The sequence below is a fragment of the Aphis gossypii genome, chromosome X (genome assembly GCF_020184175.1).
Source record: "Aphis gossypii isolate Hap1 chromosome X, ASM2018417v2, whole genome shotgun sequence".
In the NCBI taxonomy this organism is placed as follows: Eukaryota; Metazoa; Arthropoda; class Insecta; order Hemiptera; family Aphididae; genus Aphis; species Aphis gossypii.
Genome location: NC_065533.1, coordinates 19312883 through 19366323, shown reverse-complemented (window position 1 = coordinate 19366323; position 53441 = coordinate 19312883). Strand labels below are relative to the sequence as shown.

The 53441-nt window shown below is 26.2% G+C and overlaps 5 protein-coding genes across 8 annotated transcripts; 2 read left to right on the top strand and 3 right to left on the bottom strand.

Annotated features, from left to right (window-relative positions):
• Window positions 1-3561: 3561 nt before the first annotated feature.
• On the bottom strand, window positions 3562-12729 carry LOC114128753 (dynein axonemal heavy chain 10-like). The gene is made up of 17 exons (XM_050207916.1): window positions 12633-12729; window positions 12533-12595; window positions 11100-11262; window positions 10660-10926; window positions 10370-10557; window positions 9113-9323; window positions 8653-9024; window positions 8436-8582; window positions 8226-8381; window positions 7987-8163; window positions 7673-7831; window positions 7518-7607; window positions 7254-7441; window positions 6819-7178; window positions 4970-5258; window positions 3970-4128; window positions 3562-3899 (listed from the first exon to the last, which is right to left on the bottom strand). The coding sequence occupies exons 2-17, from the start codon at window positions 12568-12570 to the stop codon at window positions 3768-3770; spliced, it is 3096 nt and encodes a 1031-aa protein (XP_050063873.1). The 5' UTR covers window positions 12571-12595; window positions 12633-12729; the 3' UTR covers window positions 3562-3767.
• Window positions 12730-18404: 5675 nt separating this feature from the next.
• Window positions 18405-23906, bottom strand: LOC114128751 (uncharacterized). Of its 3 annotated transcripts, none has more exons than XM_050207644.1 (6): window positions 23458-23897; window positions 23155-23372; window positions 20891-20984; window positions 20588-20805; window positions 19857-20077; window positions 18405-18972 (listed from the first exon to the last, which is right to left on the bottom strand). In XM_050207644.1, the coding sequence occupies exons 1-6, from the start codon at window positions 23526-23528 to the stop codon at window positions 18958-18960; spliced, it is 837 nt and encodes a 278-aa protein (XP_050063601.1). In that variant the 5' UTR covers window positions 23529-23897; the 3' UTR covers window positions 18405-18957. The 3 variants fall into 3 exon arrangements, with proteins under 3 accessions (XP_050063601.1, XP_050063600.1, XP_050063599.1); XM_050207643.1 differs by lacking the exon at window positions 18405-18972 and having other exon boundaries at window positions 19370-20077; window positions 23458-23695; window positions 23771-23906; XM_050207642.1 differs by lacking the exon at window positions 18405-18972 and having other exon boundaries at window positions 19370-20077.
• A 7404-nt stretch (window positions 23907-31310) lies between these two features.
• LOC114128760 (THAP domain-containing protein 2-like) lies at window positions 31311-33485 on the top strand. 2 transcript variants are annotated; one of them, XM_050206175.1, is made up of 6 exons: window positions 31316-31473; window positions 31553-31735; window positions 31814-32031; window positions 32415-32508; window positions 32590-32798; window positions 33001-33485. In XM_050206175.1, exons 2-6 carry the CDS (start codon window positions 31671-31673, stop codon window positions 33048-33050), a joined length of 636 nt encoding a protein of 211 aa, XP_050062132.1. In that variant the 5' UTR covers window positions 31316-31473; window positions 31553-31670; the 3' UTR covers window positions 33051-33485. The 2 variants fall into 2 exon arrangements, with proteins under 2 accessions (XP_050062133.1, XP_050062132.1); XM_050206176.1 differs by having other exon boundaries at window positions 31311-31735; window positions 31814-31890.
• Window positions 33486-37532: 4047 nt separating this feature from the next.
• On the bottom strand, window positions 37533-38847 carry LOC126552705 (uncharacterized). The gene has a single exon (XM_050207449.1). It carries the CDS (start codon window positions 38729-38731, stop codon window positions 37835-37837), a length of 897 nt encoding a protein of 298 aa, XP_050063406.1. The 5' UTR covers window positions 38732-38847; the 3' UTR covers window positions 37533-37834.
• Window positions 38848-41184: 2337 nt separating this feature from the next.
• LOC114128749 (CAP-Gly domain-containing linker protein 1) lies at window positions 41185-51997 on the top strand. Its single transcript, XM_027993329.2, has 16 exons — window positions 41185-41316; window positions 41428-41599; window positions 44925-45101; window positions 45166-45291; window positions 45347-45472; window positions 46600-46734; window positions 46816-46950; window positions 47033-47167; window positions 48145-48196; window positions 48801-48861; window positions 48937-49132; window positions 49264-49372; window positions 49457-49635; window positions 49810-49994; window positions 50095-50251; window positions 50314-51997. Exons 1-16 carry the CDS (start codon window positions 41276-41278, stop codon window positions 50419-50421), a joined length of 2094 nt encoding a protein of 697 aa, XP_027849130.2. The 5' UTR covers window positions 41185-41275; the 3' UTR covers window positions 50422-51997.
• The last annotated feature ends 1444 nt before the right edge of the window (window positions 51998-53441 follow it).

Sequence of the window (53441 nt, the reverse complement as noted above, 5' to 3'; positions counted from 1 at the left end):
CGGAAAAACGGCAATTTTTACGCAAAACCAGTTTTCGACCAAATCGATTTTTTTATGGTTGTAATTCAAAAACTAATCACTGAAAATACTTGAAATTTTCACCAAATGTTAATGTCAGTGGTATCTGTATATAGTTAAATTTTCAAAAAATTTTGACTTTTTTTGAGTTATTTATAGACCACTGAAATTTTCGATTTTTTTGAGAAATTTTTTTTAAAGTGTCGATAAAAAATTTTTGGATGACCAAAAAGTTTTGAAAATTTAATACAAGGTTCCTTATGAGTTGTTTTTATTGTAGCTAAAAAAATTTAAAAATCGTTAGTCACAATTTTTTTTTATAAGAGTTTATAATTCAAATTTTTACGAAATCTGTCGAAAACGCGAAAATTTGCAAGTAATTTTGAAGTTGAAAAATCATAAAATTTTTTTCTTTTATAACTTAGTTTTGAAAATTTGGTACAAGGTTCTCCATACATTTTTCTTCAAATATCTGTAAAAAAACTCTACCGGATTCAAACAAAAAATTTTTATGAGTGTTTGAAATTTAAATTTTTACAAAACCTCGTTAAATAACGGTTTAGCCTCAAACGATTTTTGATATTTGTTATAATTCAAAAAGTATAAGTCGTAGATACTTGAAAATTTTACCAGTTATTTAGATTGGCATTTTATTTACTTGATTTAATTTTCAAAATATTTTGAGTTTTTTTGAGCTATTTATAGACAACTGAAATTTTCAATTTTTCTGAAAAATTTTTTTTTTTGAAGGGTCGATAAAAATTTTTTGGCCCTATAAAAATACTTGAAAATTTTATACAAAGTTCCTCATATGTTATTCTTATAGTGATTAAAAAATTATAAGAATACATAGGCACAATTTTTTTTTATTAGTATTTGAAGTTCAAATTTTGACGAAAATTCGTCAAAATTATGAATATTTGCAAATTATTTTGTAGGTATAATTCATAAAAATGTTTGTATAGGTAGCTAAGAGTAGAAAATTTAATACGAGATTTTTCATAAGTTTAGCTTACAACAATTATAAAAGAACTTAAATTTTGGTGTATTCAGGCCATAAACATAAACCACCTTTTTCACCAACCACTGGAAATTATATCCTAGGCTGACAAATCATCTTCGTTCAGAATCGTTTTTCGTATACAATGATACCTATCATTGCATTCAAATTTAACCTACCCTAGTCCGAGGTCAACCCCACCCCCTAATGTACAGCAGAACGGTACCCACTTGCCCGCTTTTTTTAAGATTAGAATATACTGATTATATTTTATAATTGTACAAAATAATATTGTTGAAGTATACAATCGTTAGTGGTTAGTCAATAAACAAATAAATATAAATTAAAAGATAAATTACCTCTAGCAAAGATGTAAATATATACAACCATATATATGTATGTTCCATATAATATCAGACTATGATAGATAATTATAATTATTATATTTTCCTACCAATTTAATCGTTTATTATATCATTTTTTAGTTGATAATAAACTATATTAATCTCACTGTTAAAAGTTTTAAATTTTTATTCCTTACTAATCATATATTTTTAATAAATAATTTTTAAAAACAAAAATAATAATAATAAATAATTATAATATTTCTTATAATATTTGGTTTTTGTGAACTACTTTACTTTACATTTGTAGTATAATGTAACGAGGTCGGAGTAACCTTGTTACAATATTAGTTATCCTGCAGGGAAGGTTTTCTATTCCTTATATGGATAAGTTTTCCGTAGCTGAGATTAGAGCACTGGTATGAGATGTTTATCAGTAATAAGACACGTTTGGTTTATATATCTAATAATTATATATTTAAAAATAAATATACTTTACAGTTTGGTAGATGGCTGTTAATAATAGTCAACTGTATTTCTTGGTTTGCTCACATTGATGGTTAATATCGAACTAATGCCGTGTATCATTTTAATATACTAAGTAATAATTCGGACGTGTAGAATGTGTTGAAAGTGTATATTATTTTATGTTAATTAATCATAATAAAGTGAGTTTAATTTGTAATTTAATATTTATTTATAAATGCTTAAGTTTTCTGACAATAAAGAGTTCATCAAAAAAGAGTGTGAGTGATATTTTTGTAGATCATTACAATTCTAAAAAATGTAAAACAGATAGTGAGATTTATAAAAACAGTTGTATAAAAACTTTGAAACTTCATTTTCTTGTGTAAATACCCAGAGAAAATATTCATAATACCTGAGGTTAGGTTTTAAGTAAACGAGTGTTAATTTTTTAATATACGATTATGATTTGACCTTATATTGCTCAATAATTTTAAACTATTTATTTATTTATAATACTTAATGAAATATATTTTTAAATAGGTACCTATCTACTTCGGTATTTATAACATGTTTTATATTTTTAATAACTCGTTAAAATGTTAATTATTTATTGAATTTTTAAAGTTGAGTATAAATGTAAATTTTAATAATTAGACATTTATAATTAAAAACCTTATCCAGGATAGACAATTAACTTTGATTTTAATTTAAAAATAAGAATATAAGATATAAACAAAGGATATAAATACCTATGTTAGTTATACAATATTTAATAAGTTTATGAATTTATCAAAAAGATTTTACTTGTACTAAACTTAAGTTGGTTTATTACTTAAGAATAATGAGTGTATGTATACTGTAAGCAAATACATACTTGTTATAATATATTATTATATTATTCTATTATGGGATAATATGTAATGAAAAGTAAAATAATTAAGTTTATAAATAAGTACCTCCTACCTATACAAATGTAATCTTTTGGCAAAAATATCATAATAATAAACTACAACAATAATAATGAAAAATGTATTGACTTTGAAACCAGAATAATAATCTATGTAGACATATTATATAGGTATAATACAATACTCGTCACTTACTTATACAGGTACCTACATGGCTACATCGTACATCGATCAGTGTATTAAGAGAACGCCACACTTGCGTGTGTTTGCTCCGTCTCACAAGCGCGTAATATAGCAAATTTAAGCTCAGCAGTCACGTTTACGTACTGTGAAATTTGATGGTAAGAACATTATCCGTGTTCGTATATGTGGTTTTTTTTTACTATTATTCAGTTTCTAAGTGAGTTATGGACATTTATGGTAATTTTTAATTTACACTATTATTTTTATAATGTGAGATTAATACTTTAGCTATTTGATAACAAATATATAATAATTAGTACCTAAAACTCTATAAGTACCTATAGAATAAAATATCTACCTTGTAAACTGAATCTTTAATCGATCTACATTGTCTGTAAATAACATTAATTTAAAATGTTATTTAATTAATAGATAACCACGGCTGAGTAAGCGAATTTTTTAGTGGCATTTTATATTATAATAATTAATGGACAACATTATAATCATTAACTCATTACCTACTATAAAACGAGGTGATAAGGTACTCAGGCGTCAAGCGTATCAGGCATTATCTATTTTTAAACAATTTTTTTTTTTTAACGAATGTTATAATAATTGCATAAAATGTTCTGTTTCAAAAAAATTTGATACGTTTAAAGGTTTTGTTTAACTATAATTATATAGGCAATAATATAATAGATAATATATCATATTGTTTCTTGTTTTTTCGAAATAAATAATTCATTTTTAGGTATCCAATGTTCAATAGTATATAGGTACGAGTAAGTAATATTGTGATAAACATATCACATATGACTTGTGAGATTAATTATTTATACATATAAATTATGTGCTATTAATTGTAATAAGACCTTTTTTTGCATTTTCAAAACATAAGTTCCGGCTAAGTGCATCTTTGCACAAAATTTTCCAATTATTTTGTACATCTCTGAAATTGTTTAATTGATAATTGGGTACCTGTAAAATAAATAAAGATTTAAGTTATTAAATATTCTAATTCTAAAAGATATTTGTAATATTGTTTTACAGTTATTTTATGCCGCATCATGAAATGGAATCGATTATGTATTTCGTGAAATGTGGAATCAGCACGAAATACCGTTTTTTTGATTTTTATAATAGCTTTTTCTACAATATCGAGGCCTTGGCAATTTCGAAAATGATTATTTAACTGTTCTTCTAATGTCTGTAAAATAACAAATTAATAACTAATTTGTCTTAAATAAAAAAAAATTATCTATTGTATACTTGATTTAAATAAATTGGTTGTGATATCTACATCAAATGATATTAAATTCTATTAATATTAATTATATTATATTATATTATTTTTATTTATCATAAATGTTTGAATATTACATGATATGATGAGTGATGACATATGTATTATATGAACTACGAAACCAGGCACGTATACAAGGGGGGTTTTGGAGGTTCAATCCCTCCCCTCCCCCCGAAAATTAATAGTTGTGTAGTTTATTTATATCATATATATATATATATATATTCATCGATAAATATTGATTATTGTACATTTTTTTATGAACCTCTCCCCGAAATTTTTTTTTGTGCACGTGCCTGTACGAAACCACACGCATCAAACCAATATTAATTAGTTAAAGAATTTTTTATATTTTATTGAATGTTTTTAAGATAAGCATCTAAACAATATTAAAGAAACAAACATTTTCAAATCATCTCATTTTTATCGTTTATTTATTTTTCTTCGAGTTATCGAGTTAAATATAAATCCTTGGTTAAAATCGGTATAATAAAGTTCTACAACTGTAAAAATTTCAATATATTTAATCTAGGTTAATGTATTTTTGTCGTGTAATATATAAGTTAAAATAAAATATACTTCTAAATTAATTAATGACATACAGTAATTAATATAAATTTATTCTTTAATTTAGTGATCCTAAAATTGAGAGCACCGCTCTTTTACCTTCTCCTTAGCACGCGGCTTTGTGTGTACTTACTACCTTTGAATTATATAATTAGCGATATCGTCCTCAATCACTTACCACCAACTTTTGTGAAAACTTTGTCATAATATCGTCGCATTCAAGTATCAATTGATTCGCGTAAACCGAATGCCAAAAATCACACCGTTCCCGTAGCACTGCTATAAATTCAGAAATGTCGATTCGAACACAACCATAATCGATGTACAACTCGCATTCAACACGAGTCGATAGTGTGGAAAAATATTTTAATTTCTCTCCGTAATCGGCCAGTGTAGGATTTGTCTCAGTGAATTGATCAATTATCATTTTAATTCGTTTTTCGTTCATGAAACCAAATCCTGCAAACCTGGGACATATTTAGATTTACTGGTAATTTCATAAATGTTCTACCAGTTAAAATTAATTGATTATTGTACATATATTTGTACATTGAACCTTGTACCTACATTCCCAGCTTTTTAACGCTACACATAAAAAATTAAACTGCCCTAACCTAACCTATGAAACTTGAGGTTTCATTTTTTTTATCAATGGATAAACTAATGATATAATATCATATAGATATATGACCTAGAAAATAAAAATGGTGTTCTTAAGTTGTAAATATGTCATAAGTGATATTACATCTAAATTTGATTATTAGGATTTGCTCAGAACTACATTTTTTTTATCAATAAATAAATAATAATTATTAATTATAATTTATAATAAATAATAAATAAAAATATTTTAAGTAATGCAAAAGTAATGCTTTGCTTCTAGGGAACTAATTAATACCTAGATCAAATATATTTTCAGATAGTTTTACATAGATACCCTTTCTTTTTTAGTTTAGACACATGATATAATGGTATTTTACTCATAGAATTTTTACAAAATTATAAATTTAATATTTGTTTTAATTGATGTAAAAAAAAAAAAAAACTATTAAAAAATTTCTTATAAATAATTATTTATCTGATACAGTGATATACCTATGATAATTACGTTTAATTTGTAGATTATTTGTATAAGGTAATAATTAATTACAGTTGTAGGTAAATTTACAACGTATTGTAATCATGAGCGACTAAAAACGAGAAAAAAAAATTTATAAACAAAAATATTTTTATTTACCTATGGTTTATTGAGTTAATCAATGAGTTCATAAAATGAAGATTAGTAAAAAAAAAATCGTTTACAATGTTAAATGTATTTTGTTAATTCCATTGAAAGGTTGAGAATTTTCGATTTTTCTTAAGCTTAATTCTTAAATGTTTTTATTATAATAAGAATTTGAGAGTAGTGTACATTTAAGAAAAAAAATAACAATAAAATAATATACAATTTATAATATATATTATAAATAATTAATCCTCAGACATGTTCCCTTTAGAAAATGTTGGAAAATTCTTTACTGTGATTAGAATCTATTTATTTATTTAGATAAAATTTAAAAATTAAATTTAGTTTATGAAAATCTATAATTTATTTATGAAAAATCGGTTTATTTATTGTGGCAAATCAGATAATCAGCTATAAACAACAACACGCTTTTTCGTTTTTATTCTATGGATAATGATTATAAATTCTTAAAATATTGTGTATTGTCACAGATACGATATGTAATATGTATATGTGTGTATAGGTACATCACCATCATATTTTATTTATGATCACATATGTATATGCAATTATATATATATAATATATAATAATAATATATATACATATAGGCATATAGCCATTCCTATATTTTATTAATGGATTGATAAATTAAAAATTTTGTCCACCCCCCTTGAGAATTTTCCTATGGACTTCCTTGCACACACACACACACAACACACACACACACACACACACACACACACACACACACACACATACATACGCACGCAAATTATTATAATATAATACGAAACAATACTTTAATACAGCTATTTTCAACCGATTGATAAGTATTCCAATAGTTCTATAACATTCATTTTTTATATCGTATACATCCTCGCATTTCGCCACGTGAGTGTAATACGTATAAGGTAGATGCGATTCATCAGTCCCCATACTATTGACGAACGGACACAAAACATTAGTGGTTCTCAGCCATCTGGGTACGGATTTCAATCGGTTAAACATATCGTTCATGGCCTTGGTTAACGTGGCATATATGGTGTTGATATTAGGAACGAGAGTAAATTTATCATCGATCAACTGTGCGTAAATTACGAAGGCCACGCGATCACCGTCTAATATATTTTTGTACGCTTTACAATTGTTTTTGACCATTCTAAAAATTAGGCATGTTGAGTTGGAACATGAGGACCTATAACCACTTCAAGCGCATTTCTATTTTCATACTCACGCAATAAACGCATCATATAACGCGTTTTCATATTTTTCGTATAATAAACGCATGTGATTATGGCCATCAATTTCTAAATCGTAACAAGTTTTTTCAATCAAATTTAGTGCTTTAGCTATGTAGTTCATCGAGCGTGTTATAACCGACATGTTTTTATCTCCTTGTGTTATGAACCGATCGAACAATATCTATGGTTATTAAAATTGGGGCAATGGTTATTCATATCGTACATTTATGAAATATTATAGCTGTTTAAATACGAACGAATATATCTTCAACGTCACCATTTGGATCTATAGTAAAGAACTTCAGGTTTTCAATTAATTCGAGTTTCTCGGATATGATCGTTTGAAACTAAATAATACAATACTTATGAAATATTAAGTATTAAATTTAAAATTTTTAAAAATCATATTTACTAATTCAATTTCTTTATAAATTGTGTTAAATACATTTAGAGACCGCAAACAGTGTTTCATCAATTTCGGTAGCTGAAATGATAGATAAGTATATCTTTTTTCAAAACCGGGACGCATAACTAGTTTTACTTTAGAAAAGTGACGCTCCATTGCCAAAGCCTAAATTTATTGTAAACAAAAAATATACACATAAAAATTAGAGTTTTGAAAATTTAATATAAATAAATGATAAATATTAAAAATAAGTAATAATTTTAAAAAAGCAATATTTTGTACACAGAACGGTTCATTAGATACCAAATAGCCATACTAACAATTGGAGCATCCATTCTGCCCACTATTTCGTTGAAAACTTCCAATAACGAATCAAGTGTTTTTATATTAAGTATTAACTGATGTTGTTTTTCTATTAAGTTCATAATAATAATTGGCAAATCATGACCTAGGAGATGCAGATGTAGTGCTGTGTCTATGAAAAAAAATAATTCTCTCTGAAATTCAAATACAAATTGTTTAGTTTGGTTATGGCTTAGACGAGTTTTAATTTGCATACGTCGAACGTGGACACGAGTTCATTACCACAAAAAGTCCATAAAGCGCATTCCACTAAACGCCCTTCAATTTTAAGGGCGTCACGCAACCATGTATCAACTACGTTACTTTCATATTTTAAGATTTTTTTGCAAAACTTTTTATACACTAATAATGTCTAATAATAAAAAATATGAGTTAAATAATTTTTATAATTTTAATAAAGACATACTTTGGTTTTCTGATTAGGAGGAAATTTTGTTGTTGATTCAACGATGCGAGCGGTTTTTTTCGCCCTTAGAAAAAGATCTTGTACTAAAATAATTTTACCTACCACCGGAGGTACGCCAAAAAATAATTGAGGAGATTCTTTGAACGACTGAAGTTATTTAAACGATATTAATGACTTACACATTTTAATGTCCAATAATATTACTATAATAACTCACCATGAATTGTGTATTATAGTTATTAATTTCTACAACGAACTTTTCTAAAATTATCACGTATTTTGGACGAAGTTTTTTTATAAGTGTGTGTCGAATCATCATGTTCTCGAAAAATTGCAATACTTTAACATCGTTAACTGCACTGTTTGAAACTTTCATCGATTGACTGATTTTATTAAAGACATTAGTTTCAAAATGATGAAGAAATTGATCCATTATTTTTATCCAAATTTCTTCTTTATTACTATCATACACGTTGATTTCCAATTTAAAAAATATACGAGTAATGTATTCTTTAATAAATCTTTGGCTTTCCGAACTATTTTTAAAAATATGACTAACTTCAGGACTCATTAATAACAGTTCTATAATCTGTACACATTAAAAGTAATATTAATCAGGTAATTAAAAACTTTCTATTTTTATTTTATATATATTTAAATTTAGGTATTCAATTTACCTTCATTATTTTGTCTAGATCGCGTACAATTAAACGAACGAAATGTAATCGATGGAAGAGTATGTCCTCGTCAAACTCCCAAGCCCATCGTCTGAAATAAAGGGCGGATATTGCCTCAATATCCTTTTTATATTTAATATATGTCGCTTCCCATTGGTCCAAAATATATAAGCCTCTCTTAACCAATTCCACAGCTTTAGAAGTTTTGTATCTGTATCAATAATGATTTGTACGTGTTTGTAGATATTAATCAAAACTATTACATAATTGCCTACGTAACTATACTAACTACATAAGCATAGGTATTTATTACGCAGTAGAAACCGGTTAGGTTAGGTGCATACAGTACATTTTACAGCGTACCGATTTGAATTATTTAATAATTAAAGTATTTTAATTATGTTTTTTTTTATACAGCTATTAAATTTTACTTTTAATTTTATGATAGGTTGATTTAATTTTTTTTTTAAATGTTTGATTGATCACAATATGATTACCTAGTATTTATATATATAGGTAATAATAATATATATTTATACCATAATATTATATTATTGCTGTTGATCTTTGGGTTAATAATTCATCAACACTTATTATAAATACTGTAAAATAGGTAGTGTGAGTAAGTTAATAAATAATAATATAAAAAGATAATATCTTAACTTTAAAAAAAGTTAAACTTCATTGCGTATAGAAATATTTATAATGCCGCGGCAGTAATGCGAAAGCTATTCCCGCAGCGCCGTCGGTTCAAATAAGAAAAAAAAGTAAAATTCATAATAAACTACAACAAAATATGTCCCCACAAATAATGTTTTTGAGTAATAACAAAATAATTACCTAACATTGTTATTCGTCGTTAAATACGAAATTTCTTACAGATTAGAACTAACAATATCTAGTATGTAAAAAAAATAATTGTTATAATTACGGTTAGGATGTTTACATGTACCTACTACAAAATGAATAAATATGTACTTAAACGAAAAATGAAAACCTTTGCCACACAATAACAGTTTTTATTTATTTACATATTATAATTTATCAATATTACGAATTTTGTACTGAATTTAGAGCTTTAATAACTTTGAAAGTTCGATAGATTTTTCAACATTATTTCATGATATTTCAATTTAATTTGTATAATATCTTTTTTATAATAGTTAATACTTACATATTGATTATTGCATTAATGCAGTGGGTCCGCACATATTAATATATTATGCTTCTCCCAAATTATATAAATTATATAATTACCGGAATATCTCGGGTATATTCAAAGTTACAGAAACTCTATCGGCAACCGAATTTGAAATGGACTCGAGTAGACGTTCCATGTGTTTTTTCCGGCTAAACAAACTTGATGTCAACCACATTAGATTTAAATGGTTGTACAGTGGTATGAAGTTTTCTACAACGATCGTAAACGGTGCATTGATGATTGACTGAAAAATAATTTTTCGTAGATGTGTACAGAGTACAATGGAATTTTAAATGAATATGTATTAGGCATGCGTATAAGTATAATATTAGGTAAGTGTAAGTACATCAATTCCATCGTAAATCAATTCCATAAAATACATGGTGTTTCTAACGGTAGTATCATACATTATTTGAAACTCGTTTTTTAATTCATTAAATATCCTCAACGTATACAAAACAATTTGACTATTGACTATTTGTTCCAAAATATTTATACATTTTAGCACTACTTTGTCGGTCAACAGTTGTTCCAGTATCGCTTTGAAATTATTATAACGTTTTTCCCAAAAATTGTATTCATTGATAGCTGACACGTATTGAATTTTTCCACCCTAAAATAAAATACGAACTCCAACATTTATCTAATATTCGAATTTAAAATAATTTGGAAATACACAAGTAATACAGTTACATGCTTTGTAATTATAATAAAATATGTACCATTACTGATGTTTTGATTTGACTTTATTCAAAAAGTAAAAACAAATTATTGATAGATTCTTACCTTTATATCTTCGATAAGATTAATTTCTTTTTGTAATGATTCCATCCATAAATTGATCAAACTTAATAACTGATCTATTTGCTCCGTATCTAAGTCTTTGACATTTGTATTATTTTCAATGATCAACGATAGTTCATCAGAAACAACTAATTTGCTCGTCAAACTAAATAGTGTTTCGATAATGTAAATTGTAAGTATAATGGTTAATTTTGGGCAATAATGTAAATAGGTACTAAATACACAGTTGTACTAAATGAATACTCTAATTTATTTTTTAAGTTTAGATACAGTATGTAAAATATTTGTAGAATTATATTTTAGGACAGAGTCAAATTGTTTCCAATTTGACACTTGATTTGTGTCACCTAGGAGTTTTTTTTTTAGATTTTAGTTATTCCTAATTTCACACAGATTATAATGAAATAAAATTGCTCACAATATTTTATAAATGTTGATTAATTTCAAATAATTAATTTGATAATTATTATAAATATTGTTATTATTTAGAATACTAAAATATTTAAGTATATTTTATTTATGGAAAAAAACAGATGATTACACTCTACTGTATATTCGAAAATAGGTAATATCTCGTCACCTGTTATATTGAGGTAACTGTAATGAATGTTTGAAATTTTAATTCAATTATAAAACACTGAAACTGTATGAAAAGATATTTTGAGAGTATACGGTGTGTCGATATGTAAGCAGCCTCTATTTCTAAGTATATTTTAATCGTTATAACGTAGTCAATTTATTTATTTTTTATTAATTGTAAAGATTGTTGATTAAGTTTATATATAATTTTTAAAAAAATCATAGCATATTATACCTATTATAAATTATTAAAATATAAGGTATATTTATCATATAATATTGTTATGGACTTATATAAGTCAAAACACTACACATCTTTCATAAATTATGTAAATAGGATTGTGGTATATATAGAATATTTTAAAAATAGTTTTTTTTTATTTAAAAAATATTAATCGGACTAATTGGAGAGATTTGAATTATATCGCCATTACGTATTAGTGAATTATATATAGGTACTATTATTTCATTATTATTTTCTATGCAAATTTATGTATTCAAAATATTTTAAGAGATATAATGCTGTTCCAGAGGCGGATCAAACTATCGTTTATTTTATACATTTTCATTTTGTGGCTCATCTAAAAGGTTTTGTACTCTACTACTCTGTTACAGTAAGATACGCGTAAAATTTATATAAACGTTATTAACCAAACATTATCGTTAATAGATATAATAAATATTTTGCTACGTTTATAACGTTAATTACTGAGGATTTATGTCAATTCTAAATAATTTAAGTTAATTGTGTTAATTTTACTTAAAGTTTTGTGTTATAATCTGTTTTTAAATGTAAATTCGTTAACAGAGGTTTCACTACACTATAGTATCTTTACCTTTCAACTGAGGACGATGACTCCTCGAAACGAATCATGTCGATAATGGTTTTTATTAATTTTACTAATTAGAATGTTTTGATAAATATAATTTGATTTTCAATACATGCACCAATATAAGTATATGTTAAAAACAAATATTGAAAGGTACACTAACTAGATGTAAGGAACCTACAATTATTCTGTTTTTATTTTATTTATACGTCTTTATGTTGTTTAATAATCAATATATAAACAGACACATGGTGATCTATTAAACCAGCAACACCGCCACCAATATTTATCACTACACTAGTCAAATATTAAAATTTCTATAAATAAATCATAAGCTAAATCAATATCATATGCAAGACAACAACCAAAAACTAAAAATGTACACTAAAATATTCTCAATCTTTCCGTCGTGTACCTACCTAATTAAATTACTAAACGATAATTCTGTTGAATATTTTCCATACCATGCGAAAGAAGATAAATCATTTCGAGTAGGTAGTATTAAAAAACCTTCACTATACTTAACTATATAAATTCAAAAACAAATCCATTATTACATTAATAAATATTATTATTATAAATTTAATACATATTACTTAGATACCGAAAAACGTAGAACAAGGAATCAGTGCAAACATTCAGGCACACCAATGACAATGTAAAACTTAACGAATTGAACAGTATCTATAATATAAAAAAAGTTATCCAAAACGACAAAAATCAATCCTACAATACTTATGTTGAATCAAACTTTGTTTTTTTTTACTCAACTTTTTTTTAGAGGGAGAAGTATTAATATCTTACCTTATTTATGGGCAATACTTATGGTCTCAAAAAGGTTGAGAACTAATGGGTAATACCTATAAGATACATCAACTAAAGATTTATTATAATATACCAGCTCCATAAAATATCATATCATTTTTTAAACAATTCACAGTAACCTCAAAAGCCATTCTCAAAAATTAATAATAACTCAAAATTTAGTAAAATCAGTAAAAAGCAGGTGGAACTCTAAATACTATAATAATTATATTTATGAGTCAAAACAAGGTACCTAATGTTATAAGAATTTTTTTCTCATATAATTATATATATAGATTACCTATCTGTTATTCAAATAACATGTTATAGAAAAAAATAATGATGAATACTTTTAAATTTATAATCCAAGGTTGCTATAACAAAGATATGAATACTTAAGTATTCTTTATTGAATTATATGCCTGTAACTATAATATTCATTAATAGATTATTTCACTTATATTTTAAAATTTTTATTTTTTAATATTAATTATTGGTACATTTTACAACTTTGGGAACTTATGTATATAATTATTGTAATATTTAGTAAATTCGGTAATTGAATTTTAAAAATAATAAAAAAAAAGTTTGTAAGAAAATAATTAAATTTCAATTTTAATGGTTAAACATAAGAATTTAATAAAAAATAAAAATCAAGATAAAACTTTAAAAAAACCATATAATGTGTACTTCACTTTTGAAATGTTCAATTTATAAACTATAGTTATGCTATGAATTAAAATAAATATGATACAACTTTTTTAAGGAAACTTTTTTAAGAATAATTGTTATCAAGTTACAGTTCACACCTCACTCGACTGAAAAAAAAGTTGTTTTACAATAATTATTATTTTTTTTGAAGAATCGATAAACAAATTTTGTATGGCCATAAAAACTTGAAAATTTAATACAAGGTTCCTTATGAGTTGTTTTTATTGTAGTTAAAAAAAAAATAAAAATCGTTGGTTACAATTTTTTTTATGAGCGTTTATAGATCAATTTTTTACGAAATATGTCAAAATCGCGAAAATTTATAAGTAATTTTCTAGTTGAAAAATCATAAAATTTTTTGTGTTTATATCTAAGGTTAAAAAATTCAACAATAAATTTTCAATAAGTTTTCCTTCAAGTAGCTATAGAGAAAACTCAAAGCACCGTTATAAGAAAAATTTTAAGTTTTTACGAAATAGCGTAACGATAACGATTTATCCTCAAATGATTTCAAATATTTGTTATTATTCAAAAATTATAAGTCGTAAACACTTAAAAATTTCACCAGTTATTTAGATTGGTATTTTCTTTACATGATTTAATTTTCAAAATATTTTTGTTTTTTATTTTTGAGCTATTTAAAGACAACTGAAATTTTCAATTTTTTTTATTTGAAGTGTCGATATAATGTTTTTGGCCAAGTCAAACTACTTGAAAATTTAATAAAAAGTTCCTCATAAGTTATTTTTATAGTGATAACAATTTTTTAAGAATATATAGGCACAATTTTTTTTTTATTAGCATTTGAAATTCAATTATTAACAAAAATTCGTTAAAACTGAATATTTACAAATTATTTTGTAGGTATAATTCATAAAAATGTTTGTATAAGTAACTAAGAGTTAAAAATTGAATACAAGATTTTTCATAAGTTTAGATTACAATAACTATAAAAGAACTTAAATTTTGGTGTATTCAGATCATTTAAACATAAACCACCTTTTTCACCAACCATTATTGAAAATTATATCCTATAGGTTGACAAATCATCTTCATTCAGAATCGTTTTTCGTATACAATGAATAATGATACCTATCATTGCATTCAAATTTTATACTCCTATAATATATAATAGTGATCCACATGGCACCTAATATACAGCAGAGCGATATCCATTTATCTGCTTTTTTATTCCGACGTTCATACTAACAATGATTGTTGGTTATGTTATTGCTGGAAAAGACAAATTTTATATATGATGTTGAAAAAAAAAATTTTACATACATATTATAAGTATCATTTGTTGTACATTATTTTTAAATGTTAGTCGTTTCTTAATACAAAAATACAATGTAACAAACAAAAAAAGGTATGAGGTAGGGCTTGTAACTAAAAAAAATATATATATATTCTGTTTTTTAAATTTTATTTTGGCTGAATGTTATGGAATTACGTACTTGTGGCAGTGTCGTTATCGCCTTTTTACGCAGATTTCTTCCAGTCTACTTACTTTATACTTATGCATATCCTGGGATCTTCTCTTGTGCAGCGAAAATTATTTATTTTAATTAAATTATTTTTAGTTTATTTTGAGTATTTAATTTATTGTCTTGGGGATTTGGGGATATAGATAGGGGTTATGTGGAAGTTTGGAATATCTTTTGTTCAGTCTTTGTTTCAAGATTTCTGCTAAATTTGTAAAGTAAAAAATTGTAATTTGTTCGTGGGACTTTTCGGCGCGTGACCATTTCGGTGATAGGTACATTGTCCTATCGTTGTAATATCGCCATACGGTGTGGTATAGAAATTGTAATATAATTTAAAAATGTATTATATAAATTAATAAATAATTTTAAATAATAAATAAATAAGTCGAAATAATTTTTTATAGTTAATACAGTTAAAAATATATAAATACTACAGAAACTTTATATAATAATAAATAAATATGTCGAAATAATTATAATTTTTTATAGTTAATACAAAATGATAAAATGATGAAATAAAATGTCTATATCACACCGTATGGCAATATTACAACAATACGATAATGTACAGATATAAGTCAATTGTCGTATCGCCGAAACGGTCACGCGCCGAATAACGTCCTAAATCCTATCCTCTTCTATGAAGCTTTGACAATATCATGAACTGATACATATTTCTAAAAACGCTATGAAATTATACATATTGGTTATTATTAGTTTATTAATTAAAAATTTAGTTTATTTAATTCATTTTTATTTTTTAAAAAAAAAACCATATTTTTATAAATTTAACAATTATTTTAAGTATTTATTTTTTAATACTTCAAATATTAAAGTAGAACCAAGCAACATTTTCAGACTCAATTTTTGGATCATAATTTTATTTAGTAACAGGATTTCATGGATTACATGTGCCTAATTAATGGAAAATTTTTTCTAATAATTAACTTATTACGAATATTTAAATTACATTTCTCTTTTATTCATCATATCAGATTTGAATTAGCAGCTTGATATTGACATTTTATTGATATTATTTGATTATTTTTATATAGGTATAACATTCTATTGATGAAATAATTAATTTTATAAATATAAAAAGTATATTTGATTTCCAATCAAAAGTTTAATATTTAAATTAAATTTCAATATTAACATTAACTTTAAAATTTTTAATAATGACATTTACAATTATAATTATAATCAACATAAAAATAAAAATGTTTTTTTAATTTTAAAATTTAAAATATATATTATATTTTAATTTAATATTCATAATTATTACTATTTTTTTACGAATGAAAATTCGGATCATTAAATTGAAAAATTTAGAGGATAATAGTTCAGATTCATAACATTTAATTTGCTTTTAAAAATTGTTATTTAATTTATCTTAAATAAGAAGTAATAAATTATATTAATTTCGACTAAATAATAGATTCTATTTAATCCTTATTTTTGATTGAAACCAAAAAGGAGGTTTATTACGTACTGTTAATAATAATATTGAAAAAATTCCAATTATAAAAAGATTCATAAAAAAAAAAGCTGCAAACTATCTTTTAAAGCATTTTAAATGTTTAATCTTTAAATATTTATTATTTTAAAATAAAACATTATATTTTCAATATAAGAATAATAATTGTTTATTATAAATCATTTTTAAAATTTTAAACTCAAAAATTAAACAATTTTAATAATAAAATTGTATGATAATCTAATTCTTATTTTATGTACTGTAACTAGATTCTTACTGATTTTAATTTTATTTAATATGCACATTACTATAAGTTATGGGTTTCCCTTTAGGTAAATGTTTGTTAATTTCGACATAGTAGGTGTCCTATTAGTGTTTTTGTTCATATCCCATTAACATTTTTAAATAATGATAAATAAATAACTATACTAATAATAAGAAAAAATATTATATATATATATATTATATAAATAAATACTAACTTTGTTGCGCTGTTTAAAAACACACACTGTAGAATACTAAAAAAAAAAAAATTAGAATCAGACGAAATCACGTATGATCAACACAGACACCACTGAGATTGGACAGAATGCTGGATTGAAAAATCCGTTTCGTGTATATCGCATACACACAACTGGAGAAATCCAGCAATAATTCGAGTGTAATCCGCACACACACACACATAAAATAAGTCGTGGAATAACGAGCCACGAGTTGGGCGCCACTTTGTCGTAAACTTTGCCGATTACTCGAACGTATACCAAAATAAAGAATAACTAAAAATGACGTAAAAATACTTTATTCGCACGCATTCGAATCATACGATCACCACCACTGTCCTTTTGCTGCTTTAGTCATATCTATTATATCATATTAATCTTACAATCAAATAACTATTGATTGTTCTAGTATTTACATATTTATATTAAATTTTGCTTACTATACTAATTGAAATATTACAGTACATTGACACTAACTTACATAATTGTTATTTTAACCAATTTGTATGTGTTTTTAATATTGTTTAATTTATTTATTGAGTTTCACAGTTTTACTTATTATCTATAGTTATTTTCTTAACTTAATTCTTATGTACCAACATCTCTTATTTTGATTAAAATTCATTAAAGCCTAATACAACATAAGTAATTTTATTTTTCTAGCATTTTCAATAACACAAGTCCATAACACAACAACAAGTATATGATTAAACCTTTGGTAAATATCTAAAATAAAACAAATCTGTTATTTTTAAATGACATTTTTTTATTAAATCTTTAAATCTTTACTTGACTATAAAATCATTTATAACATTATCCAAACTTACAATTTTATTTTAACAATCATATTGAAAATAAAAGGACTTTTCTAACTCCAATGAAAATTGGTAAAAAAATATAAATACAAAGTATTGTGGATTCATTGACAAATTATCAATACTGTAAAAATTACCATTTTGTTTTAATTCTTTTCAACTATCATTGTATCTTATCCACAAAAAAAATTCTTTTAGTTAAAAATTAAAATAGTTTATTCTGTTGTACTGTCAACAATGCCATTAAATTCTACATTGAGTTGATCTAGTAAGCACAATTATTGTTCACATAATTTAAAATAGGGCAAAGGTATATATCAAACAATTTACAGAAATCAAGCCTAAAAATATATACAAACAGTTCTAAAGGTTTATACTTATTGCAATTTTAGTCATACATACTATATATTATATAATATAATAATGTTACTACTTCTGAGGAATCGATGTTGAAAAATTTAACAACCATGTATCGACTTCACGTCTCACGAGTTTGTATTCAAATTATAGACATTCTGATTAATTTTCTGGTAATCCAATAAAATGTCAACAAGAGTTAGACTGCGGTTTTTTTTTTTTTTTTTTGTTTCATTGTTCATAGTTGTCCTATCAGTTTAAGGCAGGGTGTCGAATACTTTCACTTTTTAGCTACCTATAATGGAGGTATTCAAAATGTCTTAGAATGTTTAAAGAACACTAAAATGTACATAGAATAAAAAAACCAGCTGTTGCACTACATTAATAAGGATTTGGTCAAATTATAGACCTTATACCTATAAGGTCTATACAGGTACTATGGTAAAAATGCATATTTACTTATATTATACTTATACACATACTTGAAATTTTCAGGACCATACATGAGTTAGTAATAATTAACAATGTAATCGCGTTATTTGCATCATTCGCTCGTAAAAACATGTATTATATGTATATAATTACTGTATATCGTAGGTTGAAAGTATTTTCAAACAAAAACTTTTGTTTAACTGTTAAAAGACTTTTAAAAAAATGAATATATAAATAAATAAATGCATTTAATAATAATATATAAAATGAACAGTAAAATCAATTTATTGTTTGTTTTTATATTTGATAGCTAGAATTTCATACTTTTCCTCATAAAATTATAAAAAAAAAACATTGAAACTTAAAACTTTATAGTATACAGATATTAATTAAACATCCCTAACTTTTTTGTAACTAAAAAGCATTTAATAATATGTGCTCTAAATAAAACAATAAAAAACAAATTAGAAAAAACATTTGGATATCAAAAAGAAAAAAAAATTATGTTAACTTTAACAAATAAATACATTTTTTCTCCAATAATTGAATTGAAGCATAATATGTCTTGTATTATATGATATTGATCACTCATAGCAGTGTTATAATAGCATTTTTTTTTTAGTTTTTGTTAGATTATTTAAAATGATTCATCCTATGAGTTGTAAATCATTTTATTTTGTTACGTAATGAAATTTGAATCCGAACAAGGTTCAACAGCGACATAAAAAATAACTTTTTACTTCTTACTTTTGTAACAGTTTCATTGAGTTCATCAAATTTTCTTTTTCGACTAGTTGTAATACTTTTCATGGGTCCAAATACTTCTTTATCAACTTTTATTTGTGATATACCACGAGACTCACGTTTAGAATTAAAATTCCCTGTTTTAGTAGTTTTTGTTACTAACATATTAGGGGACTGCTGATTCTGACGTGCTATATCTATCTTATCACAATCTTTCAATTTTCCTAAAACAGAAAAATAACTTATATTGTGCAGTAGTAAGCTGATATGACATAAATTCTGCAAGAGAGATATTTTTCATTTGAATTTTAATTATTGTATTCTACAGTAAATTTATGTTTCTACATATTAAATTATGTATCACTTAACATTCACTAAGCTTGAATTACAATTCTAAAAGTGTCATAGAACATAACTAAGTAAACTAAGTATCTACTATCAAGTTATAATTACATTGAAATGTAATAATTATACAAATGTGTCTCTGTATTCAACTATCAGTTCTCACCCAATAATCATCTTATACTTATTAACGACTCAAACACCTATTCAAAAATGATAGATGGTGGTCGCTATAATTGAGTTCAATGTTAAGATGACTATTTGACTCAAATTTATTTTAAAAAATTACACCATAATAAATCATGTATTAAATTACTCAAAATAAACCAGATAAATGTATATACATTTAAAAGAATATATAATTAAAATACCAATTTCATCTAAGATGATACCTTTCACAATTCTTGTAGGCAATTTCTTTTTTGTGACAAGGCCTTTTTCGAAAATTGTTGGTATGGCGTTTGGGTAAAGTATCCGCCTCTTTTTAGTGGATTTGAAACATGTTGGCTCAAAGTGTAATGAGCATATCTTGTGGTTTGGTAGAACTTTTTGGTTTGTTAATTTACAACGATTAATCCATACCTTCCGTCTTATTGGACATGCTGGAAATCTAACAAAAAATAATAAAATACAACTGATTACACTAATATATTCTTATTCCTATATGCTTAGGTAATATTATTAATAAAACTTACAAGTGTAAAGATATCTTGAAACTGGGATAATATTTTAGCACTGATTTCACGCATAGAATACAATTATTAGACTTCTTATGATTTTTTGATTTTTCTAAAACAAAAAGTTATTTTGATTTTCTGATTTTTTGTAACTGACATTTATTTTGTAGAAGTATTGAGCAAAAATTGTTAGTTAAAATTTAGCTACTATTTTCTACAGAAAAATTATGTTAATATATGTACTTAGAATCAATGAGCAGACATATGTTTCAAATTTTAACATTTCCTACAAATACTTAGTGACCATTAATAATGTAGTAGACTGATTGGTAATCAATACATTAAACAAAAGTAAAAGTTTTTTCTACACAATATGATATTAGATTATTTAGGTATACCAAAATTATGTAACAGTATCTAAAATCAGATCAAATTGTTATATTTATTTGGAAAATTCAAAACCATATACATAATTATTAATACATATATAAGTAATTATTTAAAAGTTTAATGTTAACAGTAATTTTTGTACTGTATAATACATGGAGTATAAGCAAATTATAGAAACTGAACAAAATAATAAATCTTCCTATTTTCATTGAATTAAATGAAATGTAACTATCATATTTCATTACAGTATTAAATACCTTAAGGGGATTGGTGATGGTGATTGCCTGTCTTTATCTAACCCATGCGCAATATAAGAATTCAGAGTGTTTTTTTGTCCAACGTACCAATTGATACAGTAAAGCGATAAGAATTTTGAAAACAGATTCGAATTTGCCATCAAATCTACTTGAGAATAGTCAGTCCACATTTTTGTTATTATCTCCCATAATCCTAAAATCATTATTTTACAAACAAGAAATTAAAAAATTGTTGTCATATTTCAATTGTTTAAAAAGTTATATTTTAATATAAAAAATGATGACTGGCCATTCTCAAGTAGACTTGACGACAAATTCAAACCTGTTTTCAGAATTCTTATCGCTTTACTGTATCAATTGGTACGTTGGACAAAAAAAACACTGAATTCTTATGTTGTGCACGTGTTAGATAAAGATAGGAAATGACCGTCATCAATCCTCTTAAAGACTTTTTTCTACGTAGTTACAATTCTTAATTTCAAACCTAAAATAGTATTAATACAGATCATAGGTAAAAGGTTTAACAAATAAATTCTTTCACATAAATACAATATCATTTTAGTAAATTGTATCATGTTTATGGGTTAATATTTATAAATATTCAGTTAATCTACAATCACTATTATTATTATTATTTATTTTGAAGTACTTATAAATATATTTTATTGAATAATATTTAAATAATTTGAATTGTACAAAAAAAATTATGGTATTAACTACCTAGGCATACACAATAAAATATAATAAAACTGTGTACTTGATGTTATGTTTAAAAATATCATATAAATTAAACAATCTCTTTTACAGTAAACAAAATGTATTTTTTAAATTATATCTTAGTTGTAAAAATTTTGTAAATATTATGAGATTTTTAAAATTTATTCACTTTTTTCAAGAAGTTTTAATTAATACATTTGCATTTGTTAGTTTTAAAATTTTAAAATGTATTACAAGATTTATATTACAGTTATATATTAATATTTTAATTTTATAACATATATGTAGTTCAAAATATTCCTTAATTTTTTTAAAATGTTAATTTGATTACCCATTTTAACTTTTAAGGATATTAAACATAGTTTAACAATTAATTTAACTTATTTCAATGATGAAATTGTTAAAATTTTAAAACATACATGGATTTAATTAGCTAATTGGTTTAGATCTTAGTTCTAAATTATTGAAAAATACATTAATGTGTACAATTTACAACACAAAAAAAAAAATTAAGAAAATATTACACTGGGTGACAAATGCCCATGAGCATAGGTAAATCAAGTCATATCAAGTACTAATTTTAGGGGCTAGAATTTTATAAGTCACACAGACCTAGTATTGATAATAATTAATAAGTAATAACTAAAATAATAATAATTGGGTGGCTAATCCCCCCTATCCGCCACCTAATTTTGCCTATGCTAATTATATTTAAATGTAATTTTAATATCCAATATATATGTACATGTATTCAACAATTAATCATCACCCAATACAGCACATCTTTCGCGTAACAACCACCCACAAAACCTATTTGAACAAGGTGGAATATCACACCATATACTTGAATTTGAACAATTAAAATTCACTATTCATCTATAAGTAAAAGTTGTTGGAAAAATAATGTATAATACCTACCTTTCAATGTTTTAAATGGCAGATCTGTTCTTTTGATTTGGCCTTTTCCAAAAACTGTTGGTACAGCATCTGGGTACAGTATCCGCCTTTTTACATTGGATTTGAAACATGTTGGCTTAAAATGTAGTGAACAAATCTTATGGTTCGGTAAAACTTCTTTATTTGTTAATTTACACCGTTTGATCCATAACTGCCGCTTTTTCGGACACCTCGGAAATCTAACACAAAATTACGAAATATTACTGATTAGACTAACGTGTTATTGTCTTCATACGCTAAGATAATATTATTAACATAACGCACAAGTGAAAAGATACCGTGGAACTCGGATTTTTGGGCTTTAGTTTCGCACACAAAATACAAACGTTAGGCATGTTTACATAAAGAGTTCGTTAATCTATTGAAATGAACGATACTAATACAAAACGACCGTGCTGCGAATCCACTACTCACGATATTCCATTCTTAGAAAGACTATCAGGAGAGGCTTACGTTTACGTTCATACCACTATTGAAATCATTCGATTTCTTTCGTTACTTCCTAGTTCGTATATAACACGGTTAAAATAATGTTTAAGATAGTTTATTAGAAAAACGATTTATTAATATTCAGTACTTGTCGAGATACTATGTAACGCGTCGTCGCGACAGTAACAAGTCACCTATCCAACTGCTAGAAATTAGCAACTAATTTTACTCTATACCGAATCTAAATGTTTACATCACTCATAATACCGTGATTGTGGTGAATGTTATCATATTAATGTACAACCGCGTCTAGTCATTCCGATTTCCGGATATAAAAATAGACATTTTCTCTTCAATACTACTGATAAACCATTTATTAGTGTTAAGAAATGATTTAAAAATGAACCGATTTATTACTTTTTATATAGGTAGCTAACGTAATCAAAATTGTTTTCCTCAGAGTAAACGCCGGTTATATATTACCTTATTGGGATAACACAAGAATAATAATTTATTCGCGCACGACAACAGTAAAAATATTGTAAAAAAAAAAACAGTAGAACATAATCAAATAAGTGAAATAATATTTTAAATACAAAATAATATACAATGTATATTTATTAGAAACTTTTTTTCAGATTTTAGCCGACGACAGCGGAACAGCTTTCGCAATACTCGTCCGCGGCATATTTATTAAAAACTATAAAGTAACATTAAAACTAATCTTGAGTAGTTTGGTGGGCTGGTATTCAACATTTTTCGGGTAAATAAATTTAGGTACATTATTTATAATATCAGGTATTCAGATGGGTAGACGGACACAAAATTGACATCACAATAATTAAACAATCGTTTTCGTGCGATAGATCTTTAGCATCATGAACGGTTGTAAGTACTAAGTACTTCCAATCTACGATATTCATTATTCATTTACTACATTCTTGGTAATTGTATAGCACATATATTATATATGTTTTTAGGAGCGAAAGATGCGAACAAAGCGATAACGTCTTCAGTTAGGTATTACTAGATGGTTTATGACCATTAAAATATCCCGTATGTGTATAAGTATAAATATAAGTAAACACGTATTTGTACCATATAGTCCATTGACCTTATATAAGGTCGATAAGTTGTCCAAATCTTTATTGATAGGATGTAGTGTATAACAGATAGTACGAGTATTAAGAATATGTATTAGAAACGTATATATTATAATATAGAGTATAGACTATAGTGTAGTGAAACCTCTGTTTACGTATCTACTTTTTAATAACAGATTATAATACTAAACTTTAAGTGAAATTAACACAACTTACTAATATTGTTTAGAATTAAAGTAAATCCTCAGTAATTAATATTATAAATGTAGCGAAATATTCGTTATTAACTGTTAATGACAATGTTTGGTTAATTACGTTACTAAAGATTTAACGTCTCTTACTGTAACATATTTTGTATTATAAAATATTACTAAAATACTAACTATTAATAACTTAGAAATTAGAAATCAATATCGAAAAATGGTGTGAAAAAGTTATAGCGGTAGCTTAAAATATGTTATAGTTTCTAATGTATTTCATTATGATAAGTAGGCAAGGTAAATAATAATATTATATAATTTTTATATAAATATTATCATTGATTATTATTGTTATTATTATTAATTATATAATATTATTATTTATAATCAATGATATTATATAAATTTGGAAAATGTAATAACTAATTTTATAGCCAAGTAAAGATTTAAAGATTTAATTAAAACACTTTATTTACAAATAATAGATTTGTTTTATTTTAGATTTTTAGCAAAATTTTAATCGTTTACTTGATGTTGTGTTATCGAAAATACTCAAAAAATAAAATTACTTATTTATACTTATAAAAATAATATAATTTTATTTATTTTGAAATCTAAAATATATTTATTTTATTCAATTGAAACTTCACAGTGAATTTTCATAATCAATAAGTTTAAAATAAAAATAACGTTCAAGTTATAACTTAACTATACAAAATAATAATTTTTTAATAGCAATTGGTATATTTATTTTATATTTTGTTTATTTAAAATCATAAAATATCATAATAGATAGCTCATATAATGAATGGAATCTTTTCTTGTTTTACATAAAATAAATGAAAACAAGTTTAAAATAATAGTATATTACAAAATATTTAAAACTAAAATTTATAAATTGTGTTACATTTTACAGGTATCAAAAATTGAAAAGTACCTATTATTATGAAGGTTTATTTGTAAGCACATTTAAAATATGTTTTGTGATTTTGTGGTAAATGCTAATAAGAAAAAAATCACTATTTGAAACACTATGTAAATAACATCTTTATATGTATGCTTTACATGTATCCTACATTAAAAGATTCTGGCGATAAATATTACAAAGTTGTAACAACTTAATATTACCTGAAGCTACCATCTCTTTTATAATTTTTAAATATTTAAATATTAAATTTACTCTTAAACAAATTTAACATAGGTACTCAATACTCATGGTAGTTATTTAATATACTAATGATCATACACATATTGCATACTACCAAGAAAAAACTCATCATTGTTAAAAAGAATTTATATTTAATAGCTTATGCAATTTTTGTTTGCTCTTTCAAAAAATTATATATTTATATATTTATAAATATTGTAGTTAATATTTTGGAAACTACTAAATAAATATTGTATTTTTAATAATTAAGTAATAGTTAAATATTTTTAACTTATTATACATATATTCAATCTCAGGAAAATTTAAGATATTTAGTGTATTTAAATCTGTTTGTCTGCTATACAATTCAATGCATTTAACTTGCAAAGTTATTTAAAATTTTACTTCCTTACGGCCTTACACAATGTCATATTTTGTATAATTTATAATTAAAAAACATTATACTTATTAGTTAATTATGTTAAATAACATTTGTATTTGTTGGTATGCAAAAAATTAAGATATATATAAGTATATTCTTGTTTTGAGCTTATAAAAGTATATAATTCATGTATATTGTTAACCAACTCATGTATTATACTACCTTATGTCCTTATGTATATATATATGTATATATATTAATTTATACTTTAGTGTTAATATATTATACTAAAATTCCAACTTGAATTACCTCAAGCTACCAACTCATTTAATTATTTAAAAATTTTAGTATTTAATTTACTCTTGAGCAAATTTTATTTATTCCTGATATAGCTAAATAAAAAACTCACTATCAATAACAAAATGTATATTTAATAACATTTGGAATTTATTGTGTGCTTGATTCAAAAAATAATATATTTTAATGTATATACATAAGTAATAAGTATTGTAATACATATTTGATAAATTATATAAGTAAAATAGTTAACTAGGTTTTTTTAATTTTATACAAAAAAATCCAATCTCAAAAAAAAAAATAATACTATTTACCTAGGGTGTTTTAATAAGAATTTTAAAAAATGTTTCAAAACCCAAATTTTTTTTGAGGTTTACAATTCTCATTATTGAAATATCTGGGAAAACAAACAACAACTACCTACCTATATTATTTATATCATAATATTGTTTAGAAATTAAAATTAATGTTTAATATTTAACCAATTGACTTAATAAGTAATCCACTTAACACCTTGATGTATTATATTATCCTATACCAATATTATACATATTATTATATATAAATTTATTATCTTATATCTTTTATTTTAAATATTCATAACAGTCATAAAAATTAACAATTTACAAGTTCAAGAGACATTAAAAACTTTTCAACTACTTTTTTCAGTGCAATTATAGGTATTGATATGATGACTCTAACCTTTATTTTACAAAGGTAACCAAATATTTATATGATCAATATTTTTATATAAACATTCAGTAATTCATCAAAAAAATATCTTTTTATACCTAATTTAATTTTATATATTTTATTGTACTTGAATATAATTAAAATAAAAAATATAAAAAAAACTTGGGTAATTTTTTAAAGACATTATTGCAGTTAAAATGCATTTTTTTAAATATTTTTTACAGTTTTTGAGGCATTAAAATCTGATTCCAATCAATGAGTTATAACTAGGGCTAGTATTTGTGTGCAGTAACATTTTTTTTTTTTTTTTTTTTTTTTTTTGTTACTAGTGTATTACCTATTATTCCGTGTGTTGGTTTGAAAATTTGTGTTGATTTATCTCGATGATATTGTGACAGGCCACGTACCCATGAACAACCGTGAATGGATGGTGTGAGGTAGGTAGAGCTGAAATAAATAAATGGTAGAAATATTTCAAAAGACAAAATGTCTATTTACTCAAACGACAAATACATACTTTTTGTATACCGCCAAACCGTATTAAAACTATTGTTAGTATGCATATTATATGAAACGACAAATGCGTACTAATCGTAGTTTGAAGAGCGCGCTTCAACTGAAGTGTCCGACGTAACCCTATGGGTGTGTCGTTTTATTTTCGGGGGGGTATGGAATCATTTGTGCGGAGTCGCCATTGTTGAATAGAAGTGTGTGTGAAGTACCAGGAATTCATGAACACGAGCGTGTTCTTTTAACCATAGACGGCGGCCGCAGTCATTCGTGCGGAGTCGGGTTGTTTAATAAAGAATTGTGAGTACCAGGGATTCATGAATACGAGCGTGTTCTTTTAGCTTCAGACGGCGGTCAGTCTAATGACGGTAGATTTTTCTTCACATTTGTGTGAAAGAGCCGCTTTGTCTTTTGAAATATTTATACCATTTATTTATTTCAGCTCTACCTACCATCCATTCACGGTTGCTCATAGGTACGTGGCCTGTCGCAATATCATCGAGATAAATCAACACAAATTTACTAACGAACACACGGAGACGGAATAGTAGGTAGTACGAAAAATCAAAATCGCTAAAAATTATAATAATTTACTCAATTATATTAAACGCAACAGTTGTCGGCTAGTCGACATTATAAACATTGTACTGGTCGTTGGTAACGACTACCCGTCGACAAATACAGTGTTCATTTTGACAGTTCATAAGTTTGACTGGCGAAAGGCGATGAGATAACGTTTTGAAAATTATGACGCGCGATCAAATGCTGTCCCAAGAATCTTAGAACATAATTGTTTTTTATTTTTATTGTCGGTAGGTAGGTACTTATTTAAAATAATATAATATTTCTGTCATTATAATTACTGTTATTTATATCATGGTTTGGTAATTGAAACTGTAATTTTAATATATTATGTATATTGTTAGCTAAAGATACATTTTTACGTCATATACGTGTATTTAATAACAATATAATATAGCGTTCCGATTCAAAAAGTTTTTCATTCCGAGCACTGGTTAATATACAGTTGTTTACCTGAACACAGAAAATTTAAAGATAAATTCCAAAATATGATAATTATTAGATTAATTATCACAATAACAATGTTTCCGTAATTAAAATAGAACCCTCTTTATATAATAATTTTTTTTTTCAAATAAATAATAATTAACAGAAATAAATGTTTAAAATTCGCAACAATAAGTACGGTCGATTACCTACGCTTAATAGAGACACCGGTTAATAAGGACAACCGCACTTAATCGGGACAATTCTTCAATCATGAAAACAAATATAATATACTTGTAGGATTAGCGAATTATGTTTGTATTATACTCGGGACCCGAATCCGGATAATTGGGACATTCTCATCGAGTATAGGTAAAAATAAATCAATAGTCCGAAAATCACGAATGATTCGCGTAATCGTTTATTAGATTAAATTTATGTTAGATAGGTGCATTTTATGTTATCGTATGTTCAAATGTATAATAGGTGTTAAATGCTGTATTTTACATGTACCTATAATATGTACTTGATAAGTGTGTATTTTTATAAATAGGTAATAAGGGTATTGGTATAATAAAAACAATAAAATGAAAAAATCAGTTTTTCAATAGATTTATGTGTTCGTTTCTTAAATTTCGGATTATCAGGACAACCGCTTTATCGGTACAAAATAACACGCAACCTTTGTGTCTTAATAAAGCGAAATCGACTGTATAATATATTAAAATCACGTCGAGGTCACTAAAATAATATACGGCGGGCACTGAGCAGGAGGCATATATACCTAGGCGCGCCCGGTTACCAAAATACTTCGTGAGCCGCAGTCACACACTGGCCAATATGTGTATACCTATGTGGCTATGTTTGTACACGTCATATATTCGGCACAACCAATAAATAATAAACAAAATAATAATGTGGACAATAATTACCAGTGCAAATAATATTACATAAGAGAGACACCGACAAAACAGTATAATAAAATATATATAAAATAGACTCACACAATATTATAGGTAGTCGGTGCACGGCTGGCCTACAACTGCTACCTACGCCTGCTATAATAATATAAAAGTGATAATATAAAAGTGATGACACAAACTCGTGACGATTTCTACCCATACACATGAGTGTAAAAAAAACCGTGCTTAGCGACTTCGATTTTAATCGAATAATAGCGAGGAAAAGTGACGATTGGCGGTCACAGAATTTAGTAAAATATTTAAATTTAACATGACGTAACCCCACCTAATGGTGTTCGCACAACAAAATATAAAGCAAATAATATGATTTTTGGCGATTTACGCCCACGATACAAAAAACCCAACACTAAACGAATACCGATTCGCGGTGTATAAACTTTATGACGTGGCGATTTGCGCACACGAAGAATACAATTCATAACAATAAAAATGTACCGACGGCGATTAGCGGGACGGTGTGTTCCTCGTCAACACTGCGGAAAGAAACTGGTCATTATAATAATAATATACGGACGACAGACGATATCGCGTCGTCACGTACTCGACATGTTACATAATAATTATTAGGTAATAACTCGCAACGACTAAAATCAATGAAACAAAATAAATAAAATAACATTATAGATAGTGCGTGAGTGTAATGTGCAATGTGTGTGTGTGTGTGTTGGTCGGTCGGTGACAAATAAAAATTTACTTATTACCATGATTATTAACATACTAAAATTATGTTTATAATAATAAATAAACATTTTATTGTAATTTGTAATAATATACTAATATACTAATATTATAATATATTATAGGTAAATTATAATCAAATTTGAAGACTGATTTTGATTAACTTTGAAATATTATAATACACGTAGGTACCTATATATTGTAAAATAATATGTATCTACCTTAGATCATAGTATACTAGTATAATATAATATCTAAGGTATCTACCAAATCTAGCAGAGGTAGTGCAACAGATGGACCTAACTTAAAATCGTGTGCGTAGTGCGTTCTTTACACGTTCCGGGAAGTTTCATAAATCTACCTTATACTCTATTGTTCTGTGCTTATAGCCGTTAATCGTTATAGCGTACATAAAACTACAAAGTGAAAGTTCCGGCATCCCACCCAAAACTGATATAAGGTCAACTATGAACATCGATATTAAGCTAATGGATGCGACATAACACAAAAATCTGTGAGCTAAAATAATTGATAGTATTATTAACCGCTAGATGTCATAATTTATGAAATTGTAACAATAATAATTATCTGTACATAGGTATTATGTTTTCTCTCTCTTACAAGAGTTTCACTTTCCTCGTCACACAAAAGACGTGTGCGAGTGAGAACCATTGTTTCTCTCTCCGTTATGTTGGTCTAAACAGTGTATGTAGAATGTATAAAGAAATGCCGTATGTCTATGACTATAAATAAAGAAACGAAAAAAAAAAAAATCACAGTCTACTCCTGTTGACGTTTTGTTTGGTTACCTGAAAAATTACCAAAGTTTCTGTGATTTGAATACGAACACGTGAGTCTTAGAGTCGATGCTCGGTCGTTAAACTTTTCGATATCGGTTTCTCACAAGTTGTAACGTTGTTTTATTATAGTAGAGGTATATACGCTTTGTACAGTGAAGGTAGGCACTCGCTAGTCAGACGGAGAATTTGAGAATTGACTACTTATCAGGGTTTAAAAGAATTAACGATCACTATATAATTCATTAAAATGCGGTGTATGCTATGTATCAAACCAAAGTACAAACAATTTAGGCCTTATGTATCTTTTCACTCGTGAGTATTGTTATTAATATTACTTTAGCGTATTGAAACAATAAATCTAATTAGTTGTATTTTATAATTGTGTATAAGATTTCCTAAATGTCCGATTCAAAAACAAGTATGGATGAACATCTGTAATATAACGAATCAAGTAGACTTGACAAAATGTAAGATATGTTCATTTCATTTTCAACTTGATTGTTTTAAAGACCATACGGATAAAAGAATACTTAAACCGGACGCTATACCAACATATTTTGTAAAAAGATACATAAGAAAACAATATCTCCAATTAGCAACTGAGCATGGTATTATACATTTTTGTTTCTCTATTTATTACTTATTAATGTCAAGTGCTATAAATTAAGTTCTTGTACCATGGTTATAGAAAAAAATATTTAAAGAGATTAGTATAATATAGTAATAACTCTAATCATAATATCCTGTTAACATTAGAATGATGAAATTGATATTTTAATTGTATATTCTTTTAAATATATTTATGTTTGTATGGCTTATTTGTATGTATTATTGTATAATTTCATTACTAATAGAGTATTATAGCTTTAGTATTTTAAATAAATTTGAATCAAATAGTCATTTTAAATTAGAAAATTTTTTTACTTAATACTTCTACAGAATAAATGTCTGCTGTAGAAAATTAGAAAATAAAAATAACTTTTTGTTTTAGATTATTCAAAATTAGCTAACCTAAACAATAGTTGTATTCTATGTGTGAAATCAATGATAAAATTTAAGCTCGGTTCCAAGATAACTTTACACAAGTGAGTTTCATTAATAATATTAAGCATATAGGAACAAAAATATACTAAACTTATCAGTTGCATTTTATAATTTTTTGTTAGATTTCCGACATGTCCAGAAAGACGACAAGATTGGATTAATCGTTGTCAATTAACGAACCAAGAAGTTCTACCAAAGCATAAGTTATGCTCATTACACTTTGAGCCAACATGTTTCAAATCCTCTGAAAAGAAGCGGATACTTTACCAAAACGCCGTACCAACAATTTTTGAAGTGGGTCGTTACAACTACAAAAGAAGAGTCTTTAAAGGTATAATTATTGCTTTTGAATTGACTGTTAGGTGCTAAAAACTAAATTTTCTCTCCTAAGTTATAGATGTAAATATTTTCAGTATAATAAGGACATTTAAAAAAAAAAAATTGCTTACAAGAATTGTGAAAGGAATCATTCTTTCGGAATTTATGCCATATCAATTTGTTATTGCACAATATAAGTTATTTTACTGTTTTAGGAAAATCGAAAGATTGTGTTAAGATGGAGATTGCATGTCAGGATCAATAGTCCTCTAATATGGAACCTTTCCAAAACTAAGAAATAAAAAAATCATCTTTTATGTCACTATTGAACCTCGTTTGGATTAAAACATCATTGGGAAACAATCTAATACTGCTATAAGTGATCAATATCATACAATACAAGATTTATTGTGCTTCAGTTAAATTAATATTTTTTTCTTTTTATATGCAAATGTTTTTTTATAGTTTTTTTTTTTTTTTTTATATAAATAACATTATGAGGAAAAGTATAAAATGACTTGAATGTAATAACTGTAAATGTATAAAATGAACGACGAATTGTTCCGCCACAGGAACAGGATTATATCTCTTAAAATATTTTGAATATTTCGTTTTGCATAAAAAATAATAGTACATATGTGTAATACACTAATACATAATGGTGATAAATTTCAAATCTCACCGATTAATTTAGATCCAAATAAACAAGTTATATTTATTAAAACATTCAATTTATACACATTCTAATTAGTAAAATTAATGATAACCATTTACCTACAATATCAAAATTATCCGTTTTGATGACTCATCATCCTCAGTTGAAAGGTAATTATAAGTATGAAAGATAAGTAATGAAGATACAGATAGATTAATTTTATTTTAGAAATCTTAAAACAGTCAAAATGATTTTTCACATTAAAGTACAACTCACACAGAGAATGATGATATATTTGCTCTTTGAAGATGACCTGTATGAATCCAGAACAATAATAATTAACAAAAAATAGTATATGATTATTTATTAAACACTAACATAAACTCCAATGTTTATCTGATATTCGAATTTAAAATAATTTGGAAATAAACAAGCAATACAGTGTCTTGCTTTGTAATTATATTTTAATGAAATATGTATTACTGATGTTTTGATTTGACTTATTCAAAAAGTAAAAACAAATCATTGATAGATTCTTACCATTATGTTTTCGATAAAATTTATTTCTTTTTGTAATGATTTCATCCATAAATTCATTAAACTTAATAACGGATCTAAGTTTTTAACTTTTGTATTGTTCTCAATAATCAACAATAGTTCATCATAAACAATTGATTTGCTCTTCAAACTAAATAGTGTTTCGATAATGTAAATTGTAAGGACAATGGTTAATTTTGGACAACAAAGTAAATAGGTTCTTAATACACGGTTGTATTAAATAAATATTCTAATTATAAGTTTAGATACATGATGTAAAATATTTGTAGTATTATATTTTAGGACAAAGTAAAATTATTTTCAATGTGACACTTGATTTGTGTTACCTAAAAGTTTTTTTTTAGATTTTAGTTATTTTTAATGCAACACAGATTAAAATGAAATAAAAAAATCAATTATAAATAAAATTGCATACAATATTCTATATATTATGTTAATTAATTTCATAATTATTATAAACATATTATTTAAAACACTAAAATATTTAAGTATAATATCTTATTTATGGAAAAAAATTAAATGATTACACTTTACTATAGACTCGAATATATCTCAACACCCGTTACATTGAGGTAACTGTAATAAATATTTGAAATTTGAATGCAATAAAAAAACATTGAAACTATATGAAAAGATATTTTGAGAGTATACAGTGTGCCAATATCTGCTCTTAGCGGCCATTATTTTCAAGTATATTTTAACTTCAATAAGTAGTCAATTTATTTATTTTTTTTTAATGTCAAAGATTGTTGATTAGGTTTATATAATTTGTTACAAAATCATAGCATAGTATACCTATTATTAATTATTAAAATATAATGTATACTTATCAATTATCATATACTTAATATTGTTATGGACTTATATAAATTTATATTTAATTATTTAAAATTTTAAATATTCATTACTGTTCGCGTCAAGCCGATCCACGACGCACCATTCCACTATTATCTTCCGTTCCTTATTGTTTTTGTTTTATTATTATTATATGTTGTCTTTGAAGTTTGATTACCGAGGTGGCTAATCATATGTGATTGTATCTATTTTGTTTTATCGGTTTTATATATTATCATTATTGTTCGGCCAACGCCTTTGTTTACTTATTATTATAATTTTTTGTTTTTTTTTTTTATATACTAAATATCGTTATTATTCTATCTGTAGCTATTGCAACTCAAAATTACATTTATTTTGTGTTTTTCTATTACCTCGACTGTGAGGTAATTTATCATTTTTGCTGTGGTTTTCTTCGTCGCTTGTGGCCATTGTGGCACTGGAGTGGTTATTATTAAACTAACAATTTCACCAATAAACCATTACACTCTGGAAAAGTTTCGTAAGCGTTGTATTTTATTATAATTTGGTATCCTTTAACAGGGGTTGTCGACTCATCATCGCTGCGTCGTATTTACATCGCCCAGCAGCCACTGTCGAGTGTCAACGTCGGCGCCAGAGCTTCAACGTTATTTCGCGTAAGTCCGCCAGCAACTCAGGAAGGCGAGTTGTGTGAGATGCCGCCCAGGTCGTCGAACATCTCCGCTCACCGTCACTTTCCACATTCTTCACCATCGCCGAATGATCATCGACCGTATTTTTAAGCTAGTTCATAAGATTATTCTTTAGATACTTCTCCCTACTGTTGTAAACTCTATGATCATTACACTAGACCGCCTCCGACTATAGAGCCCTCCCTCTAATTAACCTGCATCATCCTCATTCTCTTGTTTAGCTTCCGTTCCAATTTTCATCAAACCCGTCCAGTGTCGTCGTCGTGTATTAGGTTGCCTATCGTCCCCCGTTCATAGTGTACATAGTGACAGAGGAATTGCCTACCCCAATCAATGACAGTGGTTTCAGTGGTATTTTATTATAACTGGTAAAGAGTTCTCGGTGTTTACCAGCCGAGTGGTCCTTCATTAATTTATTGTGTTGGCTCATACACAATATGAGCATATACATGTCGAGATATATTCGAGTCCACAATAAAGTGTAATCATCTAATTTTTTTTCCAAAAATAAGATATACTTAAATATTTTAGTATTTTAAATAATAATGTTTATAATAATTATCAAATAAATTAATTTGAAATTAATCATTATAATATATAGAATATTGTATGCAATTTTATTTTTAATAATTTTTATCTATACATACACAATCTTCCATCATTTATTACTTTAAACACATATTTTAAATGTTTTGAATTACATTATTATTTCAAACTTGTTTTCATTTATTCTGAATAAAACAAGAAAAGACTCCATTCATTATCTTAACTATTTATTATGATATTTTATGATTTAAAATAAATAAAATATAAAATACCTATAAATAATTAATATACAAATTGCAATTAAAAAATTATTATTTTGTATAATAAAATTATAACCTAACATTATTTTTATTCTAAACATATTTATCATGAAAAATCACTGTAAAACTTCAATTGAATAAAATAAATATATTTTAGATTTCAAAATAATTTTCATTAGCATAAATAAGTAATTTTATTTTTCGAGCATTTTCGATAACACAAGTCTATAACACAACATCAAGTAAGCAATTAAAACATTGCTAAAAATCGAAAATAAAACAAATCTATTATTTTTAAATAAAGTGTTTTTATTAAATCTTTAAATCTTTACTTGGCTATAAAATTATTAATAACATTATCAAACCTACAATTTTTACAATCATTTTGAATTTAGAAGGATTTTTTTAACTCTTATGAAAATTTTTATAAATATATATATACAAGGTATTGTGGATTCATTAATGAATCATCAATATTGTAAAAATTATCGTTTTATTTTAATTCTTTTCAACTATCATTGTATCTTATCAGCAAAAAATACTATAGTTAAAACTTACATAATATTCAAAAAATCCATCTCAATTATTCAAAAATACAACAATGTTGAGCCATTTAAAACCCGTACTCTCATGTTATTTTAGTATAGATTGTTCTGTTGAACCGTCAACAGTGGCACAAAATTCTACATTGAGTTGATCTAATAAATACAACTATATCTCAAATAATTTAAGACAGGACACAGGTTTACATCAAACCATTTACAGAAATCAAGTCTAAAAAATATACATTTAATATTTATTTATTTTTAACGATGGTCACGGGGGTGGGGGAAATAAAGATGCTTATATTATAATAATGGAAAAAATTTAATATAACATTAAATAAACAAATATAATAATAATACAATAAATAAATAAAAACATAATAACCTGCAAATCATATTACATGTTGGTACATAAAAATTTGTTATAAAACACTACTGATATCCCAACAAAAACACTTCGTCAAACTCCGTGTAAAAAATTGCTAAGTCAAAAATAACTGGTCATCTTTAGCATAATAAAGATGTAATATAGGTAATAAATAATTGCGAAATGCACTAAATTAAAAAAAAAAAAAACAGTTATTTTTTTTTTTTTTTTTGTTTATTAAAGGCTTCAAATACAAATGTTTATTAGCCTACAATGGTTTACATGTTTAGTTTATAAATATAATGAAAATTAGATAGTTGTAGTGTGCTATCTTTGGTTCTTGTCTTATATGTTGGTTGTGAGGTCGGCTATCTTGATGAAGTTTATTGTTTTTTTCTTGTCCTGGTCCGAGTGCGTCTTTAAGTGAGGAGGTGTTTATGTTTGGTTTTGATCTGGCGTTATAGTAAATGGGGCATTCTAGGAATATATAGTTGACGGTGATTTCGCAGTTGCATGTTTCGCACCTGGGTTTGAGCTCTTTACGCATAAGATGGGAGTGGGTGATTCTAGTATGTCCAATGCGTACTCTGGCGATCATGGTCTCTTCATGTCATGTAAGCTTGGCTGGAGAGTCCGGCCATTTTTTGATTAATGGTTTTATTTGTCTGAGTTTATTGTTTTGGTTGGATTGTTTTTGCCATTGATTCTGCCAGAGGGTATAAAATTTCGTTTTGAGGGCGCGGATTACATCGTCGTATGTTACATGCGGGTATATTTTGATGTCCGGGGAGCTAGCCGCTTTCATCGTCAGTTCGTCAACGAGTTCATTACCGGGGATGCCTATGTGGGATGGAACCCACATGAGTTTGATGAATTTGTCGGTTGAGAGGATTATGTTTTGAATGCTTTGGGCGTGGTCGCATTTTGAATGTACGTTGGCTATTGAGGTGACCGCGCTCATAGAGTCACTTAAGATGAGAATTTTAACGTGGTTTGAGTAGAGTGCGGTTAATGTAGCTTCGAGTATGGCGAATGTTTCTGCTGAGTATATGCTGAATAGAGGGTCTAATTTATGAAGACTATTTTCATCCCTGTGGGTAATGGCGAAACCGGTTTCATTCGTTGTTTTGGAGGCGTCTGTATAGAAGTGGTAGTAATTTTTGAATTTGGTGTTTATTATTTCGTAGAACGCATTGATGATAAGACTATGTGGTGTGTTGTTTTTGTTGAATTTGGTAAGTTCTGTGCTGGCTTCTATATGATTCATGTTCCATGGAGGGATTGTTGGGAACGTTTCTTTTGGTTTTATGTTGCTGATGTTGAAGGATATCTCTTCGAGGATGTCGTGAAGCTTTATATAAAGCGGTTTAAGGAGGTGTTCGTGATAGGGTTCTGAGATTGTCTTTATTAAACCTGTTTGGGGAGTAGACATCTTTTTGGCTGCGAACTTTGTAATTAGGTACTTTTGTCTGATATTCAATGGTAGGCAGTGAGCTTCGCACATCATACTGTCGATTGGATTTGATTTGATTTGAAAACATTTACCACTCTCCGTGTCTTCACTAAAAATAAGTAATTTTTTTTCGAATCAAACTACTTCTTCCAGCAAGGCATTATGTTGGGACTTCCTTTTATTGTAGTTGTATATTTAGCTCAATTAGTTAATAGTTTCATTGTGATATCTTCCATTAAGTTGAATTTTTGTAACCATTTGTCTTCTTCCAATTTGGGATTGTCAATGACTTTTTCATAGAGGAATGTTTTTATTTCTCTCAAGCACGAAGCAAAACGTTTTAATACGTTACCTCTGAAAAGCCATCGTACTTTATTGTGCAAAAGTAGGTCAGAATACGGACTATCTATTTCTTCAAGGAAATCTTTAAATTGGCGGTGGTAGAGTGCTTTTTCCAAGATGCTGTTAATAATTTTAATTACTAAGTTCATTACTTCAACTATTTTGGCCGAAAATGTTTGGGCACAAAGCGCCTCTTGATGAATTATGCAGTGAAACGTTAGGATTTCGTAGTGTCTGAAGAATCGATATTGCCCCTTTATGTATTTCTGTCATACTTCTGGCTCCATCAGTTGCTATGGAAATAATTTTATTTAAATTTATTCCATTGTCTTCCAGACATTTTTTCACAGCACTTGATATATCTTCCCCGCAAGTTTGTCCAGAGAACGGTAGGAATCCTAGCAGTTCTTCTTTCTTCTTTCGGACCTTAGGATGACATATACCTGACAAAAAGAGCAACTTGTGCCGTATCTTTTATGTCACAAGACTCATCTATAGTAAGTGATAAGGCAAAAGCTACTTGGATGTCTCTCAGTTGCATATGTGTTACATTTGAAGATATTTGTGCAGTTCTATCTTGTACTGTTTTAGCTGATAATGGTAAATTTTTGATTTTTTTTTTCATGATTTCGGCTTTGTTTTTGAAATCACGAAACAATTCATCAGATACACGTATGAAATAATCTTTGACGTACTCACCATGGATTTTGACTGCTGTTTTGTGTTTTTTTAAGCTCTTCAACAGCTTTTTTTCGTGTGTCACCGATTGGATGTTTACTTGCGAATTGGGTATGTTTTGTATTGAAGTGTCTCTCCAAATTTGAGTTTTTATTATGTGTGCTAGCTTTTTGTGGCAAATGATGCAAGTCGGAAGGCTATCTGTTTACTTATGAACACAAAGGACTCCGTCCAATCCTAACGAAATTCTCGATTTTCTTCAATTCTTTTCCTTTTTTTATTAGATGCAATGATGACGCTGAAATAATGATTTTTTTAATCGTATTAAATTATATTGTAGTTTATTATATTTTATTAAATTACATGTATACACACCTTTAAAAAAAATAATTTGCTTCTAAATAGTCTTCTTCTCTATATTGAAACGATGAGCGAAAAAATAAAATATAGTACGATACAGCCAAAAACCAAAAAATTAAATTAAAACACGCATACAACGTAACATCATCTGTGTTGTATATGGATGACTGACTGACGACAAGTTTTCGGCATTTATGTAATTATATCGCAATTCGTCAAACAAATTAAGTCGTAAAACTATATCGTATTCCTTTGGACTTTGTTCACATTGTGAACTTGGCGTCACGGCGTATGACTAATTAGTTGTAGATAGCGTCGTGATTATCGGTTATAACGGCATGTACCTACTACCTACTATTATAGTCTATAATAGACATTTTATAACAATAGGCTGTGCTCCATGCGGGCACTATCAAATTAATTTTATTTATGTATTATTTTATATTTTCAAAAGCAACAAAAAGAATATACATTTTTTATTTTATATAATATTATTTTTGAACATAAAATATTAATTTTTGTATATGTAGCTGGAGAGCCACAACTTTAGACCGAAAGAGCCACATGTATACATGGTAACTAAGCTTCTGGTATACCAGAAATGTTATAGTTTATATGTTCCAACTAATCACATAAAAGTATTTTTTTGTACGTACACGTACCTACAAGTATGTAGTGGAAACCCACCTTTAGTCGTATTGTAATCAAGTTAATGAACGGTCAATAAACGTACTCTTAATAATAATTTGTTCATAAGTTTTAACCATTTTCCTATCTCTGGTTTATTCAAAAGTGCGAATTTACAAATTGTCGACAACGAACTAAAATATATCTTAGTCTGTTGTGTCGATGCACTCAATCGAGAATAACCGATTCGGCTTATAACGTTGAGTACCTACCTCGTCCGCGTATCTACCACAAGAACGATATTATCGTCTTGCTCGTGAAATGTACAATCATTTATTAAAGTATTAATGTTAGTTTAGTATAACGTGAAATGTTTTATGATGACTGATGAGTAATAATGCAATGTTTAATATACTTTTATTTACATTTATGTAAGTATTTATTTTTAAAACAAACCAAAGAGATTAGGATAGGTTACCACGGATACGCTATATGTTTAAGAATAATTTGTTTTTCTAACTGCTTCAGTTATTTTCGCTAGAATATTACGCAAGAATATTACAGTTATATGGTCTGTCTAGATATATAACAATGGATTTTGAAAATTCATTCATTCCTATTTGGGAAGAATCGTAAGAAGGAATTGTACTTAATAAAATAATAATAATATATATATATATATATAATTGTACTTTATTGTGTTCAAACGTCTAAAACTATACTCTACGTATACAATATTACAGACCAGAAGTATATTATGAACCTGTTATACTTGAAAAAAAGTTAGATAAGATCGAAAAAGAATTTGATGAGATACAATATAAATGCTCGGAACTTGAGAAAGAAAATGAAATATTAAGAACAGAAATAAAAACAAAGGAAAAAGAAAATACAGACTTAAATAATTTATTTAAAGTAAGTATTATTTTGAATGTTAATTCCGAGAATAGCTACTTAGACCGAAATTTACGGTTTATGTCTCTTCAACGAACAAATGATTGTTCTCTAGGTACTTACTTTTATAATATATTTGTTACATATAATTTAAATTGCCGTATACCGTGTGGTTATGTTAAAACAAAATTAATGATGAGTAACTCACTGTCAAATTAAACAAAAGTATTCCATCAAACGAATAAACTAAATTGTTAAACTGAAAATTTTCATACTACAATATTATGTAAAAAATTGTGTAGTTAATTAATACAATATAATATGGTAATGTAAAACAAAAATTTACAATAATTATTAGTCATATTGCTAATAAGATAAATAATGAAGTAATCCTACACGTTTGTTAAGAGTCTGTCAATATTTTGTTCTTGTAATAGCCAAAGTGTAATTTTTTTTTAAGAATCTTTAAATTAAAATCTTATTTAAGTATCTATTTGGTGGAATACCGGTCTTACGTAATAATGCCGTTTTCGGTCATTTTTTTTTTGTTTATCTCAATTATTATGAAAACTGTTGGAAAATATTTACTTTTGACATTTGGTTTATAATATGTACCTATTGTACCTATACCTACTAAACAATAAAGGCGATAGAGTTGTCCCTTGAGGTACACACATATTATTGAAGTTTCTTTGCTTAATTCATTGTTTATTCGAACGTGTTGTTTTATATTTTTTAAATATGATCTTAATAATTTCTATGCCATTCCATTGATACCAAGGGTGATAATATTTTGTAGTAATATTTTATGATTCATAATATATTAGTATCAAATGCTTTGCTAGATCTAAGTAAACAGTTGTATATTTTTTATTTATTGTCGAAAAAATTATAATTGATACTGTTGCAATTGCTTATTCAGTACTTTTACCAGGTCTAAGACCGAATTGGGTACATGATAGAAGAAGTTTCTAAAGAAAAATGTTTGTCTTCGTTTTTTCAAATTTCTATAAATTTATTCGCCGCAGAATTTACATTAGAGTCGTTCACTACTAATGACCAATCGCAGTTCTTTAATAAACTTGATAGTTTTGAATCATCAACTTGTTTTATGATTTTTGGATTTGACGGGTTGTTTCTGTTGAAGATTAGATTGCTTATATTAGTATCTATTGAGTAATGATCAGTTAAAGAAGTATTATTTCATTTATAAAATTGAGATTGTTATTACTATCAATACTATCTGTACCATTATTGCGATGATTATATCTATATTTAAGTCACCTTTTATTACAGTGTAGTTAGTAGTTATTTTAATTGGCTCTGGCTCTATGAAGAATAGTTTGTTCGAATTTATTTTAAAAGGAATTAATGTCAATTTGAGAAGGACTGTAAATTCCATAAACTGTGAAGTTTAATTTCCCTATTTACAATTTGCTTCTAGACTAGACATAATATTAGTTTTTAAATTAGTTACTTGTGTATTTTTGATAGAATTGTTTATAAAAGCAATTATTCCATCATTTTGATTTATATACTCGTAGTTTGTTGCCTTGAACATTTTTATTAGCACTTCTTATATTAAGATGTATAATAATTAATAACAATTTTGTAATGTTTAATGACTGATTCCTATTTAATATCATTTTCACGTCTTCCTATGTTAGGTTTTTATTTGACTATATTCGTTGGTAAAATTATTATTAAGTATATTGTCAGTCATTATTAGTTCGAAAAATACGTATTATCTATCTTAAATTGGCTTTCTTTGTAGTATAGTTTTTGACTTTATTAAAATGATGGTAATTCTATAATTGTGTACTGAAAATTGAAAAGTAATGGATTAAGTTGGAATTTGATGATTATTTAATATTATAAATTGCGTTTGATTTTTTTTATATAGTGTAGATTAGTAGTGTGAAAGGAGTGCTGAGTTAACAGGATCTATTGATTGTGTTTAAGTATACTTAACCTACTTAATGTTATATTATTATATGATCTATTAAAGATTTGAAAATAAACTAAAAATATCATTAAAGTTATTGTCCAATTAAACCCAAAATTATTAAAATTGAACTTATACTCTCATTACTCAAGATATCACAGATTCGATTAATGGTTGGATATAACGATAAAGTATTATGCAAATATAGATAATTCATAAAAAACGTAAATCTTCGATAATTTTTATTTGTGTCTTTTTGGCTGTGTCGTCTTTTTGTGCAGAGGATTCTACATTCCTTGTTCAGATATATCGGTATTCAAGTTCTTTTGCCTTTGATCTAGTCTCCCAAAGCAGTTTCTTGTTGTAAGCTGTTAAGCTTTCATTAATATATATTTTTGATCCTTTGAATTCAACTTTTCTCCGTTTCCTACTAAATCTTCTTTTTTTTTTCTGAAGAAAATTCTACGACTATTTGAGTGCTTCCAAATAACGATTTGATAATTTTCAGCATACATTTTCAATATCAAAAAGATTAATATCAACTTCAATAATTCCCGCGATGTCATTAACTGTTGTTTCAACATTTTCACGATGTTCCTTTTTACACCACATATGTCTACTAGATACGCTCTTTTGTTTTGTTCTAATATGTTGATTTTTATTTTTAGATTTTGTACTATGCCGTCTTTTTCTTTTAAAGTTTTCTCCAATTCTAATATTTGATTACGTAAGGTTAAAATAGTATCATTAGAAGTTATCTGGTTTTTAATAAGTTCGTCTAATCTAGTGGTTATAGCTCTGGTGTCTAAATCACTATTCATATTTATATTTGCGTCACCTTTTGTTTGTGGTATACTTTTGATGGTTGTACTTTTTCCTTTGTCTTGTTTAAGCTTTTTTGTGCAGTCTTCACAATTGAATACCATCCCTTTTGATTTCATAAAGTCTAAGGAAACCGCATTTATGTTAGACAATTTCATGTGTAAATATGTAATACATGCTTTCACGTATTACATTGAATACTGACTTCATTTTACGAAACTGTCGGATTGCAAATAAAACACGATGTCATACTTGGACAGTTAATAACAAAAACACGACTCAACACAATCAACAATCAAACTGAACTGATATTATATATGAATATATAAATATTTACTTGTTATTAGTTTATTCCCACTCATAGTAATTCTGTATCTTAACTTAAATTGGAAATAGGTTTATATTTAATTAGGTAGGTACTAGAAAAGTAAGAACGATGATTTTTTTTTCAATAATTCATATTTTCACAGTTTTATTGTAAAAATATAAATAAGAAACATAAACGTAAATCAAATTTAGTTAATGATCAGATGAATTAATATTAATTGTACTATTTATTTATTAATTAAGTATTATTAGGGAAATACAGCTAAATTACCTTTTTATCAATCGAAAATTGTGGAATTAACTAAAGAGATCAAAGAGCTTAATTTCGATAAAAAAAATGAAGTAATGGTCAAAGACATTTTGAAGAAAAAATATGAAGAAATGAAAAAAAAAACTATAGAAACTGTGGAAAGCTATATGGCTTTAAAGGTAATAACAAAACTAATATATACGTTATATCCATGATAATTAAATGTTAAGTAATTATTTTCAGACTGCATACAAAAATCAAGAAAAAATTAACGAAAAATTAAAGATAGAAAAAAAACAAGATATTAAAAATAAAGATCGAATAAAAGCTGAAAACGATAAAGCAAAAACTAAGACTGATGAACTTCAAGTAAATTTTATATTTTAAACAATAACACAATAATTACATGAGTACAATATTTAAGATTCAGAATAAAGGATTTAAAGAACAACTAAATCATTATGAAGAGGAATTACGTTCCAAAAACATAATGATTATAGAATTGACAAGAAGAAATCAAATATTAGCATCTAATATTGAAAACGCTTTAGTAAGTTGATTAATTATGTTCCAGTGTTTTCAACGCTTTCCAACATCATTCACAGGTGGACCCTATTTACACTGATTTCTGATATTTTCTGATTTTTCTTGAAAAAAATGAAAATTCTAAAAAATTTTGGTACTGGTGAGCCGCTGTTGTCTTGGCTAAAATCCTACCTAGAAAACAGATACCAATGTGTTAAATTTTACCCAATGTTAAATCAATTGTGCTGTTTATCCTCTTTAGTGTACCTCAAGGTGGGCACCTGTCTCCTTTACTATTTTCTATCTTCATTAACAGCCTTAGTAAAACACTACACCACTACCAAGTTCTATTTTTCACTGACGACATCAAACTTTTTATGCAAATAAACTGCTTGGAAGACTGTCATATTTTTTAATCTTTTCGATAAATTAGGTTTGTCACTGAATCTAGGTAAGTGTAAAGCCAAGACGTTTACTGGGACCCGCTCCCTTCTAACATTCTTCTATCTTATTCATGATTCAATTATTTTTCACTGTGATGGATTGTGATGGATCTTAGATTCAAACTTTCTAGTAGCCTCGACCCGTGTTTTCATATTGAAATAGTTTGTTGCAAAGCTTTAAGAGTTAGATGGTAAAGTTGATTCCCCAACTTAACTTTCCTCGATTAACTTTAAAATACCCATCACTCGTTTCATTACTATATTTTAATATGTTCCTTCGTGTTCTACCAACTACTTGCTAAATGAGCCTATTAGACGTATTATGTATAATGCTAAATTGGACCCCAAGAACTTTTAGTTACCTCTTATCATACTCAATAATACTATTGTTTTGTTGTAATGCTCTTAAGTTAGTTAATAAGATAATAGTTACTTATAATTATTCATTTTACTGTATTACACTTAATTTCTTCATGTATCTTTCTCTAATAATTCATGTTCTTTTTTTCTTTTTCTTTTGTAAATCATATTACCTGTCTTGTATAAAAGGGTACAGCCCGAAAATTCAAAAAATAAAATAAAATATAATATTGAAAACGCTTTACTATATGTTAATTAGTTATGTATTATAATTTTATAATAACAATTTAATGAAATGTGTATTTTATTTAAAATAAATTAAGTATGCGTTTTTCAATCTAATATTCAGACAAAAACGAATAATTTAGAAGAAAAAGTTAAATTTCTCGAAAAAAAAATTAAAACAATGAATAAGGAGTGTTCAGAATCAATAATTAAACATAAAAGCCTACTATATGAACTTAATGTTTTAAGAGAAAAATTGGTGATTATTTATTTATTTTAAAATAAAAAATATTAATCATAATAATCATAATATAATTAATTGGTTTATATTTTTGTTTAGAATGATTCAGATGAATTAAGGACAACTATGGAAGGAATGAGAGGCAATGAGCGTTCACTGAACAAAAAAATAAACACCTGTGTACAAATGTTAGCAGCAGCGAAAGTGGAAAACGAGAAATTAATAGAAATTGCTGTGATTAATACAAAAAATAACATTAAAAAATTTGAATTTAAGAACATATATTGCAAAAATTAATATGTAAAATGTATTTTAGCATCAATTGGAGAAAAAGAAAACAAGATCTGTATGTGTAAGAGAAGACATAGCTCCAATAAAGCGAGATTTACAAGAATGCATGACTAAGAATATGGAATTAATAAATAAATTTAGTAATATGGATTGTCCTTTCGTAAGATATTAATTATTATTTATTTCTACTAAATACCAAAATATATTTAGTAAAATGTAGTTAATTAATACTTTAATTTTTGTTAACTTAGTATGCGTGAATGAGTATGGTGATAAGAGAGAGATCATACTGGGTGATTCTTTAATATACCTACTATACTTGATTTTTATCTAATTTTGGATTAGTTAAAGTAGATATTTAAAAATATATTGTATAGCACTTACCACTTAATGCTCATATTAGATGACTTGTCTATATTAATTTATAAATATAATTAATAAACAACTAGTTTATAATTTTATAATACGATTTCCAGGTTTAAATTCCCCCCTCCCCCAAAAAATAATTCTACTTCGAAATACGAAATAAAAATTTATTTTGTCATTTAAATTAATTTTTTAAGTTCGAAAAGTAAATTCAGAATTTTTAACCAAACCGTTTTTTTTTGTTTGTATTTATTTTAATGATACGTATTCATGTGTTGGTTAATATTTTTATTTTATAATGTTAGGTTTAATTTAATTTTAAAGTATTTAGACCATAATATAAAGTAAATATTTATTTTATATTATTCTTTATATTTATTTTATTTAAAACTGGTATTTTAAAAATGTCCAACTAACATTAACTGATATCCATATTAATTTCATAATTAATAAATTGAATGAAACACTCAGAAGAATAAAGGTCCAAATTATTGCACTATTTTAAAAGTATATTAAATATTGTTTCCAAATTAAACAGTTAATTAAGTAATGGCTTAGGGCTCAATTTTAGGTATAAAATAAGTATTGCTATAAAAATGTGTGATTAAAATATCTAGTTTCTACTGATTATTTTCTTCATTTCCTGAAAAAAAAATTAATATTGATATTGATCCGTTCTTCTTATACGTATCTCATATGTATCATTTAAACATTTTAAACTATTAAAATAAATTTGAAATTTATAAACTTAATACAAATTTTACTCTACAGTATCAATCAAGTTATGGTAAAACTGAAGATAAGGAACCGAAAATAAAATGCGGTAAATTATGTTAAAATATATTTCATAATAATAATACATCAAATATCTGTACTATTAATGATATTATGAATAGAATTTATATATGAAAATGTATAATATAATTATTTTCCACATATATTAATATTACGGAATTCGCATGTTTTTATTTCTTTGGATTATTATAGTACTATGCATTAATATAAGTAGGTAATCTAGAAATTAATTAAAAGACTTGACAAACAAAAAGTCAACAAATTGTGCACATATTATTCTAATATTTCTTGTAGAATTTGTGGTTATTTAAAGCCCGATAGATATATTTTTCATTAAAATGCTTATGATTATTTGTGAGATATTTGTGAGAGAAAAGTAGAGAATAACACTGATATTTTGTTAATGGAAATGTACCTAAATACAAAATAATCTTATAATAATTTACAATGCTAACTTAAATAAATATTTAAAATGATATTTATAACATAGTGGATATAGAATTAATTTTTTTCATCATTTAAGTTTAAGGCCATGTTAAGAAATTTCAAATTTATCATAGGATAAATCTGTATACATATTATATGGTTGTTTTAAATGTTGAAAAAAACATTAAATTATTTGTTTATTCCAGGTTCATTAACAGAAAGACACTACGAAAATAAAATATTTGCTTTAGAACAAAAGATCAAAACGTACATATTTTATTTTTATGTTATATTTCATGCATTAAAAAAAAATATACCTATGCCAATTGTTTTATTCAATAGATTACATTCAGAAATAAACAGAAGAGATGAAGAACACCTTAAATATCGAGACGTAGTGATTAAATGTCTTTATGATTCAAAAGCGGCTAAAGACAAATTAAAAACTACTAATACATTGCTCGAAAAACAAAAATATGAAATTATATATGATAAATTAGACGTTTTGGATAAAGACTCTAAAATTAAAAAACTTAAGGTATAAATATAAATCAAAGCCTTAGAAGCAATTAATATTTAAAAATTAATTCTCTGATTCTTTCTTAGTTGTAATTGGCTGAGGTACCTTAGTTAGAATAAATAATAATATAATCATGTATTTTTTAATAGATTCAAAAGAACAATTTGGATAATCACCTTAAACTATACAATAAACAATCAACTTTGCTATGCAAAAAAAATCGAGATCATATTTTGAAAATAGAATCCATGAAAAAAGGCACATATTACCTTGTTATTAAAATATTCATCTAACATATTAAGAAGTAATGATACCGATTATAATTTATTTTTATTTTTCCAGAATCCATGAGAGCAAATAAGATATTCCAAGATTCTGAACAAAATAATGATGATTTACAAAAAAAAACTGAACAATTAGAAATATGCACAAAAAATATTGAAATGCAAATAAAAAATAATGAAAAGTGTAAAAAAATACAACAGTCTGAAGTAGATAAACTTCAAGGTTCTAATGAAGAGGTAAAATAATTTTCTTATGATAACATTATGAATAATTATAAATTACTAATGACCTTCATACATAATACGATTTTAGTTTCAAACTATGTTTTCTTATTGAAAAGGACTTTTTTTCAATATATTATAAATAATAATACGATAATTAACTTATAATTAGAGTATGTTATTCTTTAGCTTCAAAAAAAAATGTATAAGATACAAGAAGACTTGAACACGGCTAATCAAAAAATCAATGAATTGACAAACTCAATTAGTCAATTCCAGGCAGAAAATGAATATAAACATAAAATTCAATGTCAATATATAAACGATGGAAAAATCAAAAATCAAAAACTGTTAATCCAAAACAAAAAATTAATGTAATTGTTATAGTTAATTATTGTTAATAATAAGTAGATTTTTAATAAAATATTTGAACACCTATAAACAAGTAACAACAATGTAAATATCTATTTTTAGATTTGAAAATAAATGTCTTTCGAAGTTGAAGGACGATAATAAATTATTAAATTTCAAATTGATGACCGAAGAACGGAGATTATCATACCTTCAAAGAAAAAATAATAAATTATTCAATGAAAAGGAAAGAAAAATAAACACAAGGACAATACCTGAAGTATTTAAAAAAATAAAAATGGCAATTACATTAAAATATTCAATATTTAATGTGTGTTACAGATTGTAGTTCCAGATTTAAAAAAAAGCAGACGTATACAGCATTCGTTAATTAGAAAATTTATTAAAAAGGAGTCAACTCGTAATAAAAATATTCGATGGAAATTATGAATTTAATTTAGTATGTAAATGGTGTTTCTTACTCATCCTCAAATCCTTAATCCTCCCATTGCTATGATATACCCGTATTCCTCCTGCCAGACGACCACCGTTGCCGCGACTCTGACGTCGTGGTTATCGACAAAAATCAGTTATCATATGTCATTGACAACCATCAAGTTACCAATTACGCTTATTATATTATTGTACACACACCATAACTGTGCCACATTACACACAGCATATTATTATATAAGTACCATATTATCGTACACGCAGCATATTATTATGCACACCTCGATGTATACATTATGTATCTTACAACGTCTTTAATAACGTTTTTCATCAGATGATGAAAAAAAAAATAATAATCTGGGTTAGAATCGAACCGGGTTATGTACTACCTATAACCTAACATATTTTACCCACTTCAGCTCTAACCCAGTGATGATTATTGTTAAAACTGTTGTATTAAAAGTATTTTAATAATATTATTTGAAAATAAATTGTTTCTCCAAATATCATACAATTCTTTATATGTCAGCATTTATTTTTTACTGAACAACTGTTATGTATAATATTTTTAAATAGGTTACTAGGTTATATTATATTCAAGGAACAAATCTGAAATTAGTTGTATTTTCTGTGTTACACTACATAACATTTTTCACTTTATTTAAAACAGTTAGTTTAAATAAAAATACACAACCACTATCTCACGTTGACCAAACCCATCACGAACATCCCTCTCCCCAAGCTCGCTGCAGATACAAGGCTGCGGAGACCTGCAGAGTCTTGTCGGAGAATCTGTATCATAAAGTATACTTTGTGAGGGTTTATATTTGAAAAAAAACCTTTTACATAACAACCTATAATTCGTTTATATTCAGTAGGTTAACTTTTTGAAATAAAGTGAAAAATCTTATGTAGTATGGCACAGAAAATACAACTAATTTCAGATTTGTTCCTTAGATATATAACCCACCTAAAGATATTATACACAACGGTTGTTCAATTAAAAATAGATGCTGACATACCAAGAACCATATGTTACTTGGAGAAACATACGATATTATTTTCAAATAATATTACTAAAATGCTTTTAATATAACAGTTTTAACAATAATCATCAATAGGTTAGAGTAGAAATGGGAAAAATATGTTAGGTTATAGGTAGTACATAACTAGGTTCGATTCTAACCCAGATTGTTATTTTTTTTTTCTCCTGATGAAAAATGTTATTAAAGACGTTATAAGATACATAATGTATACAGCGAAGTGTGTACAATAATATGCTGTGTGTACGGCAGTATGACGCAGTATTATGGTGTGTGTATTATAATATGATACGCGTAATTGGTAACTCTATAGTTGTCAATGACATATGATAGCTGGTTGTCGATAACCACGATGGCAGAGTCACGGCAGCGGTGGTCGTTGGGCTGGTGGAATACGGGGGTACCAGCATAATAGGAGGATTGAAGACTTGAGGATGAGTTAGAAACCCCATTTTCTACCTACTTAATTTTGTAATCACGCAAAAATAAGAGAAATAAAATAAAACAAATTAAAATTATACAATTATAAACGAGAATGTAAATATGTTTTATACGGAATAGGTTAATAAGAATAGAATTTATTATAATATTAAATCAAAGAACGTATACAGAGAACTAGTCGTATAACTCGACTAACTGACATATTTAGTATGATTTGGTAAGTTTTGAATCCTAACCCGCTGACTCGCTGCCATGTCTGACCCATAGAGTAATATAGAAAGAGCATACATATCTCAGCTGTACAAGAAAGTGAAGAGGAAATAAAACGATTCGTATGAAGCTATACAAATATTTTATATGACATTACGTTTACATACAATATTTTTTTTTATATTTATTATTTCGCTCGTGATATTTTATCTACAGTCTGTAAAAAATTAAGTATCTTTGTGTTACACTAATTCGTAAGAATATATTTAAGGTGAAAAATTGTTCACTTTATTTCTATAAGTTAGTTTAAATAAAAAATATGATTAACTCATTTTTCTTATATATCTGTTTTTTTTTAATTCAATATGGGAACGAGAATCCGGGGAAGATAGCCTACTTTCACGAGCTGAGTTGTCGCAATCCATGGCAAATTTTTTCAGGAAGAATAAGTTATATAATTTTTATTTATAATTTATTTTTAATTTATTATTTTATATAGTGCGATGATTGAAACAAATCATGTGATTACACCGATAAATGCATCAACTTTACATGCAATTTATCAAGAATACTTAGTGACACAAACGTCTAACAAAAGAGTGATGAATTAAGCTACACGTGCAGGGACATTATCACAACAAATTAATCAAGAATTTATGGCGTTAAGAATGCTTATGTCTAATCATCATTCTTATTATTCAATTTCTGTATAAGAGAGCATAGTAAACTTATAAATATAATATAGATATAAAAAAAAATATATAAAAATTATGAAAATTAGCTAATATGTATCATTTTAGGTTATGATGTCACTTGAAGATGTAATTCGTTTATCGACGAAAATTCATACAACCATACTTAGTAATTTATGAAACTTATGTATTGGCTTTTGAGACTGAAAGGAATCGAGTCAGTAGAATAATGACTGTGTCTAAAAGTACAATGGAGCAGGCCCGTAGCCACGGGGGGTGAGAGGGGGCGTTGCCCCCCTAAACCCAGTCGTTACCCCCTCTAAAAATATTAAAAATATAAGAAAGACATTATTTTTAAATAAAAAAAAAAAAATTTTAATTTTTTAATTTTTTTTTTTTTTATAATGCCCCCCAAAAAAGTTTACTTTGCCCCACCTGAAAATTTGGTCTGACTTCGGGCCTACAATGGAGGGTAAATGCAATTATGATTTTAAAATGGTACGACTTCCCCAGCGATTTTATTATAGAAAAAATTCTGATTTTAATACAGATGTAAATAATAGTAGTATTATTCTATAGATATTAGATTTAAGTTTAGAAATAAGTATAAATAATATTGTAATTTTAGATT

Bases quoted from the DNA above. Each gene is read 5' to 3' on its own strand.
- LOC114128753 (XM_050207916.1), bottom strand. From the start codon at position 12,570: ATGATTCGTTTCGAGGAGTCATCGTCCTCAGTTGAAAG. The intron at 8,382-8,435 runs GTATGTCTTTAT...TTTTATTATTAG, and splicing joins CTCCTAATCAGAAAACCAAA to ACATTATTAGTGTATAAAAA. The intron at 3,900-3,969 runs GTAAAACAATAT...TTTATTTTACAG, and splicing joins TGATGCGGCATAAAATAACT to GTACCCAATTATCAATTAAA.
- LOC114128751 (XM_050207643.1), bottom strand. From the start codon at position 23,528: ATGCCTAACGTTTGTATTTTGTGTGCGAAACTAAAGCCCAAAAATCCG. The intron at 23,373-23,457 runs GTGCGTTATGTT...ATTTTGTGTTAG, and splicing joins TCCACGGTATCTTTTCACTT to ATTTCCGAGGTGTCCGAAAA. The intron at 20,078-20,587 runs GTATCATCTTAG...TTTCTGTTTTAG, and splicing joins GCCTACAAGAATTGTGAAAG to GAAAATTGAAAGATTGTGAT.
- LOC114128760 (XM_050206175.1), top strand. From the start codon at position 31,671: ATGCGGTGTATGCTATGTATCAAACCAAAGTACAAACAATTTAGGCCT. The intron at 31,736-31,813 runs GTGAGTATTGTT...ATTGTGTATAAG, and splicing joins CCTTATGTATCTTTTCACTC to ATTTCCTAAATGTCCGATTC. The intron at 32,032-32,414 runs GTATTATACATT...TTTTTGTTTTAG, and splicing joins CCAATTAGCAACTGAGCATG to ATTATTCAAAATTAGCTAAC.
- LOC126552705 (XM_050207449.1), bottom strand. From the start codon at position 38,731: ATGATGTGCGAAGCTCACTGCCTACCATTGAATATCAGACAAAAGTAC.
- LOC114128749 (XM_027993329.2), top strand. From the start codon at position 41,276: ATGGATTTTGAAAATTCATTCATTCCTATTTGGGAAGAATC. The intron at 41,317-41,427 runs GTAAGAAGGAAT...ACAATATTACAG, and splicing joins ATTCCTATTTGGGAAGAATC to ACCAGAAGTATATTATGAAC. The intron at 46,735-46,815 runs GTGATTATTTAT...ATTTTTGTTTAG, and splicing joins ATGTTTTAAGAGAAAAATTG to AATGATTCAGATGAATTAAG.